Consider the following 67735-nt stretch of genomic DNA (forward strand, 5'->3'; position numbering starts at 1 on the left):
ACTTTTTTTTCAGGAAGCATTTACGCCATGCTTAAAATTGATCTACCTCCACTCTGTTCCTTCTGCTGAAACAAGATTTCACGGTCCAGTTGAAGGACACTCAGTTGTTCATATTTTTTTGGCAATTATACATAAAGGTGTTATAAAGAGCCTTGTTGTGTAAAATTAAGTATTCACTTCTCTTGGGGATCGCTGGATCATAGGGTAAGTGTACGTTTAACTTCGTAAGAAACCGCCAGTTTTCCACAGTGGTGGTACCATTTTGCGTTTCCAACAGCAGCATAGAAGAAACAAACATCACCCAGATGAGAAGAAACAGAGGCTATTTTCAGCGCTTGCTGTATTGCAATAGAGCAGGCCACCATCATTTGTGGTTGGCAGAGACTCAAAGGCAGGTGGGGTGGTTGGGAAGCTTTATGGTCAAAGAGAGGGAAAGGGAAGGTTCCAGCTCTCTTCGGATGGGAGGCAGTTGGCACGAGAAAGAGAGTTGTAGGCAGACTAACCAGAAACGGGGCATCCTATGGGATTGGTTAGGGGAGAACGTTTGTCTTTCTCCAGTTGGTGTTTAATAGGAAGCAGGGGCAAAACCTAGAGAAGCTGGCAGTTACAGACCAAGTCTTGGGGCAGTTGCTCAGAGGTTGTGGTTTGGCTTCCTGGACTGGTTGCTTCATGGGTTGTAGGCCACATTCTATCCTCTTACGTCATGCTAGCCATTGTCCTTTGGTAGACCATCTCTCACTAGCACGGTGTGAGAATTCCAGTGGCTTTGCACCCTCACCAACACTTGGTGTTATCAGCTGGGAGGATATGGAGTAGTTTGTGCCAGGTTTTGTCCAATATCAGCACAGTTTACTGTGCATTTATACCCTTCTAATGACTCACTATACTGAGCATCTTTTCATGCCCTTGTATCTGAAACTTGTCTTTTTTGGTGAAGTTCCTATTAAACTGTGGTCCGTGTTTTGTTGAGCTTTTTTTTTTTTTTTTTTTTTTTTGAGCTGTTTGTTTTATTGCTGATTCTGAAGAGTTAGTTATATATCCTAGATGTCAGTCTTATTTTTTAAAGATTTTATTTATTTAATTATTTATTTGAGAAAGAGAGAAAGCACAAACATGGGGAGGGGTAAGGGAGGGACAGAGGGAGAAGCAGGCTCCCCACTGAGCAGGGAGTCCAATGCAGGGCTTGATCCCAGGACCCAGGGATCATCACCTGAGCTAAAGGCAGATGCTCAATCTGCAGAGCCACCCAGGTGCCCTGAAATGCCAGTCTTTCATAAGAAGCCTGGTTTGCAAATATTTTCTCCCCACAAGAACTGTCGCAGGAAGCAAGGATGCTTTTTCATCTTTACAGTGCCATTAGCAGAGCTATGGTTATTTATTATTTAATTATAGTTTTAATTATGAGGACGTACACTCTATCAATCTTTTCCTTTTGTGCATCGTGCTTGCCTTTGCCTCACAAAAGGCCAAAAAACTCTCTCTTATGTCTAGAAGTTCTCTTGTTTCATAGTTTATATTTTATATCTAGGGCTGTGATTTACCCTGAGTTAACTTTTGTATGAGGTATGAGGAATCGGTCAAAGTAGGTTTTTTTTTTTTTTTAACATTGATTGATTGATTGATTGATTGATTTTAGAGAGAAAAAATGCTGCATAGGGAAGGACAGAGGGGGAGAAAAAGAATCCCAAGCAGACTCTGAGCCGAGCATAGAGCCTGATGTGGGGCTCAATCCCACAACCCTGAGATCATGACCTGAACTGAAACCGAGTTGGATGCTCAACTAACTGAGCCACCCAGGTGCCCTAAAATTGATTTTTTTTTAAAGTCATCTGTACACCCAGTGTGGTGCTTGAGCTCACAATCCCAAGATCAAGAGTCACGTGCTCCCCCTGGACTAAACCAGCCAGGTGCCCCAAAGCTGATATTTCAATGCGACATCTCTATTATCAGTTCCAATATTGCTAACCTGTCACTTGTCTCTTGTTTCCTAGGTCCTGACTACAGGTTTATTGATTTTATTGATCTTTTCCAAGAACCAGCTGTTAGTTTCTCTGAGTTTCTTTTCTTTTTTATTCTTTTTTTTTTAACTTTGCTGATTTCTGCTTATTGGTAAAACCAATCACCACATAAAAAAAATCACTACAGCTTTGTAGTATAACATGAAATCTGGGATTGTGATGCCTCTAGCTGTGCTTAGCCTTTTCAAGACTGCTTTGGCTATTCAGAGTCCTTCATGGTCCCATACAGATTTTAGAATTGTTTGTTCTAATTCCTTGAAAAATGCTGGTGGTATATTGATAAGGATTATATTAAATCTGGAGATTGTTTTGGGTAATATGGACATTTTAACAATATTTGTTCTTACAACTGATGAGCATGGAATGTATGTCCATTTGTGTCATATTCAATTTCTTTCATCCGTGTTTTACAGTTTTCAGAGTATAGCTCTTCCATTTCTTTGGTTAAGTTTATTCCTATTTTATTATTTTATTATATTTATAATAAAATATATTTTGTTATACTTATTATTGTATTTATTATTTTTATTTTTATTATTGTAAATGGGATTGTTTTCTCAATTTCTCTTTCTGCTGCATTATTCATGTCTAGAAATGCAACAGATTTCTGTATATTGATTTTATACCCTGCCACTAGGGATCCCTGGGTGGCGCAGTGGTTTAGCGCCTGCCTTTGGCCCAGGGCGCGATCCTGGAGACCGGGGATCGAATCCCACGTCAGGCTCCCGGTGCATGGAGCCTGCTTCTCCCTCTGCCTGTGTCTCTGCCTCTCTCTCTCTCTCTGTGACTATCATAAATAAATAAAAATTAAAAAAAAAAAAAGATTATACCCTGCCACTTTACTAAATGTATTTATCAGAAAGTCTTGTTTTTTTCTGATATTAATATAGTCACTATTTTTTTTCTACCAGTAGAAAACTACCATAGGAATTATGATAGATATCCCTAACCTTTCACATCCTACTTACAGCTGATATTTTTACCACTTGAAGTAAAAATCGAAGCCTTACAACTATGTGAGTCCCTTCATCCCCTTTTATGTTATACTTGTATATACTGCATCTACATACATGCACCCCCCCACCAGTCAATGCACTAATTTTTGCTTTGAATGACCAACATATCTTTTAAATAACTGAAGACAAAGAAAACAGTTAAATATACTACCTAGATATGTACCATTGCTGTTGCTCCTCCTGCATTCCTGAAGTTATAAGTTTCCCTCTAGTGTCATTTTTCTGCAGCCTTAAGAAACTTCCATTACTTTTCCTTGTAGAACAGGTCTTATGCCAATATATTCTCATCATTTTCCTTCAGCTAAAAACGTATTCATTCTGGGGCTCCTGGCTGACTCAACTGGGAAGCACGCAACTCTTGATCTCAGGGTTGTGAGTTTGAGCTCCACATTGGGTGTGGAGATGACTTAAAAATAAAAATTTTTAGGGGCATCTGGGTGGCTCGACGGTCCAATGTCCATCTCTTGGTTTCTGCTCAGGTCACAATCTCAGGGTCGTGATCCCAGGGTCCTGATCAAGTCCTGCATCGGGCTCCCCGCAGGGAGCCTGCTTCTCCCTCTGCCTGTGTCTCTGCCTCTCTCTCTGTGTCTCTCATGAATAAATCAATAAAATCTTTAAAAAAAAAATAAAGTATTTCCTTAAAAATATAAATAAATTAAAATGCCTTCATTTTGCCATTATTCCTGAAGGATTTTTCACTGGAAATAGAACTCTGGGTTGATAGGTCCTTTCCTTTAAACACATAAAGGATTCTTTCAACAGTCTTGTGGCTTCTTTGCTAGATTCTAATGAGAAACCCACAGTCTTTTGAATTGTTGCTCTGAGTCCTTGTTCTCTGGAAACTTTAAAGAGCAGCTTCCCCCTCCCCTAGACCTCCCGTCTTTGATTTTCAATAGTTTGTTGTCCAGATATGGTTTTATTGAGTTCAACCTATTTAGGGTTTGCTGAGCTTTTTGAATCTGTCAATGTTCGTCATACACTAAATTTGGAGCTTTCATCCATTATTCAAATATATTTTTCTGCACCACATTTCTTCTCTCCTCTTTTTCTGGGACTTTGGATTGTTCCCTAGACATTGTGAGACTCTACATCCTGTGAAAATCCTCTGGAAAATGTGGGTATTTATTTGTTTGTTTTGACTTAAGCAGATAATTGAGCTGGTTAGTTTCAGACATCAGGTCCTTCTTCGCCTTCTGTGAGCTGTGGTTTTTGGAGTTTGTTTGTTTTAAAGATTTTATTTATTTATTCATGAGAGACACAGAGAGAGACAGAGACACAGGCTGAGGGAGAAGCAGGCTCCCTGTGGGGAGCTTGATGTAGGACTCGATCCCAGGACCCCGGGGTCACAACCTGAGCCAAAGGTAGATGCTCAACCACTGAGCCTCTCAGGTGCCCCTAAAAGTGATGCCCTTTTGATGTCAAATGAACAAGACACACAGCTGCCCCTTCCTTGGTTTTGACTGTAGCAAGGAGGGTACCTGTGATCACAACCGTCCCTCGGATGCCAGGACAGGCTGTTTCCAAGCATGGCTGCCGCATTGACTTTCCTCCGAGTGATGCATTCTGTTCAATCTCCTTGCTCTTGAGTCGACCCTTGACACCGCCTCAGCCAATAGGGTACAAAAGAAATGCTATTCTGTGACTTACAAGGCTAGATCATAAAAATTTCTCAGGCACTCCCTCCCCCCTGGTTCCTTTGGAACCCAGCCACCATGCTGTGGGGAAGCCCAAGCCACATGGGGAAGCACAACCCATGTGGTGAAACCCCATATTGGTGGCCCGCTAACAATCAGCTTCAACCACCGTATGGGTAAGGAAGCCTTCGAGATGATCCCAGGTCCAGTCACAGCCTGACTCTAACCATGGGAGAGGTTCCAAGTAAGAGCCACCTGGCACAGGAAACCCCCAAAACCATTATTGTCAGTATTTTAAGTCTCCACGTGTGGGGGTGATTTGTTACGAGCATCAGGTACCCAGAACTTTTTTTTTTTTTCAGAACATAATTTGGTACGAAGAGTGGGATTCTGTTGAAACAAAGACCCAAGACATGTGGCATTGGCTGTAGGACCAGGTGTTAGGCAGGAGCCTTCAAGGAGGCTGTTGGTGGACATGAAGGAATGTCAGGGAAGTGTCATCGGAAACTTCAGAAAGGACTTCCGGGAGTAGGGGAAGTCTTGTCGTGCATGTAGTATCACTACGTAATAGTGGGAACTCTGTCCCCTGCAATAATTTGGAGAGGGAGAGCTGTCTCTAATATACTCTGTGATGTGGGGAGACCTCTAGACAAAGTACTGCAAGTACCACCTGACTTCTCACTGCCTGTGATGAAATGCAGAAGGAGAGAGGTAAGTTAAAGATGAAATGTAATAGGGGCTTCGGGGGTGGGGGGGTGCAGCTGGTGAAGCATCTGCCCTCAGCTCAGGTCATGATCCTGGGGTCAAGCCCCACATCAGGGTCCTGGCTCAGTGGGGACTCTGCTTCTCTCTCTGCCTCTTCTCCTGCTTGTGTGCAAGCCCTCTTGTTCACTCTGTCTCTCGAATAAATAAATGAAATCTTTACCAAAAAAATAAAACAAAATAATAGAGCTTTTAAGAATCTTAAGGGCGGGGATCCCTGGGTGGCTCAGTGGTTTAGCGCCTGCCTTTGGCCCGGGGCGCCATCCTGGAGTCACGGGATCGAGTCCGTGAAAACACGAGGCCGTGTTTTTCCAACCATTTCCACAACCCTATGTAACATCCCACGGGCTCCTCACTCATACTGACACCCTTCTAGCTGAATGGCGGCATCTAGCTCCCCTTCTTGTGCACCTGATGGACCTCTGTGAGTGCCTCAACCACAAGAATATGATGGAAGTGATACACTGTCACTTCCAAGACTAGGCCTAAGGCCACATTCTTCCTGACACTGGGTTATCTCGAGAGCCCTGCTCTTAGAATCTGGGCCACATGTAGACGCTCTGGCCAACAGCCCTCACTTGAGGTGCCAGTCAGCAGCCAGCTATCAACCACCAGAAATGGCAAATGAGGAAGCTTCCGAGGTGGCTCCAAGCCCCATCGAGCACCAGAGCTGCAAAAGATAAGAGGAAAATGACTACCGGAGTTTGCAGTCTCTGAGGTCAGAGATGAATCATTATGCAACAAGAGACGGTTGGAAGAGACATGCAGAAGCTTGGAACAGGAAGTAGGAGAAAACCTGCAGACAAGAACGAAGGCAGACCTTGCAGCAGGAAGGTCTCACAAACTCCCTTGGAGGACACAGGACCCTATAGGCAGATAAACGAATAAATACTTAATGACACCTCAGTTATTGACCTCTTCTTCTCTTTTTTGTGGCTAGGAAGTACATTTACAGCTCAGTTACTGACTTCTTTTCTGTCTCTTTGTGGCTGGAGAATACGTTTATTGTTTGAAATTCAGGATATTTCTCGCTCCGAATCTTTCAAGACCAAAAGACAGTTAAACTGATGGGGTACGGAATGCTAAGCTGAGACCTAAAGCTGTTCCCTTAGTAATGGGGTCTTTTTTTTTTTTTTAATATTTTATTTATGGGATCCCTGGGTGGCTCAGCGGTTTGGTGCCTGCCTTCCGCCCGGGGCGCCATCTTGGAGTCATGGGATCGAGTGCCACACTGGGCTCCCTGCATGGAGCCTGCTTCTCCCTCTGCCTGTGTCTCTGCCTCTCTCTCTCTCTCTATGTCTATCATGAATAAATAAATAAAATCTTAAAAAAAAAAAAAAAAAAAGAATCTTAAGGGCAAGGAGGCCAAGCTAGAGAAAAGGTCATCACAAAGAGGTCTGCTTATGGGCTTTGTCTACTAGACGGGATTATAATTGATACTTATGACACCCACAAGGTTTTTCATTATTTTTTAATTACACAAGCTTGAACTGAAAAGAACAGAAACAGTACAAACAGAAAACATTGGACCCACAAACGTCTCTAGGCAAGAATCAGCCTGAGAAAAGGACTCACCTACAAACACGGGCTGCAATTTGTGGAAAAGGAAAGATGGCTTAGAAGAGGAAAGGCAAGAGCCAAGGTGATCTCGAGGGCAGTAAACCTGAGCCCTCATCCAGGAGCCACACCTGAGACCATCCACACTCAGATAAGACCCTGGGCTGTAAGCTGATTCCCGAATGGGAAACCCCTCTGGGAAAAGAATGAGAGGACCTTGCATGTGGTAGGGCTGTGGCTTGCACTCAGGGGGTGGACTGTGAGAGGCCGTGTTTTTCCAACCATTTCCACAACCCTATGTAACATCCCACGGGCTCCTCACTCATACCGATATCCTTCTAGCTGAATGGCGGCATCTAGCTCCCCTTCTTGTGCACCTGATGGACCTCTGTGAGTGCCTCAACCACAAGAATATGATGGAAGTGATACACTGTCACTTCCAAGACTAGGCCTAAGGCCACATTCTTCCTGACACTGGGTTATCTCGAGAGCCCTGCTCTTAGAATCTGGGCCACATGTAGATGCTCTGGCCAACAGCCCTCACTCGAGGTGCCAGTCAGCAGCCAGCTATCAACCACCAGAAATGGCAAATGAGGAAGCTTCCGAGGTGGCTCCAAGCCCCATCGAGCACCAGAGCTGCAAAAGATAAGAGGAAAATGACTATCGGAGTTTGCAGTCTCTGAGGTCAGAGATGAATCATTATGCAACAAGAGACGGTTGGAAGAGACATGCAGAAGCTTGGGGACGTGCAGAAGCTTGGAACAGGAAGTAGGAGAAAACCTGCAGACAAGAACGAAGGCAGACCTTGCAGCAGGAAGGTCTCACAAACTCCCTTGGAGGACACAGGACCCTATAGGCAGATAAACGAATAAATACTTAATGACACCTCAGTTATTGACCTCTTCTTCTCTTTTTTGTGGCTAGGAAGTACATTTACAGCTCAGTTACTGACTTCTTTTCTGTCTCTTTGTGGCTGGAGAATACGTTTATTGTTTGAAATTCAGGATATTTCTCGCTCCGAATCTTTCAAGACCAAAAGACAGTTAAACTGTTGGGGTACGGAATGCTAAACTGAGACCTAAAGCTGTTCCCCTTAGTAATGGGGTCTCTTTTTTTAAATTTTATTTTATTTATGGGATCCCTGGGTGGCTCAGCGGTTTGATGCCTGCCTTCAGCCCAGGGAGTAATCCTGGAGACCTGGGATCGAGTCCCACGTCGGGCTCCCTGCATGGAGCCTGCTTCTCCCTCTGCCTGTGTCTCTGCCTCTCTTTCTCTCTGTGTCTCTCATGAATAAATAAAATTTAAATCTTAATATATTTTTTAAAAAGGCAAAGGCATCTTACCCATAACTCTTAAAGCTTCTACATTTTTCAAAATTCAAGTTACAAAGTTTCAACAATTCTTTGTAATGGAAGTGCTTTGTTTGCTACAAACAATCCAGAAGACAGAATGTCCTGCTTCTAAGGGCTCCCTCGGGTCACCTAGGGTGGGTTTGAATCCGCCACCTTCTCCTGCTCCGAAGCAACCTGCCCCTCAGATGCTGGCACAGTGGGGACTGCTCCCCAGCACCCTCTAGTAACTTTGTCTCCCCACCACCCCTACCCCCTCCCAAGACCCCAGCACTGCTCCCCTCGGGGCTCTGCTTGGAGGGACTGTAGCCATGTCTCCAGTACCCCCAGCGCCTGGCGGAGCATGGGGCCATTCCCACATTGCAGAATCGGTGATTTGTGGCTCACTGAGTGGACGGACAGATGGCAGGAAGACCAGGACTCATGAGATCAAGGGACCTCCTGGCTGGGTGACAGGGACCAGAGTGGTCCACGTGTAAATGCATTTAAGTTCTTGCTGTCTCCCATCCAAGTACTAACCAGGCCCAACCCTGCTCAGCTGCTGCAGTCAGATGAGATTGGATCCCGCGCATTCAGGGTGGTATGGCTGTGGGCTAGATTCTTTCTGTCTGGGACCCAAAAATGTGGCTTCAGCATGGGAGCTGCCACCGGGAGCTAGAGACAAAGCACAGAGCACCCTGGAATGGATCGGGGAGGCGAGGAGGCGCGGGGCAGAGCAGAGGTCATGTCCTGGGAAAGACGCTAACACCCTGAGGTCAGGGAGACCGTGGGGGACCCCCGAAGGACTGTAAGGCAGGGGCTTCCCCTGGAACTCCCCCCACACTTACCATTCAGGTAACTCTCTGGGTCGAGCACCCTGCTAGGGGCCACGGTGACCGCAGGGACCACAGACGAGTGCCTCGCACACGACCCCCATGCAGAGGAGGCCGTGGGTGGGCAACTCTTCAGGCAAATCACAGGGCAGGTTGCAGGGAGGTCCAGGGAGGTCCTGGACTCGTCCAGGACGTGAAAATAGACTTCCCACCGGGGCCAGGCAGGCAGAGAAGGAAGGGGAGAGTGAACCAGGCACTCTGGCTGGAGACCACGGGGACCCCCAGTAGGGCACAGGGGCAGGGCAGCTCCAGGGGCACCCACCAGTCCCAGGCCATTCTTGGGTTGTTCCATTTGGCCTCTGAGGAGGGGTTGGCCTCTGGGCAGCCCCCAGGCGGGGCACATGTGGCGGGGCACACATGGCTGACCCATTCCGATGGCTAAGGAAGGACAGCTTGGTGACATCGGCAGGCTGGCCACAGTCTGCGAGAGTTGTTTCTAAGTCCCCTTCCTCCATGCACATCACGGGCTGGTGCAGGGCCGCCCACCTCTGAGGGAACTGATCACATGGGAGGTCAGATCTGCTCCTCTCCTACTTGGGGCTCCTTGGGGGGCTGGGCCTGTGTTGAGACCCTTCCCAGGGCCCCGCTGGGGTTCCCCCTCAGCTCTGCCCAGTCCCTCACTCCAGTTTCGTTCCTCCAGGAAACATTACTGAGCCCCTGCTGCAAAGCACAGCTGTGGGGCTGGAGGTTCAGCAGTGGACAGACCAGCAGCAGCAGTACCTGCTCTCGAGGTGCTTATGTTCTATTCTACCGAGAGGAGACAAACTGCAAATAGTCACGCCGAACAGCACGGAGCAGCTGCTGGTGAGCCTACAAAGCAGGGTGAGGTGGGGAGCAGGGTAGGCCTGATGGAGAGACATGGGGCCAGGAGGGGAGCTGTCAGACAGGATTTCCCACGCCTTGGAAGACAGATCAGCACCCTGACCGTTAGCACTGGCCAGGGCCCGGAGCGCGAGTTCTGTCTCTTCCTGGAGGTCGTAAGGGGGACCGTACATGAGGCTGAGAGGCCGCCCATCCCTGGCAGACAGGAACTGTGAAAACATGAGCAGGTCAGGGACAGGGGGTCACAGGGGCTGCTGGGTGGTCACAGAGGTAGTTGGATAAAAGGGCAGCTGGGGTGGTCACAGGTGCAGGTGAACATAGGGGCAGCTGGGTGGTCACAAGGGGCAGCTGGTGGCCAAGGGGCAGGTGGACACAGGGGCAGCTGGTTGGTCACAGTTCCTGGGCAGAAAGGGAGCTAGTGCAAAGCCAGGGGCCCTCACTACGCCACCTGGTCCCATGCAGGACCTTGCTCCTCCACGCCTCTCCAGGTAGCAGGGCCCCCACCAGCCTTCTGAGACCAGGTGCCCTGAACCCACTGTGCTGGTGGACAAATCCCCTGAACATTTCCCAACAGCATGGTTTTCCCCTCCTGTTTCAATTTCTTCTCATCTTCTGGAATGTCAACCTTCTGTGGTTTCTTCTCCTTCCGTTAAGGGCTCCTCGCCAGGGCTCCCTGCTCTCCCCACTTCTCTCCCTGCAGCCACATCCATCCCTGGGCGCCCCCGCCTACCTGAATCTCTCTAGCCCTGGACCGTGAGCTCCAGCCCCAGGCATCCAGCTGCTTGCCCTCTTACAGGCACTCCTCACTCAACGTTCCAGTATTTACCAGACCGTGAATTCCTTTAAAGAAACACCTCGAAAAATGGGTTATTTCCCCAATGCCTGCTATTTTGCTTCTCCAACGTAAGCATTTAATAAACCTCAAATGACTCCTCTCTTGGCAACAGGCCCTGCCATTTGGGGGATTATCTAGAGTTCCCAGGTCTCAGCTCAACCAAAGCCCCACCTCCAGAGAACAGCAAGCGGTAAGGACAGTGACAGGAGGTCATGGCCTGGGCCAGGCAGCCAGCCATTCCTGGGGAAAAGCAGACTCAGAGGCTGCTCCCCGGTGAGGCCCCACCAGCCTTTGGGCAAGGGGCCCCGAAAACAAAGCATTCACAACTACCTGGCAGCCCAGGCCTGGACAGCAGGCCAAAGGGCATTCCCAGAAGTCAGGGCAGCCTGACCTCCCACCCCACCCACGGCTACTGCACACAGTCACCCTCACCACCCTCCACCTAGACCACTGCACATTTCCTGTACTGTCCCCTCAGGCTCCAGCTCTCCTCCTGCCAAGCCCATGGAAGACAGAGCCAGTCACTTCTCTCCACGAGGCTCAACTTTAAAGGAACCCTTGTCACCTGGAGAACAAAACCCAAACTCCTGAGCACAGCCTCCCGGCACCCCACGGACCTCCTGCTTGGGGCCACACCCACCCCAGTTCCAGCCCTGGACTGAAGTCACCTGCAGAGTCAAGCTCTCCTGGAGTTGCAACCACCCCGTCTGCTGAGCCACACTTTCTCTGCCACACAGGAGCCCAAGGACAACCATCTCTTGATCCCTATGAAACACCCCCATGCAAGTACATGCTAGCCCTCCAGCTCTGTGTCCTGCAAAAACGTAATACACGGGGCGCCCGGGGAGGGGGTGGGGGGGCTCTGTTGGTGAAGAGTCTGCCTTTGGCTCAGGTCATGATCCCAGGTCCTGGGATCGAGTCCCACATCAAGCTCCCTGCTCAGCGAGGAGTCTGCTTCTCCCTGATAGTGTGCATGCACGCACGATCTCTCTCACTCTCTCTCTCAAATAAATAAAATCCTTAAAACAAACCAACAAAAAAATGTAATACATGTCTAGACTCAAGCTGCTTACAGGGATCTTCAACAATGTCTGGAGCATACCCCAATCTTCTCCACAATAATCCTGATCATCACCCCCTGGGGAAGGATTATCAACTGCTTGGAGAATTTAACCAACCGTCCTGACACCTGGTCAACACTCTACCTTGACTGCTGAAGAGCTCGCTGAGTTCAGGTGCTCCCCACCCCATCTGCACAGCTAGCAATCCAGAAACCCAGAGGGGCTGGTCTGCACAGCCCTGTCTGGAACTGTGGACCCGTTCTGGCTCCCACCAATGATCTGTCCCAGGGTCAGGCCAAAACATGCTCTCATCACCCACTCTTCTGACCAGACCCTGGAACATACCATGACCACAATAAGGAAGTGCGCACGGGCAGGTAAGCGGAAGAGAACACGAGGTCGAGAAACAGACCCAAACACACTCAGAAATTCAGAATGGAACAAAGCTGATGCTTCAAATCAGGAAAAGATGGGTTCTTTAATACATGATATTTGGAGGGCAGCCTGGGTGGCTCAGAGGTTTAGCACTGCCTTCAGCCCAGGGCGTGATCCTGGAGACCCAGGATCAAGTCCCACATCGGGCTCCCTACATGGAATCTGCTTCTCCTTCTGCCTGTGTCTCTGCCTCTCTCTCTCTCTCTCTCTCTGTGTCTCTTATAAATAAACTCTTTTTAAAAAAATAAAAATAAATGACATTTGGACAAAACAGTAAAGTCAAATCTGTATCTCATGCTTTATGTCAGGAAAAATTCTAAACAGTTAAAGACTCACGTATAAAACTAAAACCATGAAGGAAAAAAAAAGGGATGCCTGGGTGGCTCAGTGGGTGATCGTCTGCCTTTGGCTCAGGGCGTGACCCCCGGAGTTCCGGGATTGAATCCCACATCAAGTCCCGCATCGAACCTGCTTCTCCCTCTGCCTGTGTCTCTGCCTCTCTCTGTCTCTCATGAATGAATGCATGAATGAATGAATGAATGAATGAATGAATGAATAAACAAACAAACCCATGAAGAGGTGCCTACGGGGTTCAGTTGGTTGGCTGTCTGCCTTCAGCTCAGATCATGATCTCAGCGTCCTGGGATCAAGTCCCTGTGGAACAGGGAGCCTGCTTCTCCCTCTCCCCCATGCTCATCCTCTCTCACTCTCTGTCTCTCTCTGTCTCCAGCATGGCAGGAGCTACTAAATGAGGATAAAGACAGAAACAAACTGCCAGGAAGGAACTGCAAGTCTTGGAGACACAGGGCAAACCTCCTGACATATGAGCTAGGACACAACAGCTTACCCAGCCCAGCACGCAGATGTGGCCAAGAACAGGAAACCCAGAGACCGGAGTCCCTGGATGGAGGCTCACACTTTCTCCTAAGAGAAATGTCAATGCAGAGCACATGTGGGGGCAGGTCTGGGGCGAACTCTGAGACAACACTCCAAGTGAGGACTCGGAGACTCCGTTTCTAGCCATTGATCCCACTGGCAAATACTTGTGTGCACACGTCATCTGTACACATGTACCCGCCTCCTTGTTTTGTGGCAGCAAAAGCTAGGGAATGGACCTGGAGATTCGTCAGCCAGGGACCGGTTACAGACAGGATGGTGTATGCCCCCCACAGGCAGCGCCAGGAGACTCTGACCCAATACAGAATCACCTGCAAACTCTGTGGACTCTACCCTCAAACAGCACCCAGATTTCAACTACTTCTGTGCTGCCCGCCCCCATAGCCTGGCGTTGCTGCTCCCCACCTGACCCTCCCTGGCGGCCACTTCCCCAGAATGGTCAGATGCTGGTCAAACAGAACTCCTACCAAAGGGGAGCCCCCATGCATAGCTGCTGGGAACACAAGCTGGTGCCGCCACTCTGGAAAGCTGAAAGTAGAGCTACCCTGTGATCCAGCCATTGCACTACTGGGTATTTACCCCAAACATACAGATGTAGGGATCTGAAGGGGAACCTGCACCCCAGTGTTCACAGCAGCCGTGTCCACAATAGCCAGACCGTGGGAGGAGCCACGATGTCCATCGACAGATGATGAATAAATGCTATGTACCTATAATACACAATGGAATTGTACCCAGTCACCAGAAAGAATGAAATCTTGCCATTTGCAGTGATGTGGATGGAACCAGAAGGTATTATGCTGAGCAAAATATGTCCAGAGAAGGACAATTATATGATCTCACACATGTGGAGAATTTAAGAAACAAAACAGAGATCACAGAAGAGAGGGAAAAATAAAACAGGACGATGTCAGAGAGGGAGACAAACCATTAAAGACTCTTAATCATAGTAAGCAAACTGAGGGTCGCTGGAAGGGAGATGATGGGGGGACGGGGCCACTGGGGATAGGCATGAAGGAGGGCACGTGATGCAACGAGCACTAGGAGTCATACATATAAGACTGATGAATCATCACTGACCTCCACCTCTGAAACCAATAATACACTATATATTGTTAGTTAAACTGAACTTAAAATAAAAATTAAACAAACCCCCAAAACTCCTATAATGTGGTCTGCCCCAACCCTCTGGGCCGCCCCCCTCACTGCCTGGCTCCTGCCCCAGCCTTCCTCCTTCCACCTTTGACCCCACCCTTTTCCACCCCACAGCCTCCCCGCTGGCTCCTTCCACACCCCAAGGATGCTCCCCCCACATCAAGACCTCCTTCCTGCTGCACCACTGCCTGGGAAACTCCCCCTGCAGACCCTTCTGTCACCTCCTTCAGGCCCTTACTCAGTGTCACCTCCTCGGGGAGACGCCCTCAACCATCCTACTTATAAAACACATGCGTACATGGATGTGGTCACATGGTAGGCACGTGGGCGCGCTTTACGGAAGTCCTTCCACTTTCATGGTCTGAAAATTCCCATCGAGCATTGGGAACACACCCACACACACCTATTCTCCTTGGCCCCCGCCCCATACTCGCACTCGGCACCAGCTCACGTTGTGCCAGATTACTGTCTGTCCCCTGCCCCACAGCACCTAGAACCAAAGCCCCACTGGGGGGACAGGGGATGAGAGGTCTGAGATTTGTTCACTGTTCTACCTCCAGCTCATGAAAACTGCCATCAAGGTACCAGCACCAAACCCTGGTCTCAACATTGTGCCCTAACTGCGCAGAGGCAACCATGGGGGGAAACAGGGGCCGCCCTCGCTCCCTCTGTAGGCCCTCCATCCTGTCCTGTGACCTAGGAGTACCACTTCCAAAATGCACACTAAGGAGAGCACAGGGCCTACCAGGCCACCAGTGTGCAGCGTCTGACCAACAAGCAAATCCTGTGACTTGACAAAGTGGACTCATCCTAAGTGACAGCGCACCACTGTCTGTGTGAATGCCCAGGTCATACGGGCACTGCCTCCCTGCGGAAGCCTCCACGCTGCACACTGGCAGACACACAGGGACGGGAAGTCTTTCCAACCAACCCCTTGCCCTCCTTAGTGCTGAACCATGTGGCTGTGTTATCTATGCAAAACACAAGGCAATCATGCAGTTTCTGTCCCAGCTGCTTCCTCAGGATCAGCACCAACTCTATCCACATACACTTTCTAGAATTTAGGCTGCACCTTTGTCCCTCTAGTGGTCCTTTTTATTGTTGTTAAGATTTTATTTATTTATTCACAAGAGACATAGAGAGGCAGAGACACAGGCAGAAGGAGAAGCAGGCTCCCTGCGGGGAGCCCAATGGGGGACTTGATCCCAGGACCCTGGGGTCAGGCCCTGAGCGGAAGGCAGATTCTCAACCACTAAGCCACTGTGAGGGGGCCTTCCCCCCGCAAAGCGGTCCTGAAGCCGCAAGGGGCCCTCTGCATCTGAAATAACTCTTGAACACAAATAAAAAAATAGTAATAGTAAGATAAACAGCTACTAAAGACATCTGAAGAATAGGTAGGGAAATTTGAACATCACAGTCTATACATACTATTACTGACATGCTTTTCTTAGGTTTGATGGTGGTACGGTGATTGTGTAGAAAAACGTTCTTAATCTCAGGAGATGACGTTGAAGGATTCAGAGGGGAAAGGCCAGGTCTGTAGCGGACTCTTACATGATCCCACAAAAGAACAAATGTGGACAGGCACGAACATGCTGATTACGGGCAGAGATGCAGGTGCGTGTACAAATGCACGTGTCTAAACATGACAGTAGGGGATCCCTGGGTGGCGCAGGGGAACCCTGGGTGGTGCAGAGGTTTAGCGCCTGCCTTTGGCCCAGGGCGCGATCCTGGAGACCCAGGATCGAATCCCACGTCAGGCTCCCGGTGCATGGAGCCTGCTTCTCCCTCTGCCTATGTCTCTGCCTCTCTCTCTCTCTCTGTGTGTGACTATCATAAATAAATAAAAATTTAAAAAAAAATAAAAATAAAAAAATAAACATGACAATTACACAGAGATAAACACCAAGAAGGAAAAACGTTTGCAACTGTTGAGTCTACCCAAAGGTCACACACACTTCTTCCAGCCTTTCTGCAGGTTTGGAGTTCCTCAAGATACCAAGTCGGCAGAGAAGTTTTTTTAAACTTAAGTAAGTTGCCAAAAACTTGCTCCAATGTCACTAAAGAGGCCCTTCAGGATACACACACCTGGGAAACAGTGCTGCCCTTTCTGCAATTCCAAGGCACTTGACTACTGCAGCCGGAGTGCAACACCCCGCGGCGCCGACACCCTCCCCACACACGCACCCCCGGGCCCCGCACACACAAACTGCACGACAAGGCTGAGGGTAAATGTGTTCACGGGGACCAGACTGGTTGGGCCTCAGCCACATCTCATTGCGGGGAGGAGAGCCCGGGTGAGCTTCTCAAGCTCCTGCAAGGTGTGGACACGGTCACTGGAAGGCCCAGCCCTGGAAGAGGGCGCAAATCACAGAGGTCAAGAACCAGGCTCCTCCATATCTTTCACGTTTCTCTAAATTCCATCACAACCAGCCTGAGCTCCTGGACCAAGGGGGTCGGTGTGTGTGCATAAGCACACGTGTGTACACCCTCACTCACTGGGACACGCGGCGCTCTGACCTCTCACACATTCCCACACATGGACCACACCCTGACAAGTGGCACCAAAAGGCCTTCCTTGCTGTCTTCACCACCCAAGCAGCCTGGCACGTGGAGCACCAGCAAGAGCAGACAGCCCACAGGGGGAAAGCCTGGTCTGAGCCTGCAGAGCGAGGGTGCACAGTCTGCCACCCCTAGGTGAGCGGATCCCCTTGTGGATGACGGAGACCCCAGGATGCCATGCACACACACGGGGAGCGCCATGGGTACCTTGTAAAGCCCGGCAGCTGGCAGGGCTTCTGGCCAGGGACGCACTTGTGCAAAAGGCAGAAGCAGCAGGTGTTATCCCAGGACATAACTTTATTGGAAACCGGGAGGGGGGGCGCCGGAGAGGACTAGGAATCAGGCTCTGTGGCCGGTGGTGGCTTGTCGTCATCAGGGGGACAATCGATGAAGTCAGCCAGCATGGCAGCCGTGTCATCCTGCTCCTTTCAGAGACAAAGACGTAAGGTTGGAAACAGGCACACGCACCGGACAGGCAGGCTGGGGACAGCTTGGCAGCTGCAGCCCACCCCACCTTCCCACCCAAGCTGCGCCCCCTGTCCCCCACCTTCTCCTGCAGGGCTGCCGTCTCTGCCTCCACCTCGGCCTCCACGTCTTCTGCCGCAGGCGTCTCCTGGGGGACTGGCACTTTGTCCCCCCCACTCTCAGTCCCCTCTTCCAGCAGAGTTGGGGGAGCTGGGGGCTCTTCTTCAATAAGCTCCTGAGGCGGCGGCACGGCTGGGGGGCTCCCCACCTCCCGCGGCCCCTCCCCCTGGGGGGGGAGGACCTCGGGGGCCAGCGTGGGGGCAGCCTCGGCCCCGGGCTCTTCCTCCGCTGCCGGCTCCTCTACCTCCAGCAGCAGCCCGGTCTCCCCTGGGGGCTCAGGCTGCATCTTGGGGGACTGGGCGGGGGGCAGGGCAGGGGGCGGGCTTGGGGGTGGAGGCCCGCCTTCCTCTGCTGCCCCTGTTGCTGGACCAAATGCCACCTCCTCCAGCTCATCCAGCTCTTCTTCCTCCTCCTCATCCTCCTCCTCCTCCTCCTCCTCCAGCTCCCCTTCCTCTTCCTCAAACTCCTCCTCAAACTCCTCTTCTTCCTCCTCTTCCTCCTCAAAATACTCTTCCTCCTCCTCTTCTTCCTCAAAATCTTCCTCCTCCTCTTCCTCCTCCTCCTCCTCTTCCTCCTCTTCCTCCTCCTCCTCCTCCTCCTCCTCATCACTGCTGTTGATGTTAATAACCGTCAGGTCTTCCTCCAGGGCAGGGGGTCCTCCTCCACCAGGAGTCGCCTCGGGTACCAACTGCGGCGGCGGCAGGGCCACAGGGCCCGGCACAGGGGGAGGAGGTGGGGGGGGGAGGGGCCCCGGGGCCACAGGAAGCTCCTCAGGCTCCTCCTTGGCTGGCACAGGAGGGGAGGCCACTGGTGGCCCGGCTGGAGCCACGGGGGGTGGCGTAGTGCCTGAGGGCGGTGGGGGTGGCAGGGGCGGCAGCCCCTCGGGCACAATCACCACACTGTCATCAGAGTCGCTTTCCAAGGAGATCTCCACATCAGATGCCTCCTCCTTATCGTAGTGGACGAAGGCTGGCCTGGGCACTCTGCCCCCAAAAGTTTCATCTGGAGGGATAGCGGGGGGAGGAGTGCCACTAGGGGCAAGGACAGGGTCTTCATTTGAGCCTGCCCGGTGGTTCTCAGGACCAGGGATGAGCCGGGGGGGTACAGACACCAGGCCCGGGACAGAGAGGCCCAAGTGGTTGGCTGTGGCTGGAGGTCCAGGGCGTGTCGGGGCCATGGGGCCTGCTGGGGGCATGGGGCCCGCTGGGGGCATGGGCCCCACCGAGGGCATGGGGCCCACGGAGGGCATGGGGCCCGCCGAGGGCATGGGGCCGGGGGGATGGAAGGGAGGGGCCCTGAATGGAGATGGGGCCTCAGGAGGGGGAGCTGGGGCAGGCGTGGGGCAGGCGGGGCCCATGGAGCGCAGGGAAGGAACCCGGGGGTGGGTCAGGGCAGCACAGGTCACCAGTGCTTCTGAGCAGAATGACGACACCTAAGGCAAACACAAGGGCAAGTGTGAGTGTCAGACACGAGGGACTGCAGACTCCAGAGGTGGGCGTAGGCCCAAGGAGCAGTTACCTCGAGGCTGTCCTCTCGCTGGCCGAGGGAGAAGGCTTGCAGGGCACAGGCGAGGGGAGGCGGGCAGCGGGGGGAAGGTGCCAGCAGCAGAGCCAGCAGCAGGCGGTAGAGCTCCTGGCGGCAGCGCGAGCTGGTATACGGGGAGCTGCCTAGGACCTCGCCCTGCTGGACCCCCATGACCAGGGGCAGCACCAGGTCATGCAGCCTCTGTAAAGGACATGGCGTGCACACCTAGAGACATCGCCTGGATGACCAGACCCTCCTGCAGGACCAGCTCCCAGGACCAAACACCCCCTCTCTGGGGGCGGCCCCCACGTAGAGCAGTGCCCCCATCTCCACTGACCCTGTGAGTCTCCTCCTTGATGAGAGGCCCACACATGAGGATGGTCCGGCTGAGTCCTGGGGAAGGAGAGGAGTGTCTGAACGGCAGGCAGACAGAGCTTGGGAGCTCACACCTCAGGCTGGGCCTCAGCTCCACCTGACCCAGGAAAGTCCCCGGACTCCACCATACGGAACAGGGACCACGGGAGCACCTCTGGTGCCCGCGGCCGGGGCCCAATGTGAGACAAGATGAGAGAACACACTGTACATGTGCCCTATGGATTCAGGGATGGGGGCAGACCGTAAAACCCACAAGAGCCAAAAGGAAAGTGCTTGAGGAAGGCAGGCACAGGAGCTGACTCTCCTGACCTCGGAGGAGGCCCTACAAGCGGCCAAAATGGGAGAACAGACGCTCCACCAGGCAGCCCCCGCTGTCCCCAGCTGCCACGCACACAGGAAATGCAGACAACACACAGACGACACAGGCCAAGCTGAACAGGACCCTGCAGAGCCAGCGGAAGGGCCTGGAACCCCGCTGAAGGCAGGACCCCCACTCCCCAGCCCCAGAGCTTGGCTCCCCCTCAACCACACCTGGGGCCGCTCCCACCTCTCAGTGCAGCTGTGCACACATCACTGTTAGCGTTACTGTCTCCTTTCCGGTGGCTGGGTGGGGCCATGGCCTCCCCGACGTCTAGCTTCAGCTTCTTGGGAGCGCTGGGCTTCCCTGTCTGCAGACCTCCGTCCGGGCTCCCCCGCGGGCTGCGCAGCTGGTGGCAGAGGGAAATGTGAGTGACGGGGACAGATACAGAGGTCAGTGGCGGTTGGGGCAGCAGGCCTGCTCCAGCGAGGGTTGCTGGGGGACAGTCCTGGGCCAGGAGCACTCACCTTCAGAGTGTCAGCCGGCGGGGAGATATCACTGAGCAGGTGGGACAGCAGCGCCTCACCTGAGGACCCCCCCTGAAGCATTCCGGCCGAGGCCCCGCACACCTGCACCCACAGCTCCAACACAGCATATACCTTGGTCCGCACAGTGCTGTGGGGACGGGACAGGAAGGGAGCAGCCCATCAGGGGGGTGCTGCAGGCTGGGTCCTCCTCAGGGCCCCCAATCCACCCTCCATCACAGTCACCTGTAAGGCCTCTCCTGGCCTGGAGCGAGGGTGTCCCTGCCAAGGTTCCAGGCATTGAGGACCTGGGGAAGCAGGCGGCTGATCAAGGCCCCAAAGCGCAAGAGGCGGCTTCGACACCTGGGGGGAGAAGACAGAACAGTGACCCCCACTCCCGGCACATCCTCATCCCTTCACTCCACCCTGCCCCCTCTTACTCACGCAAGGATGAGCGCGGAGAGCAGGTCCAAGGCATCAAGGTGGATGGACGGCAGAAGCAGCAGCCGCAGGGGACCATCTCCAAGCAAGCTCTGCAGGAAGACATAGTGGGAATAAGGGACGGGGAAGAAAGGGAGCCATGGACGGACACGGACACGGAGCAGGTGTGTGAGACCAAACACACATACGCTCAGATGGCCCGACAACCAACCAGACCAGACCCCATCTTCCATCACGGACCCTGGGGAGGATGATGGGAAGCACAGCCAAACCCCTCGGCAGCAACCCAGCTAGGCCCCAGGTCCCCCCTCCCCTGGGGAAGCATCTGCCAGGTGTGCTTCAGAAGACCATGAGCAAATCTGCTCCCAGGGGCACATGTATTGGGACAGCCTCAGGGAGCCCCAGGACAGCCTCGGGGGGTACCCTGTATCTCCCACACTGCTCTCCTGCCCCCCAAGGGTCTGAGAAGGGGCAGAGAACAGAGCATAAGTGCCACTTACAATGTTCTTGGCGCTGATGCTGAGGGTCCGGCAGATGACATCCAGGATTTCCTGCACGGGGACGGACACGGGAGCCCCAAACTCAGAGCTAGAGAAGAAGAGCAAAGAGACCGTCAGCGCAGGCTCCCTGATGTGACCCCACAGCCCCCTGGCTCCTGCCCAATGAGGAGGACACCCTAAGCCCATCCTCCCCTGCCATAGGCCCTCCGCTCCCTTTGGCACTCACTCACACACCTGAGCATGAGCCCCAGGCAGCGGGCCAGTCCAGAGAATCGCTGCCGGAGCCGGAGAAGGACATGGGTGTCCCCATCCTCTGAGGGTGTAAGCAGCACCTCCACCCCAGGACCCTCGTACTGCACAGGGGCTGCATGTAAACACAGACACGAGGTACTCCCAGGCCCTTCATCCACCCACTTCTTCTTCCTTGTGGGAAGGGACCCCCCAGGACCCCCTCCCACCTACTGCCTGCTGGCCCAGCTCCTACCTGTCTCTGCTCCCTCGTACAGGGCACCCAGGAGGCTGTGCAGAGAGGCCAGCAGGCTGTGCAGCTCCTGCTCCCAGCTCTCCGTGTGCTTCAGACCCTGGGAGAAGCCGGCCCCTAGAGACGGCAGCCTGGAGTAACACTCGCAGGCCAACTGTAGAATAATGGTCCCCACTGGTCAGACAGGACTCCAGTACAGCCCCTGGGCTCCCCCCGCCCCATGTGCCCACGCACCAAGAAAGAGAGCTCAAAGGGGAGCAGAAAGGAAAGCGCGGCAGGACAGGCAGAAGGACAGACGGGAGCTGGAGGCAGGAGTCATGCTGTGTGGATCTTGCGCATGAAAACGGGAGGAAGTGGCAACACAGAACAGAAGCACCAGCTCAGACCCCCAGACTCTCCACCTCCCTTTTCCCTTTACCTGCTGGAGCTGAGGGCTCAGGGCATCCACCCGCGACAGGAAAAATGAGGCCAGCTTGCCCTGAGTCAGGAAAAAGAGGGGAAGGAGCTATGGGTCAGCCGCAGGGGCCAGAGAAGAACAGCCCTGTCCGCAGACAGCAGCAGAAACCCAGCTGTCCGGGCTTCTGCTGCTGTGGCCCTTCTCTTCCTGTGGATGCAGTAGGCATGGCCCCCATGGGGCTCCAGGTCCAGGAGCACGCAGGCTGCACACCAGCCCTCAGCCTCAGCCCGCTACCCCGTTCGGCCCCAAAGACGCTGGGCTCCCTCCTGCCCATTTCTGCAAAATAACAGTCCTCTCCCTGCAGCCAGGAGGACAGAGCACTGGAAAGCAGCAACCGTCCCCCTCATCACAACCCGGCCGGCTTTGACAGGCCGAAGGTCTGAGCAGGAAGTGAAGCACCAGACAGGGATGCGAGGGCAGGACCAGGTCACCACAGATCAGAGCACCAGCCTGTCCACGGGCAAACACACACTTGGCGGAGCCACGGGTCACGTGGGGCTAGAATGAGAGGGGCCCGTGAACGTGGAAGGGAAATAAATGGTTCTAGCGCTTCACTAACCTGGAAGGGAAACACGGCGTTTCTCTGGACTATAAACGAGGACAGAGGCCACAGCAGTAGTGCCAGCCTCCCTGTCAGCCACCGGGAGAAACCACATGTTTGCAACTCATTAGTTTTAACAGGCATCCCAAAGCATGGGCCTCACACAGCACCGACCTGAAACTCCAGGAGCCACTGCACACACAACCTTGTCGCCTGCTGCGTTACCATGGAGCACGTGCAGCTCCACCACAACCATTTGAACATACACTGCAAGCAGCATCACTTTCCCTTGCAATCCCATTTTGTGGACCCAAAAGCACTCTAGGAAGGAGCCCGCTGGACTGACGCATGTCAGAAGGCTGAAGGGGAGGCAAAGGAAGAGCGGACAGGACCCCAGCTCCAGGGGATATAGGAGTGCATCGAGGGACGTGGGAAGTGAGCCAGAGGGGGTGCTTCTGGGTGGGAGGCAGGGTGGGCAGCAAAGCAGGGCTGAGGGTGGGGACCCGCACCGTCAGGAGCACACAGAGGCTTCTGCAGTCCCAGCCCAGAAAGCACTGACTCGTGGAGGCATCTCACATGCAGGGGTGAACTTGCAGAGGGACCGTGGGCCGAGGCATAAGGCCCATGACAGGTGCTTCCAGAGAAGCTCCCGGGCCTCCCTCCCACCTGCCCTGTGGGGGGAAATGCGTGGGGTTTCCCACTTCACCCTTGAGGATCGCTGACCCCCCAGCCAAGTGCCACTCTAGCCAATCCCAAGGTGCAAGGGGGGGACCACTTCCCAGAGGACCAGGAGGGCATTTTCAAATCCAATGTGCAAGTGTTCGGAACACCTCAACCCAAAAACAGTCACGGCCCACAGGTGTCCTGATCACCTGCTTCCCTAAGGAAGACGTCTCCTAGAGAGCCGCCTAAGGCCCAAGTACAGGGTCCCCCTCTGCTCCCGCTCCCCAAAGTCTGCAGCGCAAACTTGAGCATGGCCCGGAGCACAGGTCTGCCCCCAGGGCCCAAGGCACCCCAAAGCAAGGGCTCATGCATGCAAACACATGTACACCCACATGGCCACAGAGCACAACACGGTGTCTTGCTCCGTGGAGTTCCTCGTCCACTCGGCAAGGGTGGAGCCTCTGCAGGACTGACTTCATAGCCCTGGAGCTCTGCAGCGCATCATTCGAGAGGAGGAAGACCACCACTGTCCCGAAGCTTCAGGGACAAGCCACACAGACACTGCAGTTGACACCTAGCAGTTCCCTCAGTCCCGGCTGCACAATCCACCAGATCCGCGCCACCCCAGAGCCTGTACGGATTTGCACCAACATGCTGGCAGCTGACAAAGCCCAAGCAGCGGACAGAGCGAAGCCCTCCAGAGGATGCTCTATTCTCAGCAAGGAAAAGGCATGTGTGCCCTGCACCAACACCTCCAAGTCCTGCTGTCAGCCTTGGAAGGACCCTCAAAATTCTGGCCCAAACTTCACGAAGCCCCAGTCTGGGCAGAGGCGGTGACTCAGATGGATTCCCATCAGCGCTAACTGGGGACCTCAGTGTCCTCGACTCTCCAAATCCTGCCCAGGTCATGACACCATTTGCCCCTGTGCCTCACAGGCAGGGACTGAGGAGTGTGGGCAGACATAGAGAAGCCCACGGGGACCTGAGCCAACGCAGAGCCCTGCAGGAAGACCTCTTCCTCTGACCACAGACGGCTCAGGGACAGAGATGCAGTCTGTGTAGCCCCAGCAGCTCACTGGTTTGAGAAGAACAGTGGATTCTACTAAACTTACTAAAACTTAAACCCTGCACTTAAAACCATACCCTTACTCAACTGGAGTAAAATCTGAGTTGTTCCAATGGCCTCCTTGACAAAACCTTGCCCTGAACCTGAAGGTTCTACCTGTCGTTTGCATATTCCAGTGACTACACAGACCAACAAGGACCCGACCCCATGTGCACCAAAGAACAGCGTGCACTCCAGGCTGTTCTAGTATCTGCGGGACCCACCACTCAAGTCCCCGCAGACATGGCTCCCAGGTCCCAGCACGTCCGCCCGTGGGGCTCCATGTCTGGCTCTTGCTCCTCTGGCCAAAGACAAGCGATCAGAACTAGCATCTGTGTGGCAACCGTGTGACATCCGCATGGCATCTGCGTGGCATCCGTGTGGTAGCCCTTCGGCTCATCCAGGCTACGTTCTTAAGAGATTCTAGGGAGTCTGGTTTAGTGGGAGGAACACAGGCTTGAGGGGCAAACAGACCCAGGCCACTTTAGAACCTAAGTCGTGGCTTTAGAACCACTGGGTCCGTGAGCTGGGGTAAAGGGAGTGACGCTGCTCTGGGCCTGTGTCCTCCTTAGTTCACTGACATCAAGTCCCCAGAACCCCCGTGACAATAAAGTGAGATGCCAGGTCTGAGACCCTCTGCTCGGTGCCCGGGCGCACAGTGGGTCCCTCCTGACCATCGTTCTCTTTCCCTTTCATCTACTGTCTTGACTTGATCACAGAACCGCGTGACCTACTTTCCACACACCTGGGATGGCAAGCTCCCCTTTAAATCGTCGCTCTGACAGTCACCAGCACACACAAGAAGTTACAAATTCGCCACAGATTCCCACCCTCCACAGCTTCGGTGCTCCCAGCCCAGCCCACCAGTCTGTCAAACAGCAACGATCACCTACAGAACCCCAGGGTTCGCAGGTCCTCGCTGGCACCCAGTTACACCGCCAACAATGCGCCGGTTCCCAAGGGCTCTCTGTGACTACACGTCCTGGAACAAGAAGCTCTACCCCCCTCGCTGACCTCCCCTCTAGCCTGACCACCTGCACCCTGCCCATGCTGACCGGAGACAGCTTCTCAGTACAGCCACCTCGTGCGGGTTATGATGGACAGAGTCTAGTCAGGAATACACACTGACAGGGAAGAAGTAAGTCAAGAAAGAAGGCTTCCTGGAGGAAACTACGAGGGCTTTAGAAACAGAGTAAAGCAGGACAAGGACGGCAGGCAAACGGGCAGAAAGGGAAGAGGTCCTGGGTTAAAAGCCCAAGCTTTGGCATTGCACATAGGTTCCAACTTTCACCGATCTCAGGTAAGTCCTTTTATTTATTGGTGAGCATGAAGTGAGGGTGCGTGTAAGTGCTACAACAAGGTGGCACTATCACACCCACGCAAACAGGTGGCTGTGCGCTGGGCAGAGGGCTGCTGGGGGGGGGGGCGCCCACGGGGTCAGAGGTAAGACAGCTACCAAGGCCCCCACCCCCAACAGGAGGAGGAGATCCTGTGAATACTTACCTTGAGAGACCCACAAGCCCGAGGAAAGTAGGTCATGCAGGCCTTCATTCCCTCCAGCGCCGACAGCTCACACTATGGGCCAAGCAGAGCGTGAGGCCACAGCACCAAGGCCGAGGCGGAGAGCCCCTACCCCCACCATCCCTCGGCCCTTCCCCCGCCCCAGTCCAACAGAGGGGAAGCACTGGGGGCCCAGGAGAGTCTCACCTCTGGCCTGAGGCCCAGCAGGGAGGTAAGAAGGCCGGGGAGGTGATTCATGGAGATGTCCCGGAAGAGCGTAGGCAGCTGGGCTGCATACCGGAGCAAGTCTCTGAGCACGGCCACAGCCAGCTCCATTGTGGGGGGCGGGTCCTGGGACTGAAACAACACCTGTGAGGCCAACCTCGCCTCTAGGGTCACCAAGAGAAGGCAGCACAAGACTCAGAGCCACATGGGGCTTTTGAGAAACGCCACAGTTCATGTCACCGCTGCCCACAAATCCACTAAGCAAAGTGCACCAGCCAGGCTGGGTGCCTAAAGAAGCATGTCTGTGGACACAAAGAACACGTGTCTATATCTGAGTATCACAGGTACTTGGGTGTCCTGAAATCTGTTCAGAAAGGAAAGAAACAAAGCCATGCCTTTCATATGTGACTATCTGACTACTCAGAGGATGTCAAGCCCCTGATGCTCCCGTGCCGTGGCCCCTGGAGGAATGCAGAACAGCACTTCTCACCCAGAAAAAGCCTCAGCCACAATGCAACTGCCCAGGTCACCAAGCTGACCTCTGCCCGCATCAGACCCACCCTGGACTCTCGGAGAAAAATACGATTTGGACTTAGAAATCCGAGGTCCCTGGAAAATCGCCATGTACTACAGAAAACAGTCCGCACATACCTCCTGCTGGACCAGAGGCCGTGTGGTGATGAAACGAGCAAGAAAGTGAGAAACTGCCCAGGATCCCCACCGCATCCATGTGCAGTCAGTGGAGGGGCGGGTGCCCCTCCACTCACACCTCCCCCACCACGGCCACTGTCACACACATACATACACACACACACACATACACCAGAAGCCCAGGGACAGGCAAGGGTCCCCGCCCAATCTGGAACCCCACCTTAGCTCTCTCCCTGCGGATCCCCTGCTTGAGCACTCATTCTCAAGTGAATGATTAAAATCTTCAAAGAAGAGACACCTGAGTGGCTCAGCAGTTAAGCATCTGCCTTTGGCTCAGGTTGTAATCCTGGGGTCCTGGGATCAAGTCCCTCATCCGGCTTCCCGTGGGGAGCCTGCTTCTCCTTCTGCCTGTGTCTCTGCCCCTCTCTCTGTGCCTCTTATGAATAAATAAATCAAGAAAATCTTTAAAAACAAAAACAAAAAAAGAGCCACCTTCCATGAATTCTGTGTTCCAAGAATAAAAACCAAGCTCCTTCACACGTCACACATGGTTTGGTCCCCACCTCTGCCCTTCCCCTCCACTCACATCTCATTAACCCCACCTAGCCACACCAGCTTGCTTATAATTCTCCGAATGGGGCAAACTCCCCTCAGGGCTTTTGCACACTTAGAACACGTCCTTAGCCCAATCTACCCTGAAAAGCCTGAACCACCGGCTCTGCTCATAAAACTACCCACAACAGCCCAGCATGGCTCCCATTCTCTGGGACATGTTCTGAGAATAGTGTCCTTTACCTTCACAATACTGGCTGCAGGGCATCTCACACTCACTGTGCATTCTTATTCTATTTGTAAAGAGGCTCCATGCCCAGCCTGGGGCTGGAACTCACGACTCAGGTTGCGAGGCACACAGCCTGAGCTGCGCCAGGTGCCTCATCTTACAATCATTCAAGCCAAGTCTCTTCCACTAGTTTGATCAGCAAACTGTATAGTCTGTGGGTGCCTGTTTTTGCATGGCCCACAAGCTAGAAATGAGGTTTATATTTTTAAAAGGTTGGAAAAGAAAAAAAAAAGAAACAAAATGCAACAGAAACCATACATGGTTTGCAAAGCCTAAAACATTACCTATCTGCATCCCCGAGCTGGACCCACTGAACCCTGGAGCTGCTGGATACCTGACGCTAACAAAACACTGCGTTGTCAACTGCACTTCAACAATAAAAAGACAGGATAGAAAACTACCTTCGATTATCTTGACGGGGAAATAAAAGGAGCCATATGGAGATGACACGCAAAATAACTCACCATCAGCAGCATAATTTAGGGAATTTCTGAATAGAGAGAATTCTGATCACATTGAGGCCCTGGGTACCTACTCAGTGTAACCATCTGAGAAAGTTTTCAGTAGCTCAAAAATTCAGAGGCTGACTAAAACTGGCTGAGAGTTGTTAATGTATGTGAATAAAGGACAAGAAACTGCAAGAGCAACATGGATAATTATAATGCTCCAATTGCAGGGAAACAGAAACAGAAGCTCTATTACAAAGAAAAACAACTTTATACAACCCGCTGCCACATAAGTATGATTCATTGATCAGCTCTGAATGTCTTCTGAAAATACGAATACCAGCTACCTGGAGTAAACCACCAGGGAATGGTTTATGTGATGTATCTCTGAATAAGATTGTTTTTAATTTGCTACCTGCAAACATTTACTTCGTGTAAAGTTCCCCAACCCATGCGCTCGGCACCATATGAGCAGGGTCCACAGCCCCTTGACCATTGTTCCCCTGATAGCTCAGAACATTCTTACTGAAGAACTAAGTGGGGAGGTCAGCAGAGGATTTAAGAGTTAAAAAAAAAAAAAAGTTAAAAGAAAAAGAAAGAAATGGCAAAAAAGATAATAAATATAAGCACCTGGAAAAAGGAACTTTTGAGATGTTGCTTGTTTGAAAAAGCTAGCAAGGAAGTGAAATCAGTCAGTGGTTGCAGTATGAGAAAGGTCAAATAACCCTCAGGATAAAAATATCAAGAAGTTTAAAACAGTGTTTGCATCTGAAGCTCACGTTCCCTGTGGTCAGGATGTGGCCTCTCATGACCCTGTCCTCAGAACTCCATGTCCAGAACATCCAGGACAAGCCGGGGTGTGGGGGCAAGGCAAGAAGCCCTAAGCCCTACCTGCAGGACCTGCTGAATGCTCCGAAGCCAGGAGACACAGTGCTGCTGGAACATCTCCGTGGGGCTCTCCCCCACCAGCAGGGACAGCAGACACAGGCCCTCAAACCTGATAAGAGAGCAGCAAGTGATAGCACAGTGGCAGCCCCGCTCCAGAGAAAGCTGGACACTACTCTGGTACTCTCCCTGGGTGGGAGCAGAAGCTACCTCCACATCCTCAGTGTGTTCTAACGCCCAAAGTGCCTGGAGGGCTCGGCGTGAGGTGTGGGCAGCAAGGAAAGGGGTGATCCCAAGTGGGACAACTCAAGGGCTCACCCCAACACACCCCATGGAAACAAAACTGTCCAATCCCTGAACCAAGAAGTCTCTCGAGTGCCCGGGGTGCTGACATGGATGGATGGACAGAGGGACAGCCCACTTCTTAAGGAAACTTCCCCCTGGAGAAAAAAGAGGCTTCAAGACTCACCGAGTTTTGATGGAACCGAGCCGCGCATTGCTGAGCCCCACCAACGCTCCGACGGCGGACAGGTTCTGATGGAGAAGACAGGGGAGGAGTCGAGTCAGGACTAGGATCTAAGGAAGGGCCATTCCCTGAAGCCTCTGCTGGAGTAACACCCCCGTGGGGCCTGAGGCTCTGTTTTCAGCAGCTGACATGTGCCTCAGGCTTTCCTCCAGGCCCATCCTCCTGACCCTTCAGCCCACCTTCCACCCACCATGTTAGTGCCACCTGGAGGACAGCCCAACTCATCTCAGCGGCCAGACAGCACCCAACACAGAGCAGATAGCATACGTGCTCACTGGACAGACGCAGACCTTACCTGTCACCCTCTTCCTTCACCCCCAGACCCTCCTTGTCCTGTTCATGGCTTCCGAGAGCTCCAGTCGATGCCAATACAGCCCCAGTCAGCCAGAGCCTCCTCCTCTCCCAATCTGGGGGCCCCGGGACAGGTTTCCTCCTCGGCCCTCCCACGAGGGAGCCCTCCATCCCCCGAGAGGCCACATCCTCCCATGGCCCCTGGACCTCCCTAAACGTGCTCATCACTCCTTCTCCCAACAAACACATTATGCACGGGGTCAAATGAAGGAACCCAGGGCTGGATAAAATAAAAAAGATCCCTGCTCTCGTGAAGGGAAACGTTTATCCACTGACTCAATGTTTATTCAGCATTTACTTCACATGGGACATTGTTTTAGGTGCCAGGGAGCCTGCATTCTATGTAAAGGAGACAGACAATAAACAAAGGGCCAAACACACAGTACGTTGCACGGTGCTAAGTGCCACGGGGTGGACTAAAGCAAACTCGCGAAGCAAAGGAGGGAGGTTGTATTTCATGGGGAAGGGCCACCAAAGCCCTCCCTCAAAGGGCCATTTGAGCAGTGACAGCAAGACACATTCCTCTCTGCATGCCCTGTCGATGGGAATGTAAGATGGCACAGCCACCATGGAATGGTCTGGCAGCTCCTCCAAAGGTCATCTGGTCACCACACGACCCAGTGCTTCCACTCCTGAATACACGCCCAAGAGAACTGAAAATCTGTGTTCTCACAAGGACATACATGGAGCTTCACGGCATTATCCCCAACAGCCAAAACGTAGAAACAATCTGAGTACCCACCAACCGGTGAAGGAAAAACAAAATACAAGGGCACCTGGGGAAGGGTTCAGTGGGTGAAGAGTCTGCCTTCCACTCAGGTCATGATCCCAGGGTCCTGGGATTGAGCCCCCACATCAGGCTCCCTGCTCAGCAGGGAGCCCGCTTCTCCAGCCACCTGCCACTCTGCCTACTTGTGCTCTCTCTGTCAAATGGATAGGGTCTTTTTAAAAAAAAACTCTTTAAGGGCGCTTGCTTGGGTGGCTCAGTGGTTGAACGTCTGTCTTCAGCTCAGGGTGTGACCCCAGGGCCCTGGGATCGAGTCCCACATTGGGTTCCCCACAGGAAGCCTGCTTCTCCCTCTGCCTGTGTCTCTCCCTCTCTCTCTGTGTGTCTCTTTCATGATTAAAAAAATATATATATATATATAGATAAAAAAAAAAAAAAAAAAAACTTTAAAAATACTAATAACAAAGATAAGCCAGATTGGTCATAGTGACAGTTGCACTACTCTGCAGATATGCTAAAGAACAGCAAGGAGGCAAACCATCGCTAGAGAAGAAGGAGCGAGAGGCCGAGGGAGGTCCCAGGCACAAGGCCAGAGCCCTCAGAGTCGTGTGAGCAACGGGTGACTTGTACTCTTTATAAGATAAAGGCCATGGAGGAAAGAGAACTGGGCAGAGAAGTGATATTATCTAACTTAAATTGTTTTAAATTCACCCACAACACTTGAGCCGCTTGCTGGGAGGTGGATGCAGCCAGGAGGAAGCCAGGGGATGGGTGCTGCTGCTTCACCTGCGTGGTGATGCTGGGCACACAGAGCATCAAATTCAGGATCTGTCCTGAAGGTACAGCCCACGGGATGTGGTAATAAACAGAAAATGGCGGGGAAATCCAGAGAAGAGGGAAAGATAATTCCAAGATTTAAATCAGACCCTAGCTGTATAGGTGTGAGGGAAGGAGATTGTACATATATACATATCTAATTGAAACAAATAAATACATCATTTGAATATGGTATAAGAAAGGGCAGCGAGGGGCACCTGGGTGGCTCAGTCAGTGAAGCCTTCTGCCTTCGGCTCAGGTCATGCTCTCGGGGTCCTGGGATTGAGCCCCACATCAAGCCCTGCACAGCATCATGGAGCCCTGCTTCTCCCTCCCCTGCTCCCACTCCCCCTGCTGGTGCGGTCTCTGTCAAATAAAATCTTTAAAGGGTTAAAAAAAAAAAAAGGAAAGACAGGAAGGACAGCTAATCATAGGTGGTTTGGAAAGGTTTCCCAAAGGCAGTAACAAATAAGCACAGAACTGAAAAGATTTTTGTGAGAAGCAAGGAAGCAGTACAAGGAAGGATCCCAAACAGAAAACAGTAAGTGTAAAGGCCTGAAACCAAGAAAGCCCAGCTACTGAAGGATTTTTAAAATACGGCAAACGGAATAGAATTTTACTTTAAAAAGCTTACTCCAGCTGCTGTGCCAGAACCGGGAGACAAGTCAGGAGACCTGCTATAGCCCACTCCAGAAACTGTGAATGGATCCAGTCTCACAGTGGAATTAGAGCTTACAGTACCTGCAGGAAAGCAAGTTGGTGATTCAGCCTAAACAGGTAGCCTAATCAACGGATCTATTTGTGTTTCCAATAAGCTCCAAGCCTATTTACTTACTTTCATTCCTCATCTCCACTAGCCCAGAAATTCTCCAAGGGAAAAAAGATTATGCCTTAGTGTCTACCTAGAAGCAAGACACAACAGCTAATGCACAACAGACACTCAACAAGTGTTTGAATGAAATGTTTGGAGAAGTTAAGAAAGCTCTCCAGATGGTACCATGTACAAAGGATCCAATATGAGAAACACTAGCAAGAAAAAAGGGAGGATGGGGCACCTGGGTGGCTCAGTGAGCATCTGCCTTTGGCTCAGGTCATGATCTCAGAGTCGTGGGATTGAGCCCCACATTGAGCTCCCTGATCAAAAGGAAGTCTATTTCTCCCTCTCCCTCCACCTGCTGTCCCCCCTGCCTGTGCTCTCTCTCATTCTCTAATAAATAAATAAAATATTTTTTAAAAAGGATATGCCCCCAAAATGTGGCACAGGCAATATTAAAGGGGGAGTCTAGTTTCCCACATCACCTTTAGCTTTGCTCAGAATTCTACTAGGCTTAGGCACTTGAAGGAAAAAACTAAGACATTAAGTTCATGAGCTTGCCTTGAGGAAAGAGGGAAAACTTGAAAGGGATGAGAGAAACCACACCAGTACGGGCAGAATAGACAGTACTTCAGAAATACCTAAACCCATGTGCATTAAGAGAGGAGGATTAGGAAAAAAAAAAAAATGCATAATCAGCTCCCGCTTCCCAAAATGGGCTGAGATAGCAGAGGTACCATTCCATCACCCTCAATAGTGAGAAGTAATGTCAGTATCAACCATGAGACTGTCCCTGATAAATCTGGGGCTAAGATCAGAGAATTGCCCAGCAGGTTGGGACAACCCTCTTCCTGGAAGGAAGCACAGCACTGGGAAGGTCCCGGTAACAAGGACTGGACAAAGATCTCATGTATATGGATATTGAAGGATGGGTAAAATTGGGGGGGGGGGGGGACTTCCGGGGGGGAGGGTTAGGAGAGGAAGCAGAGAGGAGCTATTAAAAGAGCACCCACCCTTAGACAACATAATGTGGCACTGGCCATGTGTTCTTACAATCAGTGATTTCCCCTGGGAGCGGGGGAGGGGGGAGGGGAAGGATATGGAAAGGGGCAGGCAGATCTGAAAGCTACATGGATGATAAAATCAACAGGGCATACCAGAGCAAGAACATGTTTAGGATGACATCTGAGGAGAGCCCAGTGGCTCAGTAGGTTGAGCATCTGCCTTCAGCTCAGGTCATGATCCCAGAGTCCTGGGATCAAGTCCTGCATCGGGCTCCCTGCTCAGCGGGGAGTCTGCTTCTTCCTCTCCCTCTCCCTCTGTCCCTCCCCACTGCCCGTTCTCTAACTAAATAAACAACATCTCAATAAATAAATAAATAAATAAATAAATGAATGAATGAATGACATCTGGGTTTCTAGTTTGCACAACTGAAGGGATGCTGGATTCTTCTCCCAGCATATAACCCAAACGGCCCCTCCTAAGCCAGTCTACGAAGCCGTGCATGACGGTGCACGGCGCTCCGACCCCAGCAGCCTCGCCACGTCTGAGCCCCACACGCAATGCCCTTCTTGTCAGTTCCTTCCTACCACAGACCCTTCTCACATGAGCTTGTCCCGTTTCCCTCCCTAGCCAACCCTTACCCGCCCGGAGAAAGTGGGGGCGAGGAGGGGCGGGTGTGTCTCAGCTTCATCTCCAGTGCCTCAAGAAGACCTCTGCAATCCTCCAGGTCAGGACTGGCGTCCCTACGGCGCGATTCTCAGGGTTTCAAGACATCGCGCTCACCGCCATCGCAATTGTGAGCGGAGCGCCCGGGAATGAGCCTCGGTAACAGCTCAGCCAGTAGTTGTCGCCTATGTCCATCCACTCAGTCGAAACAATCCCCACAGCGGACACGCGAGGTGGGGGAGGGGAGGGGGGACCGTCCACCCAGGGAGCGGCGGGGCCTGGACTCGAACCCACTCCTGCGTGACTACCAAGAGCCTGGCGGCGGAGAAACTAGCACCTCCCCCCGCCCTGGGTTTCCGCCCGCGCGATGAATGGGGTCCAGACCCACACGGGGTCCGGGGGAAGCCCCAGCTCTCCCCGCCCCACGACCCCGCCCCCCGCCCTCCCCGCACGGCCCAGGGCACACCGGCCGCACTCACCTGGGCCCCGCCCACCGTCCCATGCAGCCGCAGAAGGCACATGAGCCCGGGCAAGTGCGGGGCCGAGCGCACCGGGGGATGCACGGGCGCCACGGCACTCCCCGCGCGCGGCTGCAGCAACCCGGACACGCTCTCCAGCAGCAGCAGGCGGAGACGCGGGCCCGAGCCCACCGCCGACAGACCCCCGGCCCCGCCGGGAACCCCGGCCGCGGAGCCCGCCGAGGGCCCACTCAGAACGGCTGCCGCCATCTTCACCCGGGCTCCGGCAGCGGCGTGGCGCGATGACGCAAACGCACCGCGACGGGCGCCTGCTGGGGAGGGGGCGTGAGGAGGGGGCCTCGGCCCTGCGCACTGGGAGGCGGGAGGCGGGGCTCCGGGCGCGGGCGGGAGGGAGCATGCGCGGGCGGGCGGTGCAGCACGTGGGCCGGACAAAAGGCGCCCGCGGCGGCGGGATTGGTCTCGCGTCCCCGCTTCGGGCGGTGTGTGCGTGGAGACCGGCTGCTCGGCCCGGACAGCCCGGCCTGTGCTCCCCAGCTCTCCCCCGGCGCGGGGCCGTCTCTCCCGCCCGGGCTGTGCACACACCCGCGGGCACGTGGGACGGGGGCGGGCGCGGCTCCGGCCTGTGCACCGCCGCGTCTCCGCGCTCCTCTTGGAAGCTGCAGCCCGCGCGGGGCATGCACGCTGCACGCCTGCGGTTGCTCCACTGGATCACATAACCTGGACTGTCCTCCAGCACCGCGCTCTGCGTACCTCGGTGCACAGGGATGATCTGATCATTTGAGCTGGAGGAAAGTCCAGTCTGAGGATCACCCCTGTCAATGCCTCTCTGCCTACCCCTCTGTCTAGTCCGTCTTCAAGTCCTAAAGGCGTTAACCCCGTAAGGCTCTTTTTTTCTCCATTTCCCATGACCCTGTGGTCCTGGCCAGCATTCTCGCTTCTGGCCTCTCATAATGGCCTCTTCATATGGCTTCCCTCTTGGCCTTGTGTCGTCCCTTCTCTGCAAAGCAACCAGAGTGGTCTTTACAAGTGTAAGTCACTTCTTGTCACTCGCTTAAAGCTTTTCAGTGGCCTCTCCAAATATATGAATGAAGTCCCAACTTTTTGCCTTGGCTGCTAGGATCCGGGTGATCTGACAATAGGCAGCTCTCTGACCTGGACATGTACTCTCAGGCTCCTTGTTTTTCCCTGTCCTTGAGCCAAAATAGCCTTCTTTCTATCCAACAGCAAGCCCATCCCTACCGCAGAACCTTTGCATACGCTGCTGCTTCTGCCTGGAGACATTATTCTTTTATTCTCTGTGGTTGATACCCTCTTGCCATCCTTTAAGAGGGCTCCTTATGGGCAGCCCGGGTGGCTCAGCGGTTTAGCGCCACCTTCGGCCCATGTCGGGCTCCCTGCATGGAGCCTGCTTTTCCCTCTGCCTGTGTCTCTGCCTCTCTCTCTGTGTCTTTCATAAATAAATAAAAAATCTTAAAAAAAAAAGTGGGGATAATCATAAAACCTTAATGCATAGGGCTGTATTAAGTAAATTGATATTCGTAAAGTGCCCGGAGCAATGTTTGGCACATGGTAAATACTCTAAAGTGCAAACCCTGGCATTTGATGTCTTAGGAGGCTTTTCCTAACCTCCAGGATTATAAAAATATTTTCCTGTTTTTTTTCTAATGCTTTTATCGTTGTATTCCATGCGTTTAGATCCTTAACCCATCTGGAATTTATTTTAAGGCATGAGATATGGAAACAACTTTTTTCTCCCAAATGAATAGCCAGCTGTCTCACCCCAGTTTAGTGAATATGCCATTCTTCCTTCATTGACTTGAATGCTATCCTGTGAGTCTATATCTGGACTCCCTATTTCACTGCTCTATCTAGTATTATCGCACCAATAACATAATTTTAATTAGTGTAACATAAATTACCAGTTAAGACAAATGCTTGCTTTATTCTTATTTATCAGAATTTTTCTGGCTATCCTTGTAAGTTGATTCTTCTGATTGGTTAGAATCCAATTCCTCTCCCCCGAAAAAGTCCCATTGTTATTTATTTTTAAGGACTAGTCAGGTGCAGTAGTGAGGATGGGGGAAAGAGTAGAAAGGAGTTCGATCTGTAACTGTGAACTATCACTTGAGATAACCTACTACCTTGGACCAGCCTCCCATTGCTACTTTGATATGGTGCTAAAATTATAGACAATTTGCAGAGAAATAACATCTTAATTTGTTTTAAAGATTTTATTTATTTATTTGACAGGGAGAGAGAGAGAATGTGCACACAGGGGAAGCAACAGGCAGAGGGAGAGGGAGAAGCAGGCTCCCCGTGGACTAGGGAGCCCAATGTAGGACTTGATCCCGGGACTCTGAGATCATGACCTGAGCCGAAGGCAGATGCTTAACCAACTGAGCCCCCAGGCGCCTGAAACATCTTTATAATGATGGTTTTTCCCACCTAGTATTTGGTGTACCTCTTTCATTCTTTCTAGCCTTCTTCAACATCTTCCTAAAATTGTCTTTATATTAGCTTCTTTTAACACATAGCATTCATGCCACACAGATCACTACCTTTCGGTTCCAAAATCACATTAGATATGTAGCAAGGTGTATCTCATTACCTTCTGGTCATGACCCTTTGACATCGTGATTCATGAGTCTAAAAGAAATGCATGATCAAAAGCTTGAAAGGGATGAAGGGTGAGCTTAAGAGGTGGTGACAGAACTGCCTCTGTTTGAACGTTAAAGATTATCCCAGAGACTGTCATTTTTTGGCAAATGGAACAGTGGGGGGATAAATATGAAGTTAGTTCATTTGGGTGGGAAAGACGTGCAAGAAGGAGAAATACCTTAGCTCCTTAAGTCCAGAAATGTCAGGCACCCATCATCCTCTCCCCATCCCATCCACTCTGCCCTAGAAATGGCTCCTTCGCCTGGCCTCTCTTCTCCTCTTTAGTTTTAGCCTCGACAGCCTTGCCCCACTCTCTCCACCGTCCACATTGCCCAGGATTATCCTCCTGAAGGAGAAATCTCACTGTGCCATTCTTTAACTGGATCCACACATCCTGCTCCGCAGAAGACCTTGTCCCTTCACCTGCTATGCGGAATCCTTCACACCCTGTTCCAGTCCCCCTCTCCACCTCACCTCTCCTGCGGTGGAACCCCACAAACTCTTCGGAAGAGGACACGACTTGCCTTTCTGTGGCTTTGCAATACCTTTTCTCAACCTCTGGCCACCCTTAGAAATATTGTCCTCAAATGTCTCCTCTTCTGGACTGCGTACCCTCCCTCCGCCCTTGCCCCAGTTAAGCGCTGGTAGTTGCTTTGCCTTCTGGGTTATACCTCCACTTTAGTGTTCTTGGGATCATAAGACCTGTTTTATGTGTCTCCCAAAGTGTCCTAGAAAGCAGGGGCCCTGGGAATTCGTGTCTGTGTCCCTATCGCCTAGAACAGTGACTAACACGAAATAGGCATGGATGCATGGATAGATGGACGGATGCACGCATAGACGGGAGCATAGGTGCATGGACGGATGCCGGCTGTGATAAGAGCAGATGGAAGAGATGGGTAGTCAGAGAACACAGGCAAGCAACCCTGCAGATGTGGGACAGACAGCAGAGGGAGCTGACACACCACAGTAAGGAAGCGGACGGACGAGCCGACGGAGGCTGAGAGCCTTGAGGTGAGCGGCGCGCGCGCCGGAGCGAGCATCACGCAGCTGGGGCTCCTCCCCCACGTGTGCATCCCCGCATCCTTCTCCCCACACCGCGCCGGGGCTCCTTCCTCCGCTTCCACCGCCCGCGTAGCCCCCACTGCCTCCGAGAAAGCAAACAAAGGGGAGGGGACCCCCGAGGCTCCCTGGCCGCAGGGAGCCAATCACCGGGCCCTCGCCCTCCCGGCGGGCGGGCACCTCGGTTCCGGGGAGCCCAATCGGTTCCCGCCGGGGGCGTGGAGGGGCGGAGAGATGGGCGGGCAGAGCGGGCACCGGGGACCGCGCGCGCCGGAGGGACCCCTTGGGAGCGCGGGGCGGGGCCGCGGCGGGGCGGGCACGGGGGCGGAGCCAGTCGGCGCGGCGCGCGCGGTCTGGGCTGACGCATCGGGCCCCGGTTCCCCCGGTTCGGAGGGGGCTCGAGGGGCGGGGGAGGGAGCGAGCGCGGAGGGCGCGCGTGCGCAGTGGCGCGGGGAGGAGCAGGCACCCGGCGGCAGGCGGGGAGGCTGCGAGCAGCCGCGAACCGGGCGGGCGCGCGCACCATGGGGGAGAAACCGGGCACCAGGTAAGGGAGGTGGGGCCCCGCGGCGGGACGTGGGCGGCGGCGCGGGGCGGGGGCCGGGGCGGTCCTGGGACCAGGACACCGGGGGAGAGGACCGGGGGGCCGGGTCCCCGGGGGGACAGCCATCTGGGGCCGCGCGCGTCGGTCCTCGAGGATAATGAGGGGGACGCATGTGGGGCCCTTGCAGACGGCGAGGGCTGGAGGGGAGCAGGAAAGCGGCGTCTGGGTTCCCGCAGGGATGTGGGGGCCGGACAACCGAGTTCTCCGGTGTAGGCTGCGATGCAGGGGCGGAGGAAGGAGGAGCAGGTGGCCGCCCCGAGGGGTCGGGTATGGGAAGGCTGGATGCTGGGAGGGGATCCCCCTAGACTCGTGCCGAGCTGCGGGAGAGCCTCCTGGCCAATACCCCACAGGCGGTCGGGCTGTCCCAAGGGCCAGGTGGCTCTGCTTCCAAACTTCTGCCTTCCCCCAGGTTGCTAGGAGCAACAGCTTCATCTTGGGGGAGCAGAGTGCATGACGACCCCCCACCTCCATTCGGGGCCTTACCCCTCTTCCCGGAGGTGAGGGGAGACAGTATCTGCCCTGGGCACGCCATCCACTCCCCGGATGTTTTCTGTGCAATCGAGGCTCCTTCCTTCCACTGATACCCTGAGTTCTCTTTTTTGGTCTCTAGCAAAATCCACTTCCTGTTGTGGGCCAACACCCCCAGGGGGATAGTGGGTGAATGCCTGAGTCCCTGGGGAGCAGGAGCAAAGGAGGAAAAGATTGGGGCACTATGCCTTTATCCAGAAGGCATCAGGAACTGGGCCCTGGTCCCCAGACGCCTCTTTTTCTGCAAAACATTATCCTATCAGCCCCAGCGCTCCCCACCCATAGAATAGGAGAACCCAGGTTTCTGAGCCTCAAGTCGAGTCATATCAGAAAGAGATGATCAGAGGCAGGACTGCTGGCCTGGATTAGGGCTTATAACACCCCCAAGAAAGGGGAAGTTGCTGAGTTGAGGGAGGCCCCCAATTTCCGTTATGTGGTTCAGGGAGGAGGATGGATGGACCAGAGGGGTACTGCTGACTTGGCATAATTCCTGCCACCCCCATCTAATTCTGGGCCACAGGAAATGGAGAGAACGTCTGCTGCTTCCAGCCCCCTCACTAGGCACCTCTGGGCACCCCCACACTCTGCCTCCTTGGCCAGCTGAGGCTCCTAAGAGCAGGTCACCCTGCAGCTGCTCCGGGGCAGTTACCCCAAAACTATAGTCCAGTGACTTTCTTCCTAATAGGAGAAACCCTGGGAAAAAAGGAAAACTAGAAGCAAAAGGGAAAGAGAGCTGGATGAAGCCATAGCTGTTCGCCCCCAGCTTGGGACAAGAGGTGGTGCTCATTGTAGCTGCCATCATTACCAACGTTTACTCTGCTTCATTAGGTTGGGATACCTGGGGACCCCCATACCCTTTGCCTCATGACCTTTGGACAGCCTGGCCTTCTGGGAAGAAGCAGCAAGTGAAGTTGTTAGAGCAGAACTGGTGGGGAGCGGGGGGCGGGGGGGGGCTGGAGGAAGGATGGCCTAGTTGGCAGGACCTCACTGTCTACTATCCGAGGACTCTGCCCTGTGATGGCCACTGAGGTATAGCGGATTGGGATGGGGAAGGTCCAACCTGCAGGTGGCCAGAACATAGGGGTCACCAGACACTTGCCTACCCTCTCAGCAGTGGGTAGAGCCCAAGCTGAGATTGTTTCAGCTCCAAGGCTGGGTGTTGGGGCAGGGAGTGGGGGCAGGGAGCTCTGGCAATTAAACAAGTTTAATGCCGATTGCAGAGACAGGAGAATATGAAGTTTTAGCGATAAAGAGCATGGGCTCAGAGCCACATTGCCTCTGGTCATCTGAGTCCCACCATTTACACCCTCTGGGGTCTTATGCTCAATCCTTCAGTCCTCCATGCCTTGGTTCCCTCACTTGGAAACTAGGAACATTGGGACCTCCGTCATTGGGTCGCTAAGAATATTAAATGAGATAATACACACGAAGCTCTTGAAACAGTGCTGAGCACGGGGCATTCACCCAACAAATGCCAGCCAATGTCATCATCTCTATCGTCCGGTTGCATGGCAGTGGCAGCCCGCCCCCAGGCAGTGTGCTGGGGGTGCTTAACTGAATAAAGCTTCTAATGAAGCATCGTCTACCTAGTGAGGCAGATGTTCAGATGATCCACAGCTCACAGCCTGTGCATGTTGTCACACCACCAGGAAAACACGAGGCAGTGTAACAGGAACACCCCTTCCTCCCCCAAAAAAGGAGTAACCAGGGTCCGGGCTGGATTTGCTTTCTAAAGGAGGTGATATCTGAGCTCAGCCTTCAAAGACAAGGAGGCTCGGAGGCCGCTGGGATCAGGGATGGGGACAGTTGGAGGTTAATGGAGTAGGGTCACACGTAAGTAGTGCCTACAAGTAGAAACCATTTCAGGGGCAAAAGCAGGGCCATTGCCTTTCTGGGTACTCCAGCCATCTTTGGAGCTGGAGACCGGAGAAGATGGAAGCAGGGCCAGGTCTGAGACAGACACTCCTACAACCTGCCCATTCAGGCCCCCTGGGGGGTGGGGGTTGCACTCTGAGAAGAGCCTGGGTGGTTCCTGCCATTGCCGTAGGAGGAGGGGAGCTAGTAAGGGTGGAACGGGGCCAGGGGGCAGGGGTGCCCTTGCTGTGTTGGGAATATTGAGGACCTGTGGTGTCCTTCCTCTGGGAAGAAGTGGGAGGGGTAGGGCTGGCAAGGCCCCACAGGCTGCAGACAGAACCCGGGGTGAGCCCTGCCATTCAGGGCAGCACGGGGGTCCCCGGTGTGGGGGTCCCTGCCGAGTCTGAGGGACGCAGTGGGGTTTCCCTTTCTGTTTTGTTAGGGTCTTCAAGAAGTCAAGCCCTAACTGCAAGGTGAGTCTCCCAGGCTGCTTTTCCTCTCTGGGCCCCTGCAAGGCCCAGCCTGCCCCTAGCCAATCCCCAACCCCTGGCTCCCCACTTCCTGTGACAGCTAAGAGCTGACTTCCTTCCCTCCTGAAGCCCCTTGCCACAAAGGCCGCTCAACCTGAGCCAGCCACGGGGCTGGGTGGGGAAGGTCTGTGTCCCTCGGCAAGATGCAGGGGGAGGGGCCAGGAGCCCTAGGCTGTACCCCTTTGAGGAGCCAGCTTTCCCAGGGCTGGGAAGGGTCAGCAGCTCCCCAGGCTATGGCCTGCGTCTCCCAGAGCCCCTGGAGGGGAGCCAGCAAGGCCATACCCTGCTCTCTAGCTGACCTACCTGTGGCCTGTCCCACCACTACCCCGCCCCACCACTCATACACACTTCACACTTGCCTGACTTATGGGCAGAGGTGTGAAGAGCTTCAAGGTTGGGGACCCTGGGAAACTCCACTGTTCTGCCCTTCTGAGCCCGCTGGGAGGAGACCCCAAGGATACTTCAGCCTGGAAGGACTAGGGGCAAGGCAGGCACCCTGAAGGGCTCTGATGCCCCTCAACCTCCCACCCTATCTTCCCTGTGCCCCTCTGTACCCTTAGCTCACTGTGTACTTGGGCAAGCGGGACTTTGTGGATCACCTGGACAAAGTAGATCCTGTGGGTAAGTGTGCCCAGAAAGCAGCAGCAGGTGCCCTGGGAGGGGGAGAGGCTCCTGGGCCCAGGGATAGTGGGGAGGCCCTGGCAGGAAACGAGCTCATGTGTTCCCCTCCCAGATGGCGTGGTGCTCGTGGACCCAGACTACTTGAAGGATCGCAAAGGTACTGGCCAGGTGGAGGGGGCCTGGGGAGGTGGGGTGCGCTGGCACTGACACGACCCCGGGGACATGGAGGGCCAATCCCAGACATGGAGAGTCGACTCCAGGGACACAGAGGGCAGGGACAGAAGGGGAAGTGGGTTTGGGCAGCTTTGATGCTGCTAGGGGCCGGGGGGCTGGGGCTAAGGGTCCTGACCGCCCCCCCTTGCCCTCCCTCTTAGTGTTTGTGACCCTCACCTGCGCCTTCCGCTATGGCCGCGAGGACCTGGATGTGCTGGGCCTGTCCTTCCGCAAAGACCTGTTCATTGCCACCTACCAGGCCTTCCCCCCCGGGCCCAACCCACCCCAGCCCCCCACTCGCCTGCAGGACCGGCTGCTGAGGAAGCTGGGCCAGCATGCCCACCCATTTTTCTTCACAGTGAGGATGCTCCTCACCCTGTACAGGGCAAGGGGTCTAGGGCTGAGCTTGGGGGGTGGGCACCTGTCACAGATGGATCTGGAAGAAACAGTGAGGACCCCCCTGCCCTGTCACTTCAGGATCACCCAGCACCCTTGTCTCTGCATCCTCCCTGGGGTCCCCCCTTCCTTCTTCCTCTCTCACCCCCCCCCCGCCTCCTTTTCCAGACTCTTAGTTGAGATTGGGAGAAATTTTGGTGGGGGGGGGCTCTTGGGAAGAACTGAAGCCTCCCCTTGCCTCCACCACAGATACCCCAGAACCTGCCCTGCTCTGTCACCCTGCAGCCGGGCCCAGAGGACACGGGGAAGGTAGGGCAGGGATGGCTCTGAGGGCTCAGGACAGCACAGGGCCCAGCGGGAGCTGGGGATACCCCGGGAAGGGGCTGTTGGGGAGCAGCCTGGGCAGGACAGGGGATCCTGGACCCCGGGGCCGGGGGTGACCTTGCACAGACAGGAACAGTGCCCTGCCCAGTAGACTGGGTGTCGGGGGCAGGGGCAGAGGACGGAGCCCCCAGCCCTGTGTGCCTCACACCAGACTGCAATGGGGCAAGAACCCCCCACCCCCACCCCCGAGGCAAGGCGAGGGAAGAGGGAAGGAAGGGTGTGGTGGTGTCAGGAGCCTTGTGTAAGATGTGACCTTTTCTCCCTCCCAGGCCTGTGGAGTAGACTTTGAGATCCGAGCCTTCTGTGCCAAATCTCTAGAAGAGAAAAGCCACAAAAGGTGAGGGGATGTGAGCTCCCCTGTGGTCTGACCCTTCCCTCCCCGCTCCCCAGAGCCCCAGGCACCCCCGCCCCTCCATCAGACCAGCAGTGGGGGTCTGGGTATCTAAGGACCGGCCCCTCCCTCCCCTCCTCCCCACCCCCAGGAACTCTGTGCGGCTGGTGATTCGAAAGGTGCAATTTGCCCCGGAGAAACCCGGCCCCCAGCCATCAGCAGAAACCACACGCCACTTCCTCATGTCTGACCGGTCCCTGCATCTAGAGGCTTCCCTGGACAAAGAGGTGGGGTGCAGGAGGGTGGCACAGGTGCCGCAGCGTGCATAGCCCCCTGGCCGAGGCCTGAAGCTGGCTGCCAGGACCCCGGGTGTCTGTGTGTGGGGCAGGCGGGAGGAACGCTGATCATGAGGCTGGTGCCAGCAGACAGCACTAACTGGACCCTTCCCCTCAAAAGCTGTACTACCACGGGGAGCCCCTCAACGTCAACGTCCACGTCACCAACAACTCCACCAAGACCATCAAGAAAATCAAAGTCTCCGGTAAGCGGGGTGACAGAAGGGGAATTGAGGGGGGTTTTGGGGGTGCCCATGTGGCTCCTGGTCATGTTGGCCCCAGGGACACACCCCAGAATTAGATGCAGCCTGGGGTGGTGGGGGTGGGTCCCAGCGGGGCAGCAGCCTGAGCTTCCTGCACGGCTGCTTCACCACCCCCTCACCCCACAGTGAGACAGTATGCTGACATCTGCCTCTTCAGCACTGCCCAGTATAAGTGTCCTGTGGCTCAGATCGAACAAGAGTGAGTAGCAGGATGGCCAGAGCCCCACCTTAGGGCAGGACCATAGGCAGGGGTGGGGGGTGATGGGGTGAGGATGGAATGAACCCACTCTACCTACAAGGAAGGGGATTCCCTCCATCAGCAGGTGGCTCTGAGCACATCCTACTCCTCATACCTGCAGCCCAAACACAAAAGGGTGGGTGGTAGTGGAGAAGCCGCTGGGGGTGGGCATCTGGCCCCTCCTAGAGCCTCGTTCTCTTGCCCCCACCCCCCAGTGACCAGGTGTCACCCAGTTCCACATTCTGCAAGGTGTACACCATCACCCCGCTGCTCAGTGACAACCGGGAGAAGCGCGGTCTTGCCCTGGACGGGAAGCTCAAGCATGAAGACACCAACTTGGCCTCCAGCACCATGTGAGACCAGGCTGGGTGGGGGCGGGGGTGTGGGTGGGGTTTGGGGCGTCCCCCCTCTGCAGCCTAGGGCGTACATGCCCCTTCAGGGCCGGCTACGTGTCAGGCTGTATCCTGGGTGCCGGGGCTTGATCAGGGAACAGAGCAGGTGGAGCTTCTAGGCAGGGAAGACAGATAAGGGATGAGTGCTGAGAAGCAGCAGGTTAGAGATGGGAGATAGTAGGGGGCAGGGAGCGGGCAGGGTGCAGCCACTGTAAATAAAGTGGCTGGGGGAGGCATGAATTCTGAGTGGGGACCCAGAGTAAGTAGGTCACGTGGACACACAAGGAAAGCTCGTTGTGGGCAGAGGGATCTGCAAGCACAGAGACTTAGAGGTGGCCCAGGCCCAGCCAAGTAGAGAGGCATGGTGCCAGTGTGCCTGTGGGCAGGAGTGTCAGGCCTGGGCCCCCCCATCCCCACCGGTGCCATCATGCACAGTGCACACAGCAGAGTGCATACAGCAGGCCCGAGGCCCACGTGGAGGCCCAACCTCCAGAAAGCAGGGGGTGTGGCTGGGGAGTTGAAAGCAAGACGGTGCAGGGCCCTGGGGTCACAAGGATGTCTGCTTTTATGAGACATGAGAAGCCACAAGCTGGTCCTGCGGAGAGGGGTGCACTGGGGTGCTCGGCTGGGAGAACAGCATAGCCTGCGCTGCTGGCTGGAGCACTGGGGTTGGGGGTCGGGGGTCAAGGGTCAGCCACCCAGAACCTGACAGGAGCCCTCAGGGGTGGGTGAGGGCATAGGCAGTGGGCTGCGGTCTAGCTCCTCCCCTGATTGCAGCGTGAAGGAGGGGGCCAACAAGGAGGTGCTGGGTATCCTGGTGTCCTACAGGGTCAAGGTGAAGCTGGTGGTGTCTCGAGGCGGGTGAGTGTGGTGGGGGAACTGTGGGGGGTGTGGTGGCCTGCCCGGGGCGTGGGAGTGTTGGCCCTTCATGCTGTCCCCCCTCCAGGGACGTCTCTGTGGAGCTGCCGTTTGTCCTCATGCACCCCAAGCCCCACGACCACATCACCCTCCCCAGGGTCCAGACAGGTAAGCACGGCGCTCCCCCACCCCCAGCCAGAAGAGCACCCCCCCAGCTGGGGGAGCACAGCTGGTCCTTCCAGCACCCACCCACCCCTTCCCTCTCCTCACCTCAGCTGCTCCTGACACAGACGCCCCTGTGGACACCAACCTCATTGAATTTGATACCAAGTAAGAGACCCCCCCACACTTTGTGACCTTTGAGCTCTGGACAGGGAATCCCCTCAGCCCTCACACCTGCCCTCACCCTCCTCTCCTCCCCGGGGCACCAGATCCAGACCATTAGCATCCCTCAGGAGGCTGCCTGTCCTGTCCCTTCTTGCCCCCGCACCCAGCCAGGCTGCTGACCGCCCCCTGGCTCCGGGAGGGGCGCAGGGCGCCCAGAGGGGTTCTGGAGCCCTCACTTATTCCCTCCTGTCCATCCGCCCAATGTCAAGCTACGCCACGGACGATGATATCGTGTTCGAGGACTTTGCCCGGCTTCGGCTGAAGGGGATGAAGGATGAGGACTACGAGGACCAGTTCTGCTAGGAGGAGGGCTCAGGTGCTGCTGGGAGAGGGGGGTCCCCGCCTCTGCCCTCCCTCCACGCAGCAGCCTCCCCACCCCCCCAGCCGCCCCCAGACATGCACTGGACCCATCTCCGTGGAACGTGGGCATTACTTTTTCAACTCCAGCTGTGCCTCCCCAACTAACCAACCCCCCCCAGTGGGTGGCAGGCTGTGTTCACACCTACGTTTGTGGAGGGGGCTGCGAAAGAGACAGGAGGGAAGGTGGGGAGAAGGAAGCCCCATGTGCACCGTCACAGCAACAGCTTCCCTTCCCTTCCAGAGGACACCCTTCTGGGGGGGCAAGGCCACTTCTTTGTTTCTGAGCATAAAGAAGAAAATAAACCTTGGAATAGGCACGCGCATCCATGTCTCCTGTGCGGTGCTTGAGGAGCGGACAGTTGCTCATCTGCGGCTGTTCCCTTGGGGCTGAGTGCCCGGCAGGGGGAAGGACAGTGGGCCACCGGGCCCACAGGCTGGCCGTTGGTATCCCAACGCACGGGCTGTCTGTGTGGTCTAGGGGAACCCGGAAATGGAGTTCGCCCAGTCCACACTCCAGGGTGTGGCCTGCTAAAGCCACGGTGTCCCCGTGTGCATTTGCAGGGGAAACAGGAAGGCACAGCACTGTCCCTGGGAGCTGGGCAGGGCGGACACATGCGACCCGGTGGTGACCTGCCATGGCCGTGTGCCTGTGTTCACAGTGCCTTATGGATGCTGCAGCCACCCGATCCCGGGGCTTACTGGATGGAACCCGCGTGACATCCTGTGGGGCCTGGTGTCATCATTTCTGCCATGGAAGCCAAGGCTTGGGGCGCCTGGGGGCGCTCAGTCTGTGAAACAGCTGCCGTTGGCTCAGGTCATGAGCCAGGGTCCTGGGATCGAGCCCCACATCAGGCTCCCCACTGGATGGGCAGCCTGCTTCTCCCTCTTCAACACTTGTGCTCTCCTGCTCTCCCTCTCTCTTAAATAAATATTAAAAAAAAAAAAAAAAAAAAAGCAGCAGCAGCAGCAGCAGCCCAGGCTCTGGGCAGCCCCAGGGAGTCACACCACTGAGAGCAAGTCCCAGAAGCAGCACCCTACCACCCTCCCCTGACATTCCTCAGGCACTCTCTAAACCCCAGGCTGGGCCAAGGGGGTGAGCGACACCCCACTGCCCTGCTCACCCCCCCAACCCACCCCCTCTCCCACCTCCCAGCCTTTCTCTCCTGATTCTCGTAAGGCTCATTCAGCCACTCTGCCAACAGCCTCGCTGCCGAGTCCCTGTGATGTGCCAGGTGCAGCAGAGGGATATGTGGTGGTGACCAAAGCCACCATTCACCACCCTTCTCTAGTGACTTAATTACAGGATCCATGCTCCAGAGGGGACATGCAGGAGCAATGAGAATACACGACCTACTGGAGAGCTCTGACCAAGCCTGGGGTTTGGGAAGGATCTCCCCAGAGGGAGGGAGCACCCTTTGCACAGAGAACCGGCAGATGAGCACAGGTTGGAACATTCTGGGCACTGCCAGCATTGCAGTAATTCCCGTGAGCCTGCTCCTTGACCTCTGCACTCCCAGCCCCTGGAGCTCAGCACTGCTTTGGGTGAACCCTCAGGGAGACACCATAAAGACGCACAGCCCAAGCTCTACCTCCTTCCGATCCCCCGGGGTCAGGAAGATCCACCAGTCTGCACCTCGAATTAGCACACAACTTGAGAAACAATGTCTTTTTTTTTTATTTTTTTTTAGCTTTTTATGCTTTTAATGTTTTTATGAAGGTCAAACATGCACAGGGCATGAAGAAAGAAATCCAAACTGCCTACAATAAACAGTGAAAAGAAGGCTCCCTCCTGCCTCCCATTCGTCATTCCCAGAGGCAACCACTATCAGCAGTCCCTGGAGTAGTCTCCCAAAGATATTGTTTGTTTTAAAGATTTTATTTATTTATTCATGAGAGACGCAGAGAGAGAGACGCAGAGACACAGACAAGGGAGAAGCAGGCTCCCTGTGGGGAGCCCGATGAGGGACTCATCCCAGGACCCCGGGGTCATGCCCTGAGCCGAAGGCAGATGCTCACCCGCTGAGCCACCCAGGGGTCCCTGGATGTCATTTATTTTTACCAGTCTCCTGCTGACACACACGAAGTGAAGGAGGTCAGCTCTTCCATGAATGCAGGCACCAGTACAATAAGGATCCCCCAAGATAGGTCTTTTTTGCACACGTGAGCTGGGTCTATAGGACAAGCTCTTACAAGCAGACTTGCTGGGTCAGACAGTGAGACAGAATCTTTAGGATCCTGCCAATCAAGCAGGTGAAATATGGTATCATCTGAGTTTTAATTTGCATTTGATTATAAGTGAAAATAAAACCTGATTTATCAAAAAAAAAAAAAAAAAGGAGGGACACCTGGGTGGCTCAGTGGTTGAGCACTTTGGCTAAGATCGTGCCTTTGGCTCAGATCATGATCCTGGGGTCCTGGGATCGAGTCCCACATCAGGCTCCCCACAGGGAGCCTGCTTCTCCCTCTGTCTGAGTCTCTGCCTCTCTCTGTGTGTCTCTCATGAATAAATAAATTTTTTTTGTTTTTTTTTAATAAATAAATCTTTAAAAAAAAACAAACCTGATTTATCGGGGTACCTTTTTTTTTAATGTATTCTCAGTGCTCTTTATACACTAAAGAAATGAGCTCTTTGTCATATATTTTGCAAATATTTTTCCTGGTTTGTCATTGTCTTTTTTTGTTTGTTTGTTTTATTTATTTATGATAGTCACAGACAGAGAGAGAGAGAGAGGCAGAGACATAGGCAGAGGGAGAAGCAGGCTCCATGCACCGGGAGCCCAATGTGGGATTCGATCCCGGGTCTCCAGGATCGCACCCTGGGCCAAAGGCAGGCGCCAAACCGCTGCACCACCCAGGGATCCCTGTCATTGTCTTTTGAATTTGTTTCTAGGTTCGTATTTTTGGGTGCTTTTTTTTTTTTTTTTTTTGGTTTAATATGGAGGTAAAATTCACATAACATAAAATTAACCATCTTAAACTGTACAGTTTAGTAGTTTAATGGCATTTAATACATCCACAATGTTGCTAAGCCATCACCTCTAGTTGCAAAGCATTTTGCTCTTGATATTTTTTTAAAGACTATTTATTTATTTGAAAGAGAGAGAGAGAGCACACAAGCAGGGGGAGGGATAGAGGGAGAGGGAGAAGCAGATCCCCACTAAACAGGGAGCCTGACATAGGACTCGATCCCAGGACCCAGGGATCATCACCTGAGCTGAAGGCAGATACTTAACCGACCCAGGTGCCCCGTTTCCGATATTTTTAATAATTCACTTTTTAAACTTTAAGGTACACAATCACAGTCACTTTTTTCAAAGTTTTTTTTTAAGATTTTATTTATTTGAGAGAGAGGACGCACAAGCGGGGAGAAGAGCAGAGGGAGAGGGAGAAGCAGGCTCCCCACTGAGCAGGGAGTCCAATGCAGGACTTGATCCCAAGACCCCTGGATCATGACCTGAGCCAAAGGGAGATGCTTAATCGACCCAGGTGCCTCTGCTCCTGATATTTTTCATAATTCACTTTTTAAGTTTTAAGGTAGACAATCACAATCACTCTTTTAACGGCTTCTTGGAGTATTTTTTTCTCCAAGCTCTTGGCCCTTCTGTTCCCTCGCAATCTGGCGCTTCTTTTTCCTTCCAGACTGAACTTGGAGCCCGCCCTACCCAATGCAACCCCATCCGCTAGCTCAACTGCTCCTCCTGACAAACACCTGCTGTCAACCCCCAGCCCAGGCTCCGTCCCATTGCCCCCAGCCCACACCGCTCCAGCACAGGGCTAGCGAGTGCCGCCAGACTAAAACCACGGAATGCAACTGCACATAGCACACATTAGTTCACTCAACAAATACTTCTTGATACATCTGAGGTGCCAACCCCGTGCTGGGCGCTTGGAGACACGTTTGGGGCCACTGCCAACATACAGTCAGCTGGGCCCTTGATTCCCCAATGAGCCTCTGTCCCTCCCTACGCTCCTGGTCACCTCCCTCACTACATATTCCCAACCTTCCTCACACTCACGGTGATTTCTGAGCCTCACAGAGATCAGGCTGCCAGGGATGGTGATGTACAAACACCTGCATGGATCTGGGTTCTCTACAACCAAGGCCAAGCCGCCTTCTCCTATTCAGAGCTCCCTCCTCCACCTCAGCTCAGACCTGTCCCCTCCTACCTCCTCTGAGACCTCAATTCATCAAACCACGCCCCCGACTTTGACCTCTACCTCCTTCTCTCTACTCGTTCTTCCTCCACAGCATGTAAACCCACACAAGTCTCTTCTGTCCAAGGAAGGAAGGAAACCAAACAGAAGACACTCCTCCACTCTCGGGCCTCTTCCTCATGAAGTAAATCTCTATCCATTTCTTCTCCACCGTTTCACCGTTTCAGAGTTGTGTACGCACAGAGTTGAAGGAGCCAGGGACAGTCACAAGGCCTATAGCCTATCCCTCTCCAGCTCACTTCTCCATAGAGGCAACCATTTTCACCTCCTTTGGATGCTTCTTCTGGTATTTACCTCCATGCCCCTGAACAACGATGTTCCAGATTTTTGTTCTAAGCATCCCCAGCGCCCCACCATTCAAGCTGAAGACTGAGTCCCTTCTGCCCCTCTCTGCCACAGTGGAACACGCACCATCCTGCCCCAGCATCCCATGCTCCCAAGAAAGTTGTATCAATGGGGGGTGAGGTCAATATTCAATATTTGCACTTTGCTGCCTACACATGACATATCCAGTTGTCACGCGGTATATGGATGACCTCTTGCACAAGGCCATCTTCCCTGAATAGCTGTCATTTTAGGAATCTGCTTATTCCCTGAGTTGCTCACTAATTCTGCCCTGTACTCTTCTCTGAAAGTCTATATATCCTCTCTATACCCTCAAAACGAAACAGATGTTCATCACTTACGTCTCTGTAAAGCTATCTCTCCAGAAGCCTTCTAGAACCACCCCATGGTGTTGAAGTGTTGCATGCAGTGTTGAAGGCCTTACTCAGATTCTGTATCCTACATCTTCCTCTTCTGGGTCTACTCCTAGTAACCTCCTGAGAAAGGGAACTTGAGAGAGAAATCTGAGACCTCTGTACGTATCAAAATGTCTTTATTCCACCTCCATCTTAGCTGTTGTGAGAGTCCACGTCTCCCCTAAAATCTCTTCTTCCACGGCGCAAGACCAGGAGCTGGCCACCTAGGTAAAGACTGGGTTTCCTAGAACCCCAGAGTTGGGTGAGACCATATGACTGTTTCCTTCCATGGAATGAGAGTAGAAATTATCTGGGGGACACCTGGGTGGCTCAGTGGTTGAGCACCTGCCTTTGGCTCAGGGTGTGATCCTGCAGTCTCAGGATCGAGTCCCACATCAGGCTTCCTGCTTGGAGCCTGCTTCTCCCTCTGCCTACATCTCTGCCTCTCTCTTCTGTGTCTCTCATGAATAAATAAATAAAATCTTAAAAAAAAAAAAAAAAGAAATTATCTGGGCCACTTCCTGGTCACCTGAGCCAGGTGAGCCTCCTCCACATTTCCTCTTCATCCTTGCCGCCGCCTGCCTCTGACCCAGGAATGGTAGCAACCCAGTTTTGACAGGACGGACAGCACTGCCCCAGAGCAGCGGTCTTCAGATTTCACTGTGCAGACAGATCACCTGAGGATCTTCAAACACAGATACTGATTCAGAAGATGTGCTTGGGGCCTGCGACTCTGTAGTTCTAGTGAGCTTCTAGGTAATGTCAATGCTGCTGGCCTGCAGACCACACTCTTGAGTACAAGACCCTACAGGCTGGCAAAGCTGCACTTTTAGCCTTGATCTTCGTATGACCTGTGGAACATGCTGAACTACCCACGCTGGGCTGTTTTTTGGGAAAAAAAAAAAAATTAAGTTCTATGTTATTGAATCGTTGCATTTTTAGCCTTCATCCTAGCACCACTGGGGTATAGAATTCCAGATTAGAACAACTTAGTAAATAAACTTTCATTTAATCCCTATTTTCTCGTTTTAGTTCTAAGCTTTTTTTTTTTTTTTTTTTTTTTTTTTTTTTTTTAATTAATTTAAGTAATCTCTACACCCAACATGGGGCTTGAACTCACTACCCGGAGATCAAGAGTCACATGCCCTTCTGACTGGGCCAGCCAGCTACCCCTAATCTCTGTTTTCAATACAACTGTGCCCAGTGGGGCAGGGGCAGGTGGGGAGGGCCTTCCATGCCAAAGGCCCTGTTTTCCACCTTCAACAACAACAACAACAAAACCTCCAGTATTTGATGGGTTGGAGCTGAGTGGTTGTACAGAGATATATACAGCAAAGGAGAAAATCTGGGGAAGGGGTATCTATTTCAAATAATCCTCCTCATTTTAGTATCACCTACATCCCAGTTGTACACGATGCCACTAAATTAAGAGTAAATCATGTTGCTTTGAAGCTTTCTCCACTGCTGGCTTAATGACCACTTCACTGCTAAATCAGTCACCACTTTCCCTCTGTCTTCCAGCTTCTACTTAATTTTGCTATTAATTCCTATCCCTGGAACACCTGGGTTGCTCAGTGGTTGACCATCTGCCTTTGGCTCAGGTTGTGATCCCAGGACTGGAGATGGAGTCCCACATCGGGCTCCTTGCAGGGGGCCTGCTTCTCCTCCCTCTGCCTGTGTGTCTCTGCCTCTCTTTCTGTGTCTCTCATAGATAAATAAATAAAATATTTTTTAAAAATTCCTCTCTCTCTCTGACCCCTTAATAAAAATTCCCTTGCTGTTACTTTATTAGGATTTTAAAAAGGAGTGAAGTTCCATGCGAGGTCCCTCACACTGAACTCAAAGTCTCCATTCATCTGCTATCCCTGAGCCAACCAGCTTCATTCCCAATCTTCCAGAGGCTGTCCCCCTCCCCCGCCAAAGGTACACCTGGCCATAACACACTTCTTGTTATGAAGATCCTTCAAGGGTTCCCAAGGGCTTCGGGAGCAAAGTCCAAATGACTTAGCTGGGAAGCCCCTTGCTGATCTGGCTCCAACTCCATCAAGCCGCTGCCACATTGCACTGGCGGCTCCCGTCAAACTGGCTCCCTGGCTGCACCGGCGCTGCACCAGGCACCCCCTTCCTCAGCACCATGCACCCGCTGGGGCCGACCCCCTCTTCCACTGCAGCCTCTCGTCCACCTGATGATCCCTAAGCTCGTCTCCAGCAACGCTTATCCCCTCCACCCCCGCTCCAATCCTCTCTCTGGGCTCCCGGAGGGCCACCTCGCTGTCACGTGACAGTCCATCCCATTCATCCCGCAGCCCCAGACCCCACCTGTACCAGGCAACCAGAAAGGGAAAGGGGGAAGGCTGAAAGGAGCCAGCTCCTGTGAACAAGCTGCAAAGCCTGGGTGTCAGCGGGGCTCCCGCCCGCGGGGGGAATCGCTGGGGCGATGAACAAGGCGACACTCACCGGGTCAGGCCTCCCCAGGCCCCGACGGACGGCGGAGCGGGCCGGGCAAGCAGAGCATCCCAGAGCTCCCACCATCATCCCCCAGCACCAGCAGCCGCGCGGGCGCTTCTCGTAGAAGAAACCAAATACAGACGCGCCCCCACCCGCCACCCCCGCTCCGGGAATGTCGCGAAGGCTGCGGGCTGAGGGACCTCGAGCGGGGAAGCCAGGCTTCACGACCGCCTCTTACCACAGTTGGTCGCGAGGTGGCGGTGGCGGTGGCGGCGCAAACCGGGGAGTGCGCACGACACCCTGGGAGTTTGTAGTCCCCCCGCCCCCCGCCAGGCGAGACCGCGCCGAGCATCCTGGGAATTGTAGTCGCAGCCCGAGCACGCCCTGCGCAGGCGCACACCGACAGCCGTTTCCGGGCTCCCGCGTCGCGTCTCGCCGAGGAGAAAAGCCCGTGGAGGGCTCACCGAGCGACGATGGCTACCTACAGCCTGGCGAACGAGAGGCTCCGCGCCCTGGAGGACATCGAACGGGAAATCGGCGCCATTCTGCAGAACGCAGGTTCGGGACGCGACGGCTGGCGGCGGGGAGCGAGGCGGGGCAGGGCTGCACCTGTGCCTGCCGCCGCCCCTCAGCAGGGATGAGAGGGCCCCCCCCAGAGGGACTCCCCCAGGTGGCCGCGGTGGGGGGTGGGGCAGGCAGCACGGCTCGCTCCGGCTAGCGCCGGCCCTGTCTCCTCCCCCGCAGGGACCGTGATCCTGGAGCTGTCCAAGGAGAAGACCAACGAGCGGCTCCTGGACCGGCAGGCGGCGGCCTTCACGGCGTCTGTGCAGCACGTGGAGGCGGAGCTGTCGGCTCAGATCCGCTACCTCACCCAGGTGTGTACGTGGTGGGGTGCTGGCCCCCTCCCGCTCTCCGCCCCTGCCCTGGCCGCCGACACCGCGGGCACCCCAGACCCCACCCTCTATCCCATCCCCCCATCCTACCCCCCTCCCAGCCAGCCAGCCAGCCAGCCAGCCGAGACCCGGGACTGGGTGACCCTTCCAGACCCAGCTTCTCCTTCCTGAAGGAAATACTTAAAGGTGGCCCTGCCCAATTCACTGGTAAGCGCTACGAGAGCCGCTGGACAGGGAAGCCCTGGGAAAGAATCTGTGAACCCTGCCAAAGCCACAAGAGTTTGCACTCAAGACACTTGACCTGACCTTGGGGCCCTGAAGTGGCAACGCCCTAAGAAAAGGGACAAGGTTCAGAGGGTTCTGGAGTCTTTTTTTATAACAGCAACCGCCCTGCATTAAGTTTTTACAATGTGTCAGAGATTGCAACAAGTCTAGGAAGTAGTTACTGTTGCCCACACTTGATAGATGAGGTTAACAAGTGAAGTGATTTACTCTAGGTCAGCCAGCCACCTCCCCAGCCTTAAAGGCTTCACACCCAGGGAAGAAATGAGATGGGAAAGCCGCTACTTGGCTGGGAAGATGGGGAAGGGAAGGGGTGCCTCACTGACCCATCTGAATATCCTGTAGGTGGCCACGGGGCAGCCCCACGAGGGCTCCAGCTACTCTTCCAGAAAGGACTGTCAGATGGCCCTGAAGCGAGTGGACTATGCTCGCCTCAAGCTCAGTGATGTGGCCCGAACCTGTGAGCAGATGCTGGAAAACTAGGCCAACCTAGCAAGAACTTGGAGACCACCACCGGCACTCTGGACAAAACCTGGAGACCTGTACAGTGGGCAGTAGGGGCTGCCACACACGTGCCCTACTGGACTGAGTATGCAAGGGCTGAATGGCAGAAAGTGGGAACGGAGAATCTTGTGAGACCAAGCCTGCCCACAGTGATGCCCTGGCTCCTCCAGCAGGGTGCTCTGCTCACCACAAAACTGCTGACAAGTTCAGGCAGAGGGGAGATTCAGACACCAATCTTAACTTCCTCAAACCTTTCATGTCCCTACCCCAGGCTTCTTCAGACTGGACCAATGGAGGCATGTTCTTTTTCATTGAAAGAGACAAAACAAGAACTAGGGGCTTTAATAATAAAAACAACAGCAATGAAAGCAAGGAGCTCAGACTCTCACTGGAACATATGTGGGTGATATGAACAGGGATTGAGGAAATAAAACCCAAGTGCATGGCACCTGCTGAGGAACGGTGGGAAGGCCCACCCCCGCACTGTGGGGGTGGAAGGAGGAAGCAGGAGAGGCCTGAGGCTGGGGAGGAACAGCTGGTGTGTGATGAGAGACTGGGACTAGGGGGCAGTGGGATCCTCAGCAGAGAAGCTGAAGCCAGGAACCATGGTAAGGGGCAAGGGCATGAGGGCAATGTCTGCAGAAAAAAGAGCCAATTATTATAAAAATAATCTTTAGTAATAAAATGCACATAAAGAATTCCTCTAAGGTATTACATTAAAAGGTAGACTTTACAGGATAGCATAGAAAATAAAAGACCAGGAAAGCTCCACAAGAGGGCACTGGCTGGTTATTTGTATGTTAAACATCAGATAGCTACAGAGTGCCTATTAAGTGCCAGAGATTATTCTAAATTATACAGGACTGAATAAATCACAATGTGTACCCTCACAGGCTTCCGCTCTTAGCTCACACATTGGAGTCTGATGCCACGGGTGTGTAATGAAGCTGCAGATCTGAAAAAGATATGGAAATTAATATACCAGCTCTGAGATTAAGGAAAGCTGGGGGAATAGCTTGAACTGAGGAATTAGACCCCAAAACATTAACCATAGGACTTAGAACATTAGGTGCTCAATACAGATTTGTGAAATAAATGAATGGCCCCCACCGTCCTCCTCTGGTTCATCTCCCACTAGCCTACCCCAGCCACCATCCTGATGTTGCTCCAAGCCCTGCCCAGCTTTGAAGGTCAAGGACAGGTCCCTGGGCCTGAGATGGCTTCCCTCCCTCCTTCCCTATTCCATAAATGTCTCTAACTGACTCTTATCTCATTGCCTATGGCCCACGGTGTAGACCGCCTTCATATTTGTCTGCCTGGGGTAGGTTTCCAGACACTCGGGAGCTACTGGGGGCAGGATCCCTGCCAAGGAGGCTATGGTCCCTGGAAAAGAGGGGCCCAGAGGCCCAGCTCACCTGGAGGGTGCTGCAGTGACTGCTCCCTCCTCTTGCAAAGAACATATAGGAGGACTCCGGTGAGAATGAAAATGATGCCCAGGAGGGACAGCACAGGCACCATGGCTGATGTCCCAGCCGTAGGCTCCACTCTTTTAATCTGCTGCTTCTGGCTCTCCCCAGCCTCAGACCCAGTCCTAAGACTGTGGCCCACAGTAGATGTAGCGATTTCACTGGTATGGGTGAGCTTTTTCTCCAAAGATAGTGTCCCTGCTGGAAACACGGGCTGCCTGGTGGACTGCAAGGCAGTTGGCAGGTATGTAGACCGCCAGGCGGGTGGCAGGTATGTCTGAGCAGGGGAGCCCATGTCTAAAGGCGCCCTTTCTGTGAGCTCAGGAACCTGGGTGCTGAGGGGAGGTAACTGCTCCTGGGGGGCCACACTTCTGGAATCAGCAGAGCCACATTCTGGAGAAACAAGAAGTAAGGAATCAGAGCTGAGAGCTGAGGATACAGCGGATCCCTGGGTGGCTCAGTGGTTTAGCACCTGCCTTGGGCCCAGCCCAGGGCGTGATGCTGGAGTCCAGGGATCAAGTCCCACATCGGGCTCCATTCATGAAGCTTGCTTCTCCCTCTGCCTGTGTCTCTGCCTCTCTCTCTGTCTCTCATGAATAAATAAATAAAATATTCAAAAAAAAAAAAGAAAGAAAGAAAGAAATGAGCTGAGAATGCAAAGTGAAAAAGTAGTTGAAGGGTAGTGGGTCTAGGTCACAGCTTAAGGCCCTGAAAAGGAAGGCAGACACAGGGGTGGGGGGTGGAAAAGGAAGTAAGCTGAATTCGACAGGGAAGTGCTGGGATAGGCTTGTGTCCAGAGCTGGCTCTGCTTCCGAGCAGTCTCATGCACAACCTTGTCCCTTGTCTCTTGACCCCACTCCCTGAGACACTTTGCTTTCAGCTATAAAGCAGGATTTTAGTACCGAGGGCCACGGTAGCTAGAAGGATGGAGTGCAATCCTGTAGGCAGGCCTTTCTGTAGCCCACGGAACAGTATGCACACCAGGGATGCTCCAACAAGACAACTTCAGCTGCAACGTGTTAGAACATTTTGTGTTTTAACGGTTGTGTATTTATTTTAGGAGAAAAATACAGCCGGCGCCTCAAATCTGTGGCTTCACAGATGTTATTGCTTAGGACAAGCTGCTAGTTAAGTTTTTCCAAAACCGGCTTGTGTACACATAAGAACTTAACTCGTTTCACTGTACGTGAATTTTACCTCAAAAGAGAAAAATCAACAATAAAGTGCTGATTTCTACTTAACAATACACAGTCTGAGATGTGTGAGGATGAAGTATGGTCGAGCCTGCAACTAATTTGGAAATACATCAGAAAATAAGGTGGGGCGCCCTGATCTGAGGGTTCTGGGATCCAGCCCCACATCGGGCTCCCTGCTCAGCAGTGAGTCTACTACTTCTCCCCCTCCCTCTGCTCTTCCCCTTCTCATGCACTCTTCTCTCTCTCAAATAAATAAAATCTTTTTTTAAAAAAAAAAAGGCGGATTGATGATGGATAGAAACATAGATGGGCGTGAACTAAAACGAATATAGTCAGCATGCTGTAAACTTGATATTGTAAAACACACGCATTTGCTGTGTTCTCTGCCTACTACACACATTACATAAAATATAAACATTAAAAAGCCAAAAAGCGTGGAATCTAGGTGGTGGGCCTACAGATGTTCACTGCACTGGTCTTTCAACTTTTGTGTATGTCTTTAGATCACCACAGTCAAACACCAGAAAACAAAAGCAGTGCCTTGGTTTCACGAAAAATATTAAGGAAATAAGAGCACAGGTAACAGGATGGATTGGCCAAAATCATGACAGTGATGGTGAATGACACGGGGCCAACAGGGACCTAAGGGGCTTTGGCTGGCACCAGCTACAAGAGGAATGCCAGGTGTCATTGGGAGGGGGCCCCTGCCCTGAAGACAGACCTCAGGCAGGAGAGGGAAAGCCAGTACCTTTACGATCCAAGCAGCTCATCAACTGTTGAACCCACGGATCCTTGCTGCCGCCACACACGCTCCGCATTCGTAGCTGAAACCTAAGAAGGAAGACTTGGGATTTTAACTCTTTCCTCATTCCAAAGACCTGAAGTCACTGCCAGAAGCAAGCAGGGCCCTTTCTGCCCAGACTGGGGAATTCCCAGGTGGTTGGGACAGGGAAACAAGGGCATGGAGAATTAGGGGGAAGGTAACCCTGAGAGGGGGCCAGGTGCCCCCAGGAGCTCCGGGTGAACCAGTGAGGTCCTGGAGGCCCCAGCAGCGCCGCCCTCCCGGTGCTCCGTGAGCTCACCTGACGTAGGAATTACAGCGCTGATAGACTCGCAGATGTTTTCGGAGATGGGCCATGAGCTCCGCGGTCGGAGGGGAGCCGGAAGAAATCGCTTTGTCGCAGTAACAACTGCCAGTGACGCTGCCCTCGTTGCCATCGCCTGGCAAGGGTAGCGCCAGATCCTAGCTCGAGGGGCTCCCCAGCGTCACCGCGCCTCCTCCTCGGATCCCGGATCTGACCCCCAGACCCACAGGGCGCTCCCACACACACGCCCGGACCCGGGTGCCCCTAGCCTGTCCCCTACCCCGGGGGGACCCCGGCTCCGCCCCCTGCTCCACACTACCCCGCGGCCCTTGGCGCCCCGGTCCCCCATTCCACTCCTCGACTGGGGCCCTGGACGAACCTGGCCGAGGCAGCAGCGCCAGCGCGGCAAGCAGCACGAGGGGCCCGGCCCCCATGTCGGGGGCCAGGCCGGACCGCAGCGCGGCGTCCAGCTGCTCCCTCCCGGGCCCGCCGGGACGCCGGGCAGCCGCGGCCGTCGGGGTGCGAGGGTGGGGGGTGCGGCGCGAGCTGGCGGCGCCCTCCTCCCGAGCTCTCACCTTCCGAACCGACAGCGCGGTCGGTACTGCGGGCCTCGCGGCAGCTGCCCCCCACCGCCACCGCCGCGGGGAAAGTCCCGGAGGCGGGGCCCCGCGCCCCCGCGCCCCCGTCCCCCGCGCCCCCGCGCCGAGGGAGCGGCCGGGAAGGAGCGCGCAAAGGCAACACGAGCTCGGCCCCGCTCGGGGATGCCCGCCCAGCCGCCCCAGGTCAGGCGGCCCGCCCGCCGCCACCGCTCCTCCCGCCCTCCGCCGCCACCACCTCCCAGGGCGCTTTCGCTTCCCCGCCGGGCGCCGGCACTGGGTCACATGCCGGGTGAGAACCGCGGGAAAGTCCGTGAGCCCCCGACGGGGGCGGGGTCTCGGCGGGGGGGGGGGGCGCGGGCTCCCGCGGCCCTGACGTCACGCCCACCCACCCCCATCCCCCCGGAGCCCCGAGGTATTTACCTTCGAAAAGTGGTGGCGGCTGCAGGTACCGGAGAGGCGGAGCGGCCGGGAGGGACTGGGTCCACGGGGACTCCCCGCCGAACCGGTCCAAGGCGAGGGGGATGCCCCCGCTCCGGTTCCCTCCTCGCACATCCCGCAGACGGATCCAAAGTAATCCCCGCTCGCCAAACCCTTCCCCGTGGGATTAGCCCTCCAAATCTATCCACAATTCAGACCTTACTCTTGAGGGTTTGAGCCTCGGATTCTGAGCCCCAAATACCATCTCACTCCCGACTACTCATCTGAAACCCTGCTCTCCCACTTCCATGCCTGCCCCAGTTCTCAACCTGAACTCCCACCCTGAGCCCCGGAAAAGTAGTCTCAGCTCCTCACACTCATCCAGAGGCCCCACGTTAGTGAACCTCAAACCCACACCCTCCCCATTTGGTGACCCAGCCCCGAACCCCCCCATTGCCCTCTGCCTTACCATACACCCCTTCCTCTGCTTAGTCTGGGCCCAGACCCCGTGCCCCTGAAGACATGGAGTTTGTGTCTGGATACAGAGATGAGTTCCTTGATTTCGCTGCCCTCCTGTTTGGCTGGTTCCGAAAGTTCGCTGCAGAGCGCGGGGCTGTGGGGGCCAGCCTTGAGAGCCGCTGGCGCCAGCTGGAGGCTCAGATCAGAAGACTGCCCCAGGACCCTGCCCTTTGGGTGCTCCATGTATTGCCCAACCGTAGTGTGGGCATCAGCCTGGGGCAAGGGGCAGAGCCGGGCCCTGCACCAGGCCTGGGTGCTGCCTGCTTCCTGGGAGACGAGCCCCCACTGCACCTGCGAGACCTAAGCCCCTATGTCAGCTTTGTCAGCCTGGAGGAAGGGGAGGAAGCAGAGGAGGAGGAGGAAGAGGAAGAGAATAGAGAGGAGGAGGGTACAGGTGTGGAGAAGGTAGATCCGGAGGAGGATGGGGAGCCAGGCCCCACCAGCAGGGAGTCCCCCCAGGAAGCAAACCCTCCAGGGGAGACCGAGGAGGCTGAGCAGGAGGCAGGAGGCAGAGGCAGCGAGGAAGGCTGCCGAGAGGACAAGGCTGAGGAAGAAGCGGGCCCTGACAGGAGGAAGGGGCGGAGAAGCGGTAAGATCCTGGGGCTGCCCTGTCTGACCCCTGCCTAGACATTCTCCCCTTTGGAAGACCTCCTCTACCATGCAGCCCGGCCAGGAGTCACCAGTGGGTGGCCTGCTGGCCAAGCTGGCCCAAAAGGTGTTTTCATTGACTCGCAGTGGTTTTTGTTTTTCAAACTTTGAGCCAACATTTATACAATGAAAGAAAAAAAAAAAAAAAAGATTCCAGAAGTCAAAGGAAAACTTTCAAGTTCCAGCAGCAGGCCAACACTTCTGTGTGGCGCAGGTGGCAGCACCGTGTAGCAAGTGTCCTCTTTCCATGAGGCATCCCCTCTCTACCCGGTCCCCTCTGTTCATTTAGTTGACCCGCCTAACTCCTGTAGGCATGATTTTCATACCTTTGACTCTGCCCATCTTTGCCACTCCCCACCTCTGACTTTCCTTCCCCAGAGGCTGCCCCCCTGCACCTTTCCTGCCTCTTACTGGTGACGGATGAACATGGCACCATCTTGGGCATTGACCTGCTAATGGATGGAACCCAGGGGAGTGCATGCAAGGGCTCAGGGACAGAGAACCTGGCCCCTCGCGCCTATGCCCTCCTCTGCCACAGCATGGCCTGCCCCATGGGCTCCGGAGACCCTCGAAAGCCCCGACAGCTTACTGTGGGAGACGCCCAACTGCATCGGTACAGAAATCTGGTATCTGAGGTTGGGGACACCTAGGGGTCTGGACTCCAGAGCCCACCAGACTGACACTGCCTCCACCCCCATTCAGAGAGTTGGAGAGTCTGGTCCCAAGGCTGGGAGTGAAGTTAGCCAAGACACCTATGCGGACGTGGGGTCCCCGGCCGGGCTTCACATTTGCCTCCCTCCAGGCTCAAACCTGCCATGTTTGTCACAGGCACAGCTTTGAAGTGAAGCTGACACCTTGGTGAGCTGCCTGAAAGGTGGGGGGGGGGGGGGAGAAGGAAGGAGACCCCAACAGTCAGGGCAAGCTGAGAAAGCTGGTTGGCGAAGGTGGGTGGGGTGGGGTGGGGCTACCAGACAGGTGTTAGAGACCTGGGAGTCAGAGGAGGAAGAAAGCAAGCTGTTAGGAGCAGAGTATAGAGAAAAACAGACTGAACGATACATGGGCAGTGGCGGGGCAGACAAACAGCAGACGGAAGACCTACAGAGATTAATCCTGGGTGCCCACCACCCCTGTGACCCCAGCCCCCAGTGTAGTGCCGTCTTGTACTGTGGAGAGGCCTGTCTCCGGGCCGACTGGCGGCGATGCCCAGATGATGTGAGCCATCAATTTTGGTGTCCAAGGCTTGCAGCCTTCATGGAGCGGGCTGGAGAACTGGCAACCCTGCCTTTTACCTACACTGCAGGTACCACAGGAGATGGGAATGGGGGAGAAAGTGAAACCAGGTGTTGGGGGCTGCAGGCCAGGTTCTGGGCCTGCAGGAGACATGTCTGGGGCTGGATCCCAGGTGTAATGCCTGGATGCTGGGGATTTAGGGCTGGGGGCCCAAGTCCTGGGGCTGCACACCGGATCTGGAGCTGAGGAGTGCATGTCTGCGCCCCTGAAAGAGCCCAGGGGGTGCAGGAGCAGGGGTGCAGGCGCTTGCTGCCCAGCTGCACCAGGAACTGGTGACCAGAAACAAATCATGAATTGTTACAAAGATTCTGTGGGCTCAGTGCCCGCTACGCTGTAGACACTCAGAAATATTCATTCTCTCCAGGCCTAGAATCAGGTTCAGACCCAGGGGCCATGAGAGAAACTGAGATGATCTATATCTGGGGTCCTAGCCCCCAGACCCTCCTCAAACCCTCCCTTCCTCCTTCCCCAGAAGTGACCAGTGAAAGCTTCAACAAGGAGGCCTTTCTGGCCTCACGGGGCCTCACTCGTGGCTACTGGACCCAGCTCAGCATGCTGATTCCAGGCCCTGGCACCCCCAGGCACCCCCGGGCCAGCACACCAGCCCTCAGCCTTCTTCTCAGTGGTTTGTGGGGCCTCTCTTCAGGCATGGGCCCCTCAGCCTAGAGAGAAGGATGGGGGAGAAAACAGTTGTCTGGGTCCTAGGTCACACCTCCACCCTATACACCCAACTCTACCACCACCACCACCAGAGCCATTTCAGGCCTTGCCCCAGTTCTCAAAGAAGTCACCCCTGCCCACCCCGTCCAAAAGCCCCATCCACAGGGAACCTCCCATTCCTCTTGCTGTAGCTTCAGGGAATACAGCTCCTTTGGGAGGAAGAGGGGGTTGGGCCGGGTAACACCATGTTACCCATGATCCCTGACACCATGATCCTCTTCTTTCATCCTTTCAGGAGATCCCTATCAGCTTCTCCAGGGAGATGGGGCTGCCCTCATGCCTCCTGTGCCCCCAGATCCACCCAGGGGCCTCTTTGGTGAGCTGGAGGGGCCCTTCAGGAGCTAGCAGACAGGGTTGGAGGGCCAGCAGTCTGAATGGCTGTGACGAAGGGATGCTATTAGACAGGACAGGGCTGAGATCCAGGCCCGCTCAGTCCCCCAGTAACCCACTCTCCCTAGGCTCGTGGCAGGATTACTACACGTGGAGAGGCCTCAGCTTGGACTCCCCCATGGCTGTGCTTCTCACCTACCCATTGACCGTGTACTACGTCATCACCCACCTGGTGCCCCAGTCCTGTAAGGAGAGCAGAGCAGGGGGAGATGTGCTGGGGACATAGTGGTGGGAGGTGGGCGGGGGGCCACAGGGGGATAAGAGGAAGGAGGGGAGGCCCTCTTCTTAAGTGGCCAGCTTCTCACCCAGTCCCTGAGCTCAACATCCAGAACAAGCAGTCACTAAAAATCCACGTGGTGGAGGCCGGGAAGGAGTTTGATCTAGTCATGGTGTTTTGGGTAAGTCCCTCCAGGACAGAAGCGGCACTTGGGTGTGGAGATGGACGTGTTGGGGGGGTACCTGAGCTGTCCTCTCTGTCCTTCAGGAGCTCCTGGTCTTGCTCCCGCACATGGCCCTGGAGCTGCAGTTTGTGGGTGACGGCCTGCCCCTTGACAGTGACCAGCAGCATTTTACCCTGCAAAGGGTGAGGACTGGGGGCTGCCCTCCTACCTCCTGCTCTCCCCTGTCTTGCCTTCCGCATGGCCCAGTCCCCTAACTTCCAGCCATCTCTCCTCTCTGCTCCTGGCTTCCTAGGATGGCCCAGAGGTTTCTGTCCGTCCTGGTTCCGGAGTGTCTGCGCGGCTCAGCTCCGGGACTAAGGAGAAGGGGGGCCGCAGGGACCTGCAGATCAAGGTGTCCGCTAGGCCCTACCACCTGCTCCAGGGGCCCAAGCCTGACCTGGTCATCGGTAAGAGTTGGGGATAGGAGTGTGGGGACTGGGACAAGGCCACCCGCGACCTTCTGTCCACTCCCCCTCTGTCTGCAGGATTTAACTCCGGCTTCGGTCTCAAGGACACTTGGCTGAGCTCGCTGCCCCGGCTGCAGGTGGGGGATGGCCCAAAAGGGACCCGTTCTCCCCTCCTGCCTCGAACCTGCTTTGCCCCCTTCATCCCATCCTCTGCTCCAGACCCGGGGCGTGCCCCGGGGCCCCCCAGACCCGGTGTGTCTGTCTGCGCCCCTGGCGCCTGGGGAGGGGCTGGGCGGAGAGTCAGAGGCCCCGCCCGCTGCAGTCCCTCCGAGTGCCGGCCTTCTTCACCGAGAGCAGCGAGTACGGCTGTGTGATGGACGACCAGACCATGGCGGTGGCCACGGGCGGGGGCACCAGCCCCCCGCGGCCCAACCCCTTCCGCTCCCCCTTTCGCCTCCGAGCGGCCGACAACTGCATGCCCTGGTAAGGCCCGGGGCCCGCGCGGGGTCCTCCGCCCTCCGGGTAGCCCTCTCACTCCGGCGACCCCTTGCCCCCCTCCGCGGGTCTCGAACGCGCGCACACACAGCCGACGGGATCCAGCTCCCGGGACCCGGGCCGGCCGGCCCCCGCCGAGCCCCGCCCATCAGCCCCGCCCCCAGGCCCCGCCCCTGACGACGCCCCGCCTCCTCAGGTACTGCAACGCCTTCATCTTCCACCTGGTGTACAAGCCCCCGCAGGGCAGCGGAGCCCGCCCGGCGCCCGGCCCAGCGCCCCCGGCCCCGACCCCCGCCGCGCCCCCCGCCCCCGCCCGCCGGCGCCGCGGGGAAAAGAAACCCGGGCGGGGGTCCCGCCGGCGCAGGTGAGGGCCCAGGGTGGCCGCCCAGCCCTCCCCAGCACGCCCTCGGAGGGAGAACTGAAACGCGCAGGGCCAGGGGGAGGCGGGTTGGCGGAACTCGCAGAGGTAAATAAAAGTACTTGTTTGAAACCACTGAGTCACGAGCCCTCTGGTTATACGCCCGTACCCGGGTCATTAAACGTGGAGCGGAGAGGAGGATTTGGGGCTGACTCCTTTTCCTCCAGCTCCTGTCAGCCCCTCCCCGGCTGTCCCGTCTTCCGTGCGGCTCCGACCCTCTCTGATGACCCTAAACTCCTGGTGCATGTGTGTAAGTCATCGTAGGCCTCAGTAGGGCAGCCTGGGTGGCTCAGGTCATGAAACCCGGGGTCCTGGGATGGAGCTCAGTAGGGCAGCCTGGGTGGCTCAGGTCATGAAACCCAGGGTCCTGGGATGGAGCCCCACCTCCGGCTCCTGGCTCAGCCTGCTTGTGAGTGCTCTCTCTCTCTCTCTCTCTGTCAAATAAGTCAATAAAAACTTTAAAAATAAAAACTGGAGGCCCCAGTAACCCTCATGGACTCACGCCAAGGCAAAGCAAGACCCAGAAGCAGACAGAGGCTTCTCCTTACGAGGATGCACACAAGCTCCTAGGGATGCACAAACCATGGTTTAGGGGGCCGCGGAAGGCCCCAAGCCACCCAACCGTGGGCCATCCTTGTCTCCACCTTCCACCTCTCCTTTCTCATACTTCTGCTGAGTCATGCTGCTCAAGTCACTTGGATCCGCCAGTTCATGTCCACTCTCACTGCCCACTCTCCATTTCAAGCAGAGAATTCCTTCTACCACGTTGCCGTCCTGCCTAAATCCCTCGGGTTACTTTGTTCCACTCTTAAAATCCCGAGTATGGGCTGGGCATAAGTGACTCAGTTAGCTAAGTCTAGAAACGGAAAAGCAGTGAAGAAACTTGGCAGACACCACCTTACCCAAAGGATCAAGGTTAATGAGATTAGGTCACGTCACGTTGACATCATGCACTCTCTGATGCGTGGTGATGAGAAAGCCGCCTCACCCTTGTATTCTTCCCCCAAATCCATAACCTCGGTGTGATCGTGAGGACACATCCGATAAGTCCCTACTGTGGGACAGTCTACCGTGCTTCTTCCGAAGTGTCAAAGTCACAGAAGGCAAAAAAGGACCAAGAAATTGTGACAGACTAGAAGGGCTCCGGAGACAGGACACCTATGAGGTGGTCTCCTGGATTGGATCCTGGGGCAGGAAAAGGACATTCGTGGAAAAACTTGGAGGAATCCAAATAAAATCTACAGAGTTTAGCTGATGGTATTTGTGTCGATGTTAATGTCTTCGTTTTGATAAAGATGCAGCGTTAGAAGAAGTTGGGGGAAGGGTATATGGGCATACTGTGTAACTTGACCAGGAATCTAAAACTATTTTGGGGCACCTGGGTGGCTTCCTGGTTGAGTATCTGCCTTTGGCTCAGGGTGTGATCCCAGGGTCCTGGCATCAAGTCCCACATCAAGGGGAGTCTGTTTCTCCCTCTCGCTCTGCCCATCTTCTTGTTCATGCTCTTTCTCTTTCTCTTTCTCTTTCTCTTTCTCTTTCTCTTTCTCTCTTTCTCAAATAGAAGAATCTCCTTAGTGAAAAGGATGATGGGAGAGTGTCTTGGGTTATTAATCATAAACCCTTCCAACCTTATCTGAGTTGATGCCAGTGAGGTCACCCTCACTATTTAACTTGATGATAAGGGCTGTTGGCTAGTAATGGTATGAGTAGAGTGCTAGAACCCTTACCCCACCCAGCAGCCCCTGGAGAGGGGCCAGGGGAGCTAGTGACCAAGTTAATCACCAGGATTTAATCAATCACTCCTACATAACAGAACCTCCACAAAAACCCCTAACCAATGGGGTTCAGAGCATGCCTGTGCTGGGGAGCCTACTGAGGTAGTGCTTGGGGGTACGGCCAGATGGCATGGGGGCTCTCCCTGCCTACCCCTCACGCCTTTGCCACGTGCATCTCTTCCGTCTGCCTGTCCCTGAGTTGCACCGCTTGTAATCAATCAGTAATAGGAAACTGTTTTCCCGAGTTCCATGAGCTGTTCTGGCAAATTATTGAACCTGAGGAGGGGATTGTGGGAAGCCTCAATTTATAGTCAGTTGGTCAGAAGTACGGGAGGCCCCAGGGCTCATGACTGGCTTCTGAAGTGGGGGTGGCCCTGGGGGG

The 67735-nt window shown here is 54.6% G+C and overlaps 5 protein-coding genes across 13 annotated transcripts; 3 read left to right on the forward strand and 2 right to left on the reverse strand.

Moving 5' to 3' along the window:
• Nucleotides 1-17252: 17252 nt before the first annotated feature.
• PELP1 (proline, glutamate and leucine rich protein 1) lies at nt 17253-34672 on the reverse strand. The gene is made up of 17 exons (XM_077892969.1): nt 34399-34672; nt 29487-29551; nt 29024-29129; nt 26177-26326; nt 25973-26044; nt 22122-22181; nt 21707-21857; nt 21457-21586; nt 21223-21310; nt 20726-20814; nt 20528-20644; nt 20285-20432; nt 20007-20166; nt 19422-19477; nt 19079-19285; nt 17523-18992; nt 17253-17400 (listed from the first exon to the last, which is right to left on the reverse strand). The coding sequence occupies exons 1-17, from the start codon at nt 34645-34647 to the stop codon at nt 17308-17310; spliced, it is 3411 nt and encodes a 1136-aa protein (XP_077749095.1). The 5' UTR covers nt 34648-34672; the 3' UTR covers nt 17253-17307.
• Nucleotides 34673-38531: 3859 nt separating this feature from the next.
• ARRB2 (arrestin beta 2) lies at nt 38532-48186 on the forward strand. Of its 5 annotated transcripts, none has more exons than XM_077892977.1 (16): nt 38532-38659; nt 41541-41571; nt 42189-42249; nt 42362-42406; nt 42624-42910; nt 43108-43167; nt 43512-43579; nt 43725-43860; nt 44030-44114; nt 44298-44370; nt 44625-44762; nt 45579-45662; nt 45748-45827; nt 45935-45989; nt 46256-46362; nt 46968-48186. In XM_077892977.1, exons 1-15 carry the CDS (start codon nt 38637-38639, stop codon nt 46347-46349), a joined length of 1320 nt encoding a protein of 439 aa, XP_077749103.1. In that variant the 5' UTR covers nt 38532-38636; the 3' UTR covers nt 46350-46362; nt 46968-48186. The 5 variants fall into 5 exon arrangements, with proteins under 5 accessions (XP_077749103.1, XP_077749102.1, XP_077749101.1 ...); XM_077892976.1 differs by having other exon boundaries at nt 47066-48186; XM_077892975.1 differs by lacking the exon at nt 46968-48186 and having other exon boundaries at nt 46256-46729.
• Nucleotides 48187-54177: 5991 nt separating this feature from the next.
• MED11 (mediator complex subunit 11) lies at nt 54178-55856 on the forward strand. Of its 2 annotated transcripts, XM_077892983.1 has the most exons (4): nt 54178-54367; nt 54554-54684; nt 54804-54909; nt 55330-55856. In XM_077892983.1, the coding sequence occupies exons 1-4, from the start codon at nt 54283-54285 to the stop codon at nt 55428-55430; spliced, it is 423 nt and encodes a 140-aa protein (XP_077749109.1). In that variant the 5' UTR covers nt 54178-54282; the 3' UTR covers nt 55431-55856. The 2 variants fall into 2 exon arrangements, with proteins under 2 accessions (XP_077749109.1, XP_077749110.1); XM_077892984.1 differs by lacking the exon at nt 54804-54909 and having other exon boundaries at nt 54183-54367.
• CXCL16 (C-X-C motif chemokine ligand 16) lies at nt 55815-60559 on the reverse strand. Of its 2 annotated transcripts, XM_077892980.1 has the most exons (7): nt 60255-60431; nt 59615-59810; nt 59233-59371; nt 58899-58981; nt 56904-57347; nt 56374-56443; nt 55815-56124 (listed from the first exon to the last, which is right to left on the reverse strand). In XM_077892980.1, exons 1-6 carry the CDS (start codon nt 60384-60386, stop codon nt 56397-56399), a joined length of 1041 nt encoding a protein of 346 aa, XP_077749106.1. In that variant the 5' UTR covers nt 60387-60431; the 3' UTR covers nt 55815-56124; nt 56374-56396. The 2 variants fall into 2 exon arrangements, with proteins under 2 accessions (XP_077749106.1, XP_077749107.1); XM_077892981.1 differs by having other exon boundaries at nt 55815-56443; nt 60255-60559.
• Nucleotides 60270-65653, forward strand: ZMYND15 (zinc finger MYND-type containing 15). 3 transcript variants are annotated; one of them, XM_077892970.1, is made up of 14 exons: nt 60270-60404; nt 60744-61359; nt 61797-62031; nt 62121-62276; nt 62558-62718; nt 63181-63333; nt 63664-63744; nt 63887-64003; nt 64128-64216; nt 64303-64401; nt 64512-64665; nt 64744-64802; nt 64988-65148; nt 65357-65653. In XM_077892970.1, exons 2-14 carry the CDS (start codon nt 60774-60776, stop codon nt 65526-65528), a joined length of 2223 nt encoding a protein of 740 aa, XP_077749096.1. In that variant the 5' UTR covers nt 60270-60404; nt 60744-60773; the 3' UTR covers nt 65529-65653. The 3 variants fall into 3 exon arrangements, with proteins under 3 accessions (XP_077749096.1, XP_077749097.1, XP_077749098.1); XM_077892971.1 differs by having other exon boundaries at nt 64306-64401; XM_077892972.1 differs by lacking the exon at nt 63181-63333.
• The last annotated feature ends 2082 nt before the right edge of the window (nt 65654-67735 follow it).

The sequence above is a fragment of the Canis aureus genome, chromosome 3 (genome assembly GCF_053574225.1).
Source record: "Canis aureus isolate CA01 chromosome 3, VMU_Caureus_v.1.0, whole genome shotgun sequence".
In the NCBI taxonomy this organism is placed as follows: domain Eukaryota; kingdom Metazoa; phylum Chordata; class Mammalia; order Carnivora; family Canidae; genus Canis; species Canis aureus.

Coding starts and splice junctions, on each gene's coding strand:
- PELP1 (XM_077892969.1), bottom strand. CDS start 34,647: ATGGCGGCAGCCGTTCTGAGTGGGCCCTCGGCGGGCTCCGCGGCCGGG. Junction 22,182..25,972: donor GGGCTTGTGGGTCTCTCAAG/GTAAGTATTCAC, acceptor TTCCTGACTCAG/GGCAAGCTGGCCTCATTTTT. Junction 20,433..20,527: donor GGCCAGGAGAGGCCTTACAG/GTGACTGTGATG, acceptor CCGTCCCCACAG/CACTGTGCGGACCAAGGTAT.
- ARRB2 (XM_077892977.1), top strand. CDS start 38,637: ATGGGGGAGAAACCGGGCACCAG. Junction 44,115..44,297: donor CAAGAAAATCAAAGTCTCCG/GTAAGCGGGGTG, acceptor CTCACCCCACAG/TGAGACAGTATGCTGACATC. Junction 45,828..45,934: donor CCTCCCCAGGGTCCAGACAG/GTAAGCACGGCG, acceptor TCCTCACCTCAG/CTGCTCCTGACACAGACGCC.
- MED11 (XM_077892983.1), top strand. CDS start 54,283: ATGGCTACCTACAGCCTGGCGAACGAGAGGCTCCGCGCCCTGGAGGAC. Junction 54,368..54,553: donor CGCCATTCTGCAGAACGCAG/GTTCGGGACGCG, acceptor CCTCCCCCGCAG/GGACCGTGATCCTGGAGCTG. Junction 54,910..55,329: donor TGGCCCTGCCCAATTCACTG/GTAAGCGCTACG, acceptor AATATCCTGTAG/GTGGCCACGGGGCAGCCCCA.
- CXCL16 (XM_077892981.1), bottom strand. CDS start 60,386: ATGTGCGAGGAGGGAACCGGAGCGGGGGCATCCCCCTCGCCTTGGACC. Junction 58,982..59,232: donor CGCTGTAATTCCTACGTCAG/GTGAGCTCACGG, acceptor CTTCCTTCTTAG/GTTTCAGCTACGAATGCGGA. Junction 56,444..56,903: donor GTCACTGCAGCACCCTCCAG/GTGAGCTGGGCC, acceptor TATCTTTTTCAG/ATCTGCAGCTTCATTACACA.
- ZMYND15 (XM_077892970.1), top strand. CDS start 60,774: ATGGAGTTTGTGTCTGGATACAGAGATGAGTTCCTTGATTTCGCTGCC. Junction 64,004..64,127: donor CCACCTGGTGCCCCAGTCCT/GTAAGGAGAGCA, acceptor CTTCTCACCCAG/TCCCTGAGCTCAACATCCAG. Junction 64,666..64,743: donor CAAGCCTGACCTGGTCATCG/GTAAGAGTTGGG, acceptor CTCTGTCTGCAG/GATTTAACTCCGGCTTCGGT.